Here is a 60,948-nt window from a genome sequence, read left to right as displayed (position 1 = left end):
AATCTAATGCATTTTTTAAATCTTAAGGTGGATAAAATAGGAAGGAAGGGGGGGGGTTAAAGTTTTTTTTGTAAAGCAACGAAGATAGAAAAGTACATGCTGTTATAATAAATTGCGGTGCTGAAAGGTACACCAATAGATACATTATAACTTGGATGTCGCGCCAGATTTTCATGTACTCTTATAAAGTGATGCTTGCAGCTGACTAAAATAACGATACCACCTCCATACACCATCTTTACCCCATTTCCCCCTTTCCCCTTATTGGATTAACGAACTGACGAATAAATGAGGTCCATAAAAGCAAGCTAAAGTGACCTAAAGCAATTTTTCCCTGACTATATCGTATTCTATATCCATTTAATATTCACCCTCTAAATCATTTTTGGATGGATGGGGGTTGTACTAGCCCACACACACAAAAAGAGGATTTTGTTGCTTTTCTTCAGAAAAAAATGAAACCCAAGCTGAAACTATTTTCTTTTGTTAAATTTCGACGAGTGGGAGCAAGATTTATGACAGGTGAGCTTTATGTGGAAACAAAGATGACATTATCCATATGTGAAACATATGGAAAATATATGGGATCTAAAGGGATAAGACAATGACCACTAAATTGATGTACATCCCCAATGTTGATACACGAAATTACCACTTCTAAAGATTAAAATTAGTGGTTTGGACACCCAACTTAATGACCAACCAATCAAAATTCAAGAAAAGTATCCAATGTTGTTGAGCCAACGAATAAGAAAACGCTATTGTAAAACTTTAGGGACCAGGGAAATAAACAATCAAATGTCCCCTCCCTCCCTAATCGACTCTTGTGACAAAATATCCACTACAGTGTATGGTAAAAAAGAGACTTACAGCATGCTTGCCTTCATACTAGAGATGTTGAAAATAATATCTTCTGCTGATATATCTAGCGCGTGACGTTAGAGTAGGGGGAAATGCATTTGCCTGTATACCAGGCGCAAGTCATTACCATGCATGCATACTCATAGTAATGGTGTGGTAACCGCCTCGGTTAAAGGGCCGTTATCCAAGTTCAAATGACTACGGCAGTGCGAACAGACGTGGACACGTATAATTATAGAGAAGCAGGGCTTCTCTAGCTATCACTAAATAACAAACAAAGTCTATTCAGATATTTCTTTATTCAGGGTCCAAAGGTTACTAACTTATAATACAACAAATAATAAATACACAGATTGGAATAAATAATACTAAAGCAAAATCAATATAACTACCCCTATCCCTGGAAAGGGTGGGGGAACCAAACAATGCATCTTAACCATAATACGGCTGTCAAAATCTATCATTAATTTTAAAGCATAGGGAGGGGTCAGGCTGACCCCTTCCCCGGTACTCGGGGGAGGGCCCTCGGCCCTTCTCCAAACCAAGGTCAGGGTTGCCACATAACATGGCTCAGGGTTGCCGAATACCACAATGGTACTGACTTCCAGACAAGGGTCATGCAACCAAAGGGTTGGGTAACTATTGATTTTCACATAACCTTGTAAGATGACTTTTAGCACATTATGAAAAGGCCATAACAATAACTGATAATAGAATATATTTGTCTAAATTAATAAAAAAAAATTCTGGTTTTATGACGTATGCACTATGCATGTACGTCAAAAAATTCCTTTTTTTTGTTTGTTTATTTTCTGTATAATTCATATATGCATGTTTGGATGATGTAAATACGTTTCACATATAAGGTCACAAAATACTCATGAAATAGTCTTCCTATAGATAGTACAAAGTAGTACGACGTATGTCTGTTTGAATCTTAAGATCAGATAGGGCTCTACAGCTAATGATTCTGCGTAATTATATAACAATGGGTACCGTCACTAATTTTAGTACAAAATCCTTCCCTCCGTAGCTGAATGAATAAAATACATTTTTATAAATTTTAGTAGAAGCTTTCTATAATATATTAATATTGGCGTCATACTGGCCTACCACAGGTAATTAAGATTGTGTATTGGTATATCATTGGTCATTTTTCTTGTATGACGTCATTTTTTTATAGGTACTATAAGCTGCTTTATTTTAGTATCATGTGGGAGAGGTCCTGACCAGATGCTTCCAGCAGAGGATTACAGATCCTGGCTGCCAGAACAGCCTGTTAAAATCAGAATTCCAGTAATCATAATTTTTTATAAAAAAAAACTTGTTCTTACGTCAGTTAGTAAATCCACACGCTTATTTATCAATTTATTAATTAATTGCGGCTAGGCCCATAGAGGCATCTAGGGGTACTTGAGATTTCTACTTGTTGTGGGGGGAATTTTTTAGAAGCGGCATTTTTCTTGGGAGTTTAGTGGTGATCTCCCCCACAGAAATTATAAATTTTCTCATGATCTGTAAGAAGCTACATTGCAAAGTAGAACCATATCGGTTTAGCCGTTAGCGAGATCCTTTGGAACATTCCGACAGAGAGACAGACACAGATCCTATTACTTTTATATAAGGAGCCAAAAAGCTTCTTTATTTATTGAAAACTGCAAATAAAAATTAATTTAATTGATATTCCATAATTCCTTTTCTTATTATTATTAATTGTTTGAATTACCAATAAATTACAGTAAATTTAACAGAAATATATTTAGCTATTTTTGTTGCTACGCTACTTATAAAAATTACACCCCTGTAGAAACTATAGAAACCATTAAAATTGTTAGTAAACAAATAAACTTAGCTATAAATGTTTTATATGTTTTATATTTTTTATATTAAACATTAGGGAGTTGAATCCATTTTTATAGAAGCAGAAATATAATCTATGATTATGGTTTGGACCCTCTAAAACTGTAATCTACCTTTCCACTTTCCCCTCTCTTGGTGAAGATATCTTCAACGCCGATACGATTTTTGAAATGTAAGATTCTACTTTCCCCTCTCTTGGTGAAGATATCTTCAACGCCGATACGATTTTTGAAATGTAAGATTCCACTTTCACCAAGAGAGGGGAAAGTGGAAGGGTAGATTACAGTTTTAGAGGGTCCAAACCATAATCATAGATTATATTTCTGCTTCTATAAAAATGGATTCAACTCCCTAACTGTTAAATGTTAAATATTTTAATAGTTATTTCTCGTATCGTATTATAAACGGCTTTCCGCGGATATAGAATGTACAATTATAAGATTAAAACTTATAAGGCACCGGCTAAAAAAACTAGTTTTAATCTTGTGATTGTACATTTCTATATTCGTAGAAAACTGGATATAATACGATGCTAGACATAGTTTTTTCGTATGAATAAGAACCGGTTCCTATCCACCGGATTCGAATGAATACGAGAAATATAATTAAATTTTTATTGAGATATGTAACACGAAGAAAAAATCAACAATAAACTTATTAATAAAAAACATTAGAAGTTTAGATTTTTATACTTTTAACTTTTAAATTTTAACGTTCTTGTTAGCAATCCAGCTTTTCTATAAGTAATTAAAAGTTATAAAACATGCTTACATTTGATACATTTAATCTTCATAAGAATTTATATATTTCTTCTGTGTCACTGTATAATGTTCTTTTCTCGTATTCATTCGAATCCGGTGGATAGGAACCGGTTCTTATCCATACGAAAAAACTATGTCTAGCATCATATTATATCCAGCTTTCTACGAATATAAAAATGTACAATCATAAGATTAAAACCAGTTTTTTTAGCCGGTGCCTTCGGCACCTCGGGGCTAAAAAAACTAGTTTTAATCTTATAATTGTACGTTCTATATCCGCAGAAAGCCGTTTATAATACGATTAAAAAAAAATTAATATTATAATCTAAAATATTATCAACTTATTGTTGCTGCACCGCTCGATATGGGTATTAGTATTCGAAACTGATTAATATTAGAATTAGAACCAGCCATACTGAAGAATCATGTAGAACAACGTATTTTAGATACCTTTCCACGAACATTAAAATAAAATTCAGATCATTAATACCAGTTTTGTTAGCCTAGGCCATCGGTCTAACAAAAATGACCTTATCTTACATTTTCTTTTTAATAGTCGCGGAAAGCTGTCTATAATACGATGCGACAAATGACTATTGTTATTATAGGAGAGTGGTTTAGCCAGTGGGACACCCATATCTATCCCCTCACAATTTAGACAAACAGTGGAACAAATTCCAAATAATCTTGCTTTGGGTAAATATAATTTTATAATTTTAATTATTTTATGCTCTAATTGATTTCAGCGAGGCCTCTTTACATTTAAGGTGCCACGTAACGCATTCTGTTAGGGTTATCCTATCTATTTTAAACCTTAAAATTCTTACAAGCGTCGCTTCTCTATAGTTATCACAAGTCCATTTCAAACAGGCTGGTTTTTTGTAGCATTGTCTTGTTGATATTAAATTTGGAAATATAAAAGGAATTCCTATGACCACAAGGCACAATGTCATAAGCGTAGCAAATATAACAATAACGACTTAAAAGTGTGTTAGTCCTTTTTAAAAGTCTGATATGTTAAGCATTATTACAGCAAACCAATAATCAGTTTTGATCAGCCTTTTAAAGCGTATTCTTTTCTTGACTTGCACCCAATTTTTTTTTAATAATTAAAATGTCTCTGATTGATAATAAAATTCCTTTCAAGTGACAATGCGTAAAAGAAGGTGTATTAACTTTTTTACTTTTTATTTAAGATAGCTAGCCGGTTCTTTTAGTAAGTAGTAGATGTAAAATTTTTCATAGAATTCAGATATGCAATCGGTTTTTTTTGTAGACCTCTTATTTTTTAAGTAATTTAAGTTTTAAAAAAAAAATTAAGTCGATTTTAAGGTACTAAAACGTAACAAAAAAAAAGAAAAAAAATGGCCATTATGAACAAAAATAGTAAGATCTTTAATTTGACACCTTACTTTTTGAATTTTGTCAGGTAATTATTGAAAAAATTGATTTTTTAAAACCCACGAGAATAAAAACTTAGAACTTAATTTTATCATTTCACAGGTAAAAAAAATATGGGTTCATATATACCTTTAGAATCAGAAAAATATTACGAATCCATTGTAAGCAAAATTGAAAAAAAGTATTAATTACAAAATGAAAAAATGGCCTATTGTATTTTGTTGTACAGGCAACACTTTCGTCATCCCCTAGTTACCCCCTCTTTACCCCCTTCCCATTTTTATTCTCAATTCAAAAAATAAGGTGGTTGCCTGTATAATATAATATAATATTTTCATATAATTCCTTTTATTGTAGTTTATAAACTATATTGTAAACTTTTTATTTCAATTTTGCTTAGAATGGATTTGTAATATTTTTCTCATTCTAACAGTATATATAACGCCTATTTCTTATGCCTTGGTAATGATAAAATTTAGTTCAAAGTTTTTATTCTCGTGGGTTTAAAAAAATCGTTTTTTTTTCAATAATTACTTGACAGAATTGAAAAAGTAAGGCGTCAAATTAAAGATCTTACTATTTTTGTTCATAATGGCCATTTTCTTTTTTCTTTTTTGTTGCAGTTTAGTACCTTAAAATCGACTTATTTTTTTTTTAAACTTAAATTACTTAAAAAATAAGAGGTCTACAAAAAAACGATTGCATATCTGAATTCTATGAAAAATTTTACATCTACTACTTTCTAAAAGAACCGGCTAGCTATCTTAAATAAAAAGTAAAAAAGTTAATACACCTTCTTTAAGATTCCTAATAAAAAATTTAAGAATATGTTTATATTTTCATAGATTTTATTAGATTTGATTTATTTGTTGTTGGCTAAAATTTTCTGTAAGAATGGCTATTTCCCCCATCAACCACCTTTACCCCATCCCCTTCCCTACTACTAAATAACGAACATACCAATAAATGCGATACATGTTAGCATTGACGACAATTTTTCTCCTTTCATAATATCAACGTACAATCTACTTCCATTTCTGTAAGTTGAAAAGTAGAAAAGCAACCCTTCATTTTGGTTATCTAAATTATAGGAACATGTGACAAAATTGGAGATGCTCTGACAACTTGGACCTATCAAAAATATTATGAGGTAATAGTTTTTTCTCGCATCGTATTATAAACAACTTTCCGTGAATATAGAATGTTCAATTATGAGATTAAAACTATTTTTTTAGCCCCGAGGTGACGAAGGCACCGGCTAAAAAAACTGGTTTTAATCCTATGATTGTACATTTTTATATTCGTAGAAAGCTGGATATAATACGATGCTAGACATAGTTTTTCGTATGGATGAGAACCGGTTCCTATCCACCGGATAGTTGCATGTGTGTTTTTGTTGTATAGTAAGATCTCTAGAAAGGTTGTTTAATTATAGATAAATATGAAGGTAGCTTTATTGCAGTATTAAATATGCTTTGGAAATTATTTCAGATGATCCATCTGATTTATTAGCATCCACTATAAATGTTTCTAAACATCTAATGCTTTTATACTTCGCTACTTATAGATATTGTCATCCTTGTTGGATAATGTAATACGTTTTATATTATATATGTATATTATAAAATATCGTCATAGAAATATTCATTGGAAATGGATTTAGACTCTAGTAATCCATGTAATAATCTTTATAAGTAATTCCTATTGTAAGTAGGAAATAATCATGCAAAATTCTTTTTTACTTACTAAAAGTAGAGTTATACTAGAGCTCATTTTTTGGGAATCGTGGCAACGCCCCTTAATAAGCGACTCGTCGTATTTTTAAAATGGCTTTTATAGGTTATTTTAGGTTAGGTTAGGTTATATTGGGTTAGGTAATTGCCCCCACAGGGTTAGGCAACAGACAACGCAGGGTTAGAGCCCCCCGCTGGGGCTAGAAATAAGAGAAAAATACGAAGAATCGCCCCTTAAGGTGCGTTGCCACGAAAGGGACTATATCCAAATTTTTCTGATTTTAATTTTGTAAATTACAATTAGGGGTTAAAGCGTTTGGACAATCAACTTAATAAACTAACCAATCAAAATTCATTGAAAGTTATTAATCCAACAAATAAAAAAACGTTATTGTAAAAAAATTGGGGACTAATGTAATTAACAGCCCAATGTCCCCTCACTTCTTGATTAGTATTGTATGTGGTACAATGTACTTAATTACAATTCTTGTATGAATGCTCATGCACTAATTATATAATAAATGAATGAATATATGAATGATAAATTTCTTGTTAAAAACCAAGCTTTTGATATAATTATCCTTATTATAATGTGGTTTTTGGAGACGAAGCCCAATCTGTCCTACTTTTGATTCCTGTGACGTCATAAAAATGAGGGAGATGAGAGGAGAAGTGGGAAAGAAAATCCCTAAAAAAAAAGATGGATAATCCCTCATTTTTATGACGTCACAGGAATCTAAAGTAAGACAGATTGGACTTCGTCGTTTTTGGAACAAGGACCTAGGAAAACGATTTAACCCATTCGTGACGAGCAAACAAAGTTCAGGATTTTTTTTGTCACCGGGCTTCAACAAAATAGATCTTTAAAATAATTACTCAACAAAATTCAAAAAGTAAGGTGTCAAATTAAAGATCCTAATATTTTTGTTCATAATGGTAATTTTCTTTTTTTTTTGCGTTCAAGCACCTTAATAACAAATTAAATAAAAAAAAACTTAAATTACTTCAAAATAAGAGGTCTGCAAAAAAAACGATTACGAATCTAAATTCTATGGATTAATTTACATCTACTTAAATCACAAAAGTTAGGACACGTTCTTTTCCTAGTAATAAGAGTTTTCTTAGCCTTTCTTAGATATATGAAGAAACTCTAGCCTAAGAAACTAAAATTATATTTGTTTAAGGATGTGTTATGTGTTAGCAGGGCATTTATTGCACTGGGTCTCGAACCTTATCATTCAGGTAATCATTATAAATTTATTGTTATTTTTTGGTTAAGTACATTTTTAAATTTTTAACACTAAGATTCAACAATAAAATTTGCCAAAAGTGTGCCAAATTAAAAATTAGGCATTGAGACAAACAAAACCAAATAAAGAGCAGGGCTCGGCAGCCTGGATGCTTTGATTTTTTTTAAAACATAGATAGTCATATTTGGATCAGGATTTTGACTTTTAGCTGATTTTTAAAATTGTAAAAGATTTATTTTCACGAAACTTTCAGGCGGCTGACGCGCGGCTGCCAAGCGTTGATAAAAAGGTTTAAACGTGAAGGAAGATCGGTGCGGTGGAAGGGATATTTAACTGCTGAATAATTTAGAATTATGATTTTAGTGTGTATTCTTGGGTACAACAGTCCTGAGTGGTCCATTTCCTCTCTTGCAGCGGTTCATTCTAGGCAAGTTAGAAACCTTTGAAGTAGGGTTGGGCCGGATATCCGGTCTGGCCGGTTATTCGGCCGGATATTCGGTCATTTTCAATATCCGGCCGGATACCGGATATTAAAACTATCCGGTTACATGATATCCGGCTGATTTTTGACGCCGGATATCCGATTATCCGGTAATTTCTCGGATATCGAACGTTGGCCAGATATCCGGCCGGAACCGGATATCCGGGTTTAGAAATCAGCCGGATATCCGGTATCCGGCCAAAAAAGTATCCGGCCCAACCCTACTTTGAAGCTTTTTATAGTGCCTATAAAAAAATGACGTCATACTTGCCTACCATAGGTCAATTAAAATGGATACTGGCCTGTCATTGGTAACTTAGTCTGTATTGGCGTCATTGGGTCGTTTGTATTGTATGACATCAATCTTTTAGAGGCACTATTAAAAGCTTCTAAACCTTAGCTAGATGATTGGGTTCGAGTCTCTACCTAAACTGCGGCATAATATAATAGTAGGTGCTTTAACCCAAGCCTATTTCTTTACCACCGATCCCCCCCTTCCATATTATTTCTAATTAGATAATAACTTATTTCTAGCCTCCTGCTTCTTACATTGCAGGGCACTATCCCTTTGATGTACAGTATATCACGCTCTTCTTCTAAATCTTACTGTTGATATGTTGTAAAAAGACTTTAAGACTTTTTTCATTAAAAAACCATTAAATTTGCTTGTGTTTAATGATAATTTTTTTAGTGCATTTGCTGCAGGAATATATCAGGTAAATATGTTAAATTTATTTATATTTGATAATATAAAAATCAATATTTCACATTAAAAACTTTTTTTATTAACATTCATAATTATTTTCTACATAGAGATAAATAATTTCTAAAAACTTTATTAGTTTTTATTTGTTAAATGAACAATGAATATATAACATAAGTAAAATTTTACTTTTCATGAAATAGTTCAGAGATTATGAATTTTATTATTATTATTTTTCTTTATTAGCTTAAGGAAAAAAACATGAATATATTAAGCAGAGATGAAATATTTCATGTCTTTAAATCCGATTAATATCCTCTGGATTAGAACCGATTATCAGCAATACTGAAAAATCATGTATAGCATCCAATTACAGACAATTTTTGACGAATGTTGAAGAAAAAATTCATAAAATTAATACCAGTTATCCTTAAACTGGTTTTAATCTTATGATAATTCAGTTTAATATCCACGGAAAGCTGTCTATAATAAGATGCGATAAATAACTATTAGGCTTACTAGACCCTTAATATTTCATTGTATCTAGACGAACACAGCAGAGGCCTGCAGGTATGTAGCCAAGCATGCCAGGGCTAACATCATTGTAGTTGATGATGACCAACAGCTGCAAAAGATTCTTTCCATCAAAAATGAGGAAAATAGAATAAATCTTAATCATAATAAGTTCTTAAGTAGCTCATACTCATTTAATAAAAAAAAACAAGGACAACAACATTCATAAGATGCAGATTCTTTGGCTTAAACCTGTTGGTTCTTATATCAAATCTTGATTGGTTGATTCAAACTTGTGGTATCTAAAATTTTCAACCAATAAATGTAATCTAAAGAAGGGGTAATATTAGTAATAATTATACATTATAGGATGTAAATCAATTTATTTTAATTGACCCCTGTAGAACAACACTGTTGTTGTAGAATAATAGCTCTACAAATAGATCAAGTACTTGTAAATGTGTGTATAAGAATTAGTTCTGTTTCTTGTATGCAGTTGCCTGACTTGAAAGCTATTGTACAATACAAACCAAACCAAGCTCCATCAGACCCTATGGTTATCACTTGGGATAAGATGCTTCAGTTAGGTAAAACTTTGATAAGTGTATTTGTCTTTAGCCTCAAGGGATGAGTATCTGAAGCAGCTTAATGGCCAAAGCATTCGCCCTCCTTAAATACGTTCATTTAAAGTTTTCATTAGTTAAAATAAATACAGTCTATTTCCATAACGAATTCAGGCAGAAGGACTGACAAACATACTTTAATCATACAATAGCTTCGCTACTTAATGTGTTTAAGGTTCAAGTGAAAGTTCAACAGAATCAGATAAAAGATTGGGGATGACTGGTGTAAATCAATGTGCTCTTTTATGCTATACATCTGGTACTACTGGCAACCCTAAAGGTAAAATAATTATTTTATGCTATACATCTGGTACTACTGACAACCTGAAAGGTAAAATAATGAATTTATGCTATACATCTTGTACTACTGGCAACCCTAAAGGTTAAATTTTTTTATGCTATACATCTGGTACTACTGACAACCTTAAAGGTAAAATAATGAATTTATGCTATACATCTTGTACTACTGGCAACCCTAAAGGTAAAATAATCATTTATGCTATATTATTATTGCAAACACTTTGTACCAGCATCAACAAAGTGCAAGCGCCCCTAACTTAGAATATTGTGATTAATAAGGCTAAGTTTATTATTAAAATTATTACCATTAAATATGTACACTATTTCTAATATAAGTAGGGCCATATTTTGTTAACGTGATGCTAATGGTCAATTAGGCCTGTAATGCGGCAGTGCAATAAAACAAGGCGAGCAGTTATTGCACAGGAAATAAATTACAATATACATCTGGTGCTATTGGCAACTCTAAAGGTATAATAATTATTTTATGTTATATAACTGGTAATACTGGCAACCCTAATTGTAAATAATTATTTTTTGCTATACTTCTGGTAATACTGGCAACCCTAATTGTAAATAATTATTTTTTGCTATACATCTGGTACTACTGGCAACCTTGAAGGTAGAATAATTGTTTTATGCTATACATTTGGTACTACTGGCAACCTTAAAGGCAAAAATAAATTATTTATGCCACACACCAAGAACTACTGGCAACCTTAAAGGTGAAATGATTACTTTATGCTATACATCTAGCACTACTGGCAACCCTACAGGTAAAATAATTATTTTATGCTATACATCTGGTACCACTGCAACCTTAAAGGTAAAAGTAAATTATTTATGCCACACATCAAGAACTACTGGCAACCTTAAAGGTGAAATAATTATTTTATGCTATACTTCTGGTAACACTGGCAACCCTAAAGGTAAAATAATTATTTTTTGCTATACATCTGGTACCACTGAGAACTTTAAAAGAGAAACAAATTTCTAATTAAATATATCTGGCAACCTTAAATTTTAGGTAGTACTATACATAAAAGGCTTTGTCTGAAGTTTTGATTCTACATAATTTTTATATGGGTTGCTTTTGAAAACATTGATATAATATAGAAAACATATTAGTGATATTAGTTCACTCTCAAAGGAATAAAAAACTTTTTTGAAAATTAAAATTGCATGCCATAACTCTAATTGTTTAGGTGCAATGATATACCACGATGCTAAAACTCTAATTGTTCAGGTGCAATGATATCCCACGATGATATAACTCTAATTGTTTAGGTGCAATGATATCCCACGATGCTATAACTCTAATTGTTTAGGTGCAATGATGTCCCACGATACTATAACTCTAATTGTTTAGGTGCAATGATATCCCACGATGCTATAACTCTAATTGTTTAGGTGCAATGATATCCTACAATGCTATAACTCTAATTGTTCAGGTGCAATGATATCCCACGATGATATAACTCTAATTGTTTAGGTGCAATGATATCCCACGATGCTATAACTCTAATTGTTTAGGTGCAATGATGTCCCACGATACTATAACTCTAATTGTTTAGGTGCAATGATATCCCACGATGCTATAACTCTAATTGTTTAGGTGCAATGATGTCCCACGATACTATAACTCTAATTGTTTAGGTGCAATGATATCTCACGATGCTATAACTCTAATTGTTTAGGTGCAATGATATCCTACAATGCTATAACTCTAATTGTTTAGATGAAATGATATCACACAATGCTATAACTGTAATTGTTTAGGTGCAATGATATCCTACGATGCTATAACTGTAATTGTTTAGGTGGAATAGTATCCTATGATGCAATAACTCTAATTGTTTAGGTGCAATGGTATCCCACGATACCATAACACTAATTGTTTAGGTGCAATGATATCCCACGATACTATAACACTAATTGTTTAGGTGCAATGGTATCCCACGATACTATAACACTAATTGTTTAGGTGCAATGGTATCCCACAATACTATAACACTAATTGTTTAGGTGCAATGATATCCCATAATGCTATAACTCTAATTGTTTAGCTGCAATGATATCCCACGATGCTATAACTCTAATTGTTAATGTTTGTGTGCAAGTGTATCCTACGATGCTATGACACTAATTGTTTAGGAGCAATGATATCCCATGATGCTATAACTGTTATTGTTTAGGTGCAATGATATCCCCCGATGCTATAACTCTAATTGTTTAGGTGCAATAATATCCCCCGATGCTACAACTCTAATTGTTTAGGTGCTATGATATTCTACAATGCTATAACTCTAATTGTTTAGGTGCAATGATATCCTACGATGCAATAACTCTAATTGTTTAGGTGCAATGATGTTCGATGATGCTATAACTCTAATTGTTTAGTTGCAATGATATCCCACGATACTATTGTTTAGAGATGCTATAACTCTAATTGTTTAGGTGCTATGATATTCTACAATGCTATAACTCTAATTGTTTAGGCACAATGATATCCCATGATGCTATAAGTCTAGTTGTTTAGGCGCAATGATGTTTGACGATGCTATGACTCTAATTGTTTAGATGCAATGATCTCCCCTGATGCTATAACTCTAATTGTTTAGGTGCTATGATATTCTACAATGCTATAACTCTAATTGTTTAGTTGCAATGATATCACACGATACCATAACTCTAATTGTTTAGGTGCAATGATATCCCACTATGCCATAACTCTAATTGTTTAGGTACAATTATATCCCACGGTGCCATAACTCTAATTGTTTAGAAGCAATTGTATCCCACGATGCTATGACTCTAATTGTTTAGGTGCAATGATATCCCACAAAGCTATAACTCTAATTGTTTAGTTGCAATGATATCCCGGATACCATAACTCTAATTGTTTAGGTGAAATGATATCCCACGATGCCATAACTCTAATTGTTTAGATGCAATTGTATCCAACGATGCTATGACTCTAATTGTTTAGGTGCAATGATATCTTACGATGCTATAACTTTAATTGTTTAGGTGCAATCATATCCTACGATGCTATAACTGTAATTGTTTAGGTGCAATGATATCCCACGATGCTATAACTCTAATTGTTTAGGTGCAATGATATCCCGCGATGCTATAGCTCTAATTGTTTAGGTGCAATGATATCCTACGATGCTATAACTCTAATTGTTTAGGTGCTATGATATTCTACAATGCTATAACTCTAATTGTTTAGGTGCAATGATATCCCCCGATGCTATAACTCTAATTGTTTAGGTGCAATGATATCCTACGATGCTATAACTCTAATTGTTTAATGTTTAGGTGCAATGACTCTAATTGTTTTAGAAGCAATGATATCCCACGATGCTATAACTCTAATTGTTTAGGTGCAATGATATCCTACGATGCTATAACTCTAATTGTATAGATGAAATGATATCCCACGATGCCATAACTCTAATTATTTAGGTGCAATGATATCCCACGATGCTATAACTCTAATAATTTAGGTGCAATGATATCCCACGATGCTATAACTCTAATTATTTAGGTGCAATGATATCCCACGATGCTATAACTCTAAATTCTCGAGCTTGCCCCTTACAGTTATACAACTGGAGGTACAGTTTTTTAAAGTAGAACACCAACCAGAAATCTTAAAGGATAAGACAATGGCGGATAAAATGATGTACATCCCCAATGATGACCCACAAAATTACCCTGTTTGAGATTGGTAGTATTGGTTGAAACGTTTGGGCACTCAACTTAATGAACCAACAAATCCAAAATACCCAAAGATGTTTACCCAACAAATAAGAAAAACTTTGGTGACTGGTGTAATAATTAGCCCAATGTCCCAGGGAGTAAGGGAGGGGACAATGGGCAATTAATTCAATATAAGAGTTATCAAAGAAAGGGCATGAAATCCAGTTTAATCCAATAAATTTGTAGGAAATTATAAAGGGATTGTTAATTGAATAATAGATTTCCATAACTTCATGTAAAGTGAAATCACAACTTGTTTTTGATGAAATATATTGAGGTTTTTTGGTGTGATTTTTATATTAAAAGATTATTGAACCCGGACAGCTGCTAGCAAGAATATGACTGCCCCTTTTTATTCTGTTTATTTCCCTTGCCCCTTGTATCACCTCCCTTCTCCCTTCTCCCCGTCTGCTACATTCCAAACTAACACAACGAGTGTTTATTTCCCTTCCCCCCACTTCCCTTTATCCCTTCTCCCCGTTTGCAATATTCAAAACATACATAACGAGTAGCGGCATTCTATGCGCAAGTCCCCAAACTCAGTCAGAAACTGCTAAATTCTTGCACATTCCCTTTAAGCCAGTCCCCAAAGTCTGAGACTCCTAAAAAATTGAATATTCGATCCATTGTCCCCTCCCTTACTCCCTGCCAATGTCCCCTAACCTCACTCCCTGTTACTGATCATAGCTGCCCATTAATCAAAATATATGATTAATATGAAGCTTTCTCATGGGCAGAAGCTTTTGATATAAAGATTGACATACTTGCCAGCATTATGGATAGATGAAAATACTTGTTTTTTCCCCTCAAAGTGACATGTTGAGCACAGAAACCCACTTTCCTTTATTCTTAAAAAAGATTGAAAATAAGGAGAGATGTAGTTTGTTGTTTGTTGATTACTTTAGGTCAGGTTTAGGTTAGGTTATATTGGGTATTGGGTAACCATGTAGGGTTACGGACACCCGCAGGAGTAAGGTATGGAAAAAATACTACTTCCCATATTTTCCAAATAACTTAGGGAGGATTTTAGTTATCTACAGGCACTTATAAGGAAAGCACCAAATACTTTTTTTATAAAGATTTATAAATTAATCTTACTTTTTTATAGATTTGGAAAGGAGAGATTGGTTTCATATCTACCCCTTAGTCATGTTGCAGGTATTCTAACAAAATAAATAGTCTTCCCCAATCATGTCATTATTAGAACATAGTTACAAGGTATCTTTAGTTTTCTATAAATCATTATTAAAAAAGGTAAGATGTGGTCTGTTTGTTTACAAAAAAAATTGTCTACTCATAAGTAAAGCAAAATATTTATCAAGACTTTTTCTTTAAAAAATTCAAATTTAAGGTCCCCTATGAGGCCTCTAGGCAGTAGTTGCTTTTAATTGATAATAAAAAGTTAATCATCATATAGATACAATGTGCTTATTTTTGACAAGAACATACAGTGAGCTAATTTTCAAGTTTACCATGAAAGCTCAGGGATCTAAAGGGATAAGACAATGGTTAATAATTCGATGTTCCTCCCTCATGATGATACACAAAATGTCCCTTTCTGTGGATTATTGGTTAAACGTTTGCACACTCAACTAAAACCAACCTATAAAATAATTAAAAGTCCCCAAAGTTGTTGAACCAACAAATAAGAAAACGTTATTATAAAACTTTGGGGACTAGTGTAATAAACAGTCCATTGTCTCCTCCCTTCCTCATGAAAGCTAATCTTGTTTTAAGGTAGTTTGATGGACATATACTGGTCGATTGCTTCCGGCTCAACCACATATTTTGCCGATGCTAATGCCCTCAAGGTATTGTCCAGGGCTCGGCAGCTGCGCGTCAGCCTCGTGTAAGCCTCAGTGAAATCGTCTTATTATAACTTTAAAATTCAGCTAGATGTCTAAACCTGTTTCTAAACAGACAATCTATCTTTTTGGGGTTTCTTTTATGTACACAAGCGGGTTTAAATTTGAGGCTCGTACGCGGCTGCCGAGCCTTGCTATTTTCATATTTTCCTTAATTCCTAGGTCATTTGAAGGATATATACTGGGCCATGACTACTGGGTCAACTACTTACTTTGCCGATGCAAACGCCCTTAAGGTATTGTCGTACCTTTTCTCTAGATTACATATAATTATACTAGGCGATACGCCTCTGAAGGCCTCTTTATGTTGGAGGGGGTGGGGAGGTGGATTCTACCCACTAATTTTTTATTTGAGTTTTACAGTATTTTTGTGGGGGGGGGGGTTCGATTATCTCTCATTTTGATTTTATGATTTTTTTCCCAGGGCGATTTTTCCAGGGAGGGTGGTGGAACCTTACCACAAAATAGTTTAAACCTTCCCAGGACATATGAGAATCTACATTGTAAATGAGAATCATATCGGTCCAGTGGTTATTGATATAACTAGGTACAGATAGACACACACACACACAGATAGATATCCTGTTACATTTATATAAGGATTAGAATTGGTTAATGCTTCTTGCATTGAGGGCTGAGATACATTTATATGAAGAAGAGGAGGATTTAAGCTTTTTTAATGGATTATTATTCACCAAATCAGCAGTCAATGATTTGCACTCAATATGTCAGGTGTCCTACTTTCAATGATATATTTAAAAACAAATGAAATGAGTATTCTTGTTTCTTACACACACATATAGATCGGTTTTTTTTATGGCAATCCTTTTTTATGAAAACACAATATCGATATATACATCTAAAAGAACGACTTATGTACACAATAGACTTGATTACTTCCAGGAATGTCTAGACTTTGTATTTTGAAGAGGGTGAAATGAGTGGTTTCAAGGTTTGAGGGGGGTAATCTAACATATATTTTTAAAAATTTGAGTGAGTTGAAATTAACATTCTTTACCCCTGTTCTTAGACGTCTGTGACTGCAACTCAAAACTTTCCTTCAAAATTTTAATCCTGCATAATGTTCATAATTAACTTCTAAAGAAAATAATTAGTAATGAAACATACTAATCCTACTAAAAATATTCCATCAAATTTTTTAATGGTAATTTGTAAATAAAGACTTTGCATTTTATATCTCTAGAAAAATCTTTAAAAAATAAAACAAGATGTTTCGAAAAAAAAAATTATTTGTAAAACAGATAAAAATGAATATACCTACTAAATATCCGAAACATGAAAAGTTTTCCACTAAGACAAATCAGAAATTAATAAAAACAAATTGTTATTAATGTAATTTATTATTTGAATTTATGCGTTATTACAAAATTTAAATAGGTCCTATTTTTTAAAAGCAGTATATAGAGAATGTAGAATTTACGTGGATCTATTGACAGTAGAATATTTGTCGTCAATTTAGGTTGTCATCGTTTATTGGTCAGTTCGTTCATCTGGTTGGAAGGGAGAGAATGGGTAAAGAGGATGGATGGAGGGGGGGGGGGCTTTATTTTAGCCCGCTTCTAGTATAACTTTATTAGAATACTTAAAAATCTGGTGCAAAATTCAATTATCAATAAATCAATTTTTCTGTAAATTAATTAATTAACTAAAATATAAATCCATCTTATACCTAATTTTTCTAGGGATCTTTGGTGGAGAATCTGAAAGTGTACAAGCCAACAAGATTTTTAGGTAATTTGAATTATGTAAATGAATGTTAAATATACATGAATTTTATGTCAGGGGAAAAGTGTCATCAATTTAGCTTGCTATTTCCCTCTCATATATTGGTCGGGCCGTTTATCCAGTAAGAGGGGAGGGATAGGAGTAAAGGGGGTCGGGGTTTATCGTTATTTTAGCCCGTTACAGAGTTCTCTTTATTAGAGAGCATGAAAATCTGGGAACACAGTAATAGTGTCTGACTGATTATGACGTAACAAAAAAAAATAGCCAATGAGAGGCCGTTATTGACCAATGGTAAAATTTATAGTGGCCTCTCATTGGCTATTTTTTTTTGTTACGTCATAATCAGTCAGACACTATTACTGTGTTCAAAATCTGGTGTAAGATCAAATAAATAATAAATCCATTATTATCAATTGCTAGTCTAAGGTCAAAGATACATTTATTACCTAATAATTTCACGTAAGCGAGGTACTGTATAATTGTATTTTCGTTTTTTATGTCCTTCTATTTTTGGAGAATCATATTTTTATTTAGATACTATTTAAAATAGATAGGAGATTTCTATGTAATATTCCCTGTGAGCAACCAAAATATAACAAGTCATAGGTCTTTCGATAATAACGTGAGAACCATATAACTTATTTTGCTTTTGTTTCTTCTAGGCTTATGGATTATGTTATTTATGTTTAAAATTCATTTATTGATGTTTTTTCATAAGTTTTAATTACAATTTCAACTTGAATGAAATAAAGATGTTTTTGACATAATGAAGGAAATATATGAAAAGAAATAAAAAAATAAACTGAAATGCTTTTAATTTTATTTCTATACTGCTGTCAAAATAAGAAGACGAAGAAAGTTCCTTAATGACGTCATAAAAATGGTGTTGCTACAAAAGACCAACTCTACAAAAGACCAACACCTACAAAAGACCAACTCTACAAAAGACCAACACTACAAAAGACCAACTCTACAAAAGACCAACACCTACAAAAGACCAACACCTACATAAGACCAACAACTACAAAAGGGTCGATTTTTTAAAAGCAAGGTTGTATCGGGTTCGAAACTATTCCGTTACGTAGCCAACACAGACCTTGGATAAACTGTTGGACGGAATTTTAAAAATAAGCCTGTGGACAAAGTTATTCAAGAAAGTAATTTCGGTTTTGAATTTTGTCCTTGTGTTTCTATCGCCATATTGGATACCATTAAAATTGGAAGATTTTTATACAACTATTTCATTACATTGATACAAAAAAATGATTTTCTGTTTATTCTCGTAATTGTGTCGTTTATAATCTATTTATAGCATTCATGTTATTAATTTGATCAATAAGATATCATTTACAGGGTGTATGTCAGACCAACCGCCAGGCATTGAACCACAGTTTCTTTGCAGGGCAAACTTTTTCTTAAAATTTTGTTTACTTTTCTTACCCCTAGTCCTTAATTTTGAATAGCAAATTTTCAATCTTCTATTCATCTTACTGTTTATCTTATTCTATAAAGTCTATAATACAAAGTAGAACGATGTCTGTCTGTTTTTTTTTTGTAGCGAAGGATCTCGCTAACCGCTGAACCGATCGGGTTCTCCTTTACAGGGTAGCTTCTCAAAGGTCCCGGAAAGTTTTATAACTATTTTCTTGGGGGGGGGGGGGGGACACCCCTAACTAACCCCCCCAAAAAATGAAAAATACCCCCACCCTCAAAAAAAAATTTTTTCCTTCAAATTTTTGTTTAAAAACTAAAACACGAAAAATTAAATTGATCAAAACTCTTTGGGAAAAAGCCCCTAGAGGCTAGGCGCGAAGCCACTAGTTTTCTTATATAATAATATTGATAGTTTGTCGGTGCTGCGCTACTAATGGTCATAGTGGCATATTTCCTTGTTAACGATGCCAATAAACTAGTCAGACAATTAACTTTTCGATTGTATGACCTTTATCTGGAAGTTATGGTAATGAGTTGCACCTGTTTTAAGCCACTGCATTCCTCCTAATTAAAAATTAATTTTGCTTACTTAACATAGCAGCATTGGTTACATTTCTAACGTCTTCATTTATGGCGTGGATTTTGGCTGAGACTTTAACCGATTACCTTCCTGAAGACGAAGGGATGCCTATAAGAAAACTAGTAGCTGCGTTCCTAGCATCTAGGAGCTGAAAATTTTAAGGTCAGAAAATCAGAAAAATGGCCTAAATCCATCTTAAGAAAAAATCTAAAAGCTTCCATAAAATGGTGAAATCAATCGGTTCAGTAGTTAATGAAATCTTAAGTTACAAACAATATATCCTTACTACTTTATAGAAAAGGATTTCGCGGATTAATTTCATTTTTTTCTTTCAGGGGTTCCTCGAGTTTGGGAAAAGATTGAAGAAAAGATAAAGCTGGCAGGACAAGAAAATAAAGGAGTTAAGAAGAAGATTGCAGACTGGGCCAAGGTCAGCTTTCCATTTTATGGCAGGAAGGAAGGTGCTGTTTATTGCACTAGTCCCCAAAGTTTTATAATAACTTTTTCTTATTCGTTGGATTGACAACTTTGGTGACTTTTATTGAATTTTGATTAGTTGGATCACTAAGTAGAGTGTCCAAACGTTTCAACCACAAATTGTAATCTAAAGTAGGGGTAATTTTGAGTATCATCTATTTATCGGTATATAACAATTTATAGGTTATGGTCCTTGCATTTATGGTCGATTTTGTTCTTGGTAAACTTTCAACTTACAAATTGAAATGAATGTTTGTTTCATTTGAAACCAAATAACAACTCTGATGTTAGATTTAGATTATATAAAACTAGCGGCTACGTCACTAGAGGCCTCTAGGGGCACTTGAGGAGGGAGCAGTTTTATCCAAAGCCCATTAAAAAAAATTTGGGTTAGGGGGAATTTTTTTCTAGGGGCGATTTCTCTTGGGAGGGCGGTGGTACCCTCCCCCAAAATAAACATTCCCAGGACCTATGAGAAGCTACCATATTAAGGAGAACCCGATTGGTTCAGTGGTTAGCGAGGTCCTTCGGTACAAACAGACACACAGACAAACAAACATACAAACAAACATACAAACATTCTTTTACTTCATTATATGGATAGATTAAGAATTAAAACATCCCAATCATATATGTTCATCCGTTTATTGTGATGAATCTGCTATCCGCTAAACCAGTCGGGTTCTGCTTTCAGGGTATATCCAATTTTGTCATATGCAAAATATTGATCATTTTCACTCTTGAAAACTTAACAACAACTTCATACCTCAATAAAAAATAATAACTCAATACTCGATAGGGTGTAAAATAATATTTTAAACAATACATAATTACCTCTTGTGGTGAATCTAACAGAAGCTAAAGAGAAGTAGTTAAAGAAAGAATAAATCGTTCAATTAGAACTCTCTTTGGTTTAAAATTGTAGAGTTTATATCTAATAACGAGAGTTGACGTATTTTAGTTTTAAACTCACTAATTGAAGAATAGCTTCGATATATGAAAGTTACATAGAAATTAAATCGCTTAGAAGATCCTTAAATAAACAAGATTGCAAACGGTCATAGCGTAGCTGTTTTATAATTGTAATTCATACAACAGATCTATAGTATAGATGTATATCCAGACAACTACCTCCAGGGGCGGCCAAGCTTTTTATTTTTTTTTGGGGGGGGGGGAGTTTAAAATACTCCTAAATACTTTTTTTGCCGTATACCAGATATCCGGTTAATTTCTAATACCGGATATCTGGTATCCGGCCGGATATATGCCCAACGCCGGATATCCGACAAATTACTCGATATCCAGCCAGATTACCTGATATCCGGCATTAGAAATAAGCCGGATGTCCGGCCAAACCATAATCAAAAGTACAAAATACTAAAGATATTTTGTTGTCTCTTATAGGCACTAATTGTAAGTTAAATAATAAAACATCGTATACTTATACACTAATAGCTTTGACTCTATGGACATTATAATAGAATTTATGATTTACTCTAATAGCATTACTTCATAACGTAGTCAGTAAGGGGAGCGGATACTTTTATAGATGCTGCGCATCTAAAAACTTTTGATTAAAGTTTCTATAAACAGAAAAACACAACACTTTAGTTTAATCTCAAGTTGAAACAAATTAAATCTACGGTTACTTTTATATACAGTGGTGATATTGTCTACACTTAGCACAAATGGCGGGACAAAGTTTTTTTTTAATCGATGCACATATTCCGTTTTTTTAACGATTACACTTTCAATAAACAAACTTGTTCAAACGGACTTTATTCTTATATGAAAGTAACAGGATGTGTGTCTGTCTCTACTATACCGAAGGATCTTGCTAACCGCTGAATCGATTTGGTTCTCCTTTACTTCTCATATGTTTTTGTTTTTGGGGGGGTTGGGGGTGTCCCATCCCCCAAGAAAATAGCTTAAAACCACCACAGGACCAATAGGTATATACCCTAAAGAGTATAATCTGATCAGTTCAGTGGTTACTGAGATCTTAAGGGACAGACGGAGATACATCATTCTACTTTGTATTATAGATATTTTAAAGCAAGGATACTCATTGTCCATCATGATTTTTTGTGCTTCGCTAATTATGAATTATTTTTTATCCTTGTTTTATTTCTTTCAAATATCTATATTAATTTGTAGGGTGAAGCCTTGAGTTATCACCTGGCCAAGAATTCTGGTGTTGACAACCCAACCTGGAGATACAAACTGGCTCAAAAATTGGTCCTGTCCAAAGTTCATCAAGCTTTGGGCTTTGGTAAGTATTATCCCAGTTTGGCTTCGAAACCGATTAAAATTATCTGGATTAGAACTAGGTCTTAGCCATACGAATAGCAAAATTAAAAATCATAATGTTGACACCAGTTTTGTTAGCCAGGGCATCCAGCAACCCAGGGCTAACAAAAACGGAATTAATCTTACGATTGATCGGTTTACTATCCGCGGATGGCTGTCTATAATACAATGCGATAATTAACTATTATACCTCTAGGGATGGTTGAAAACAAACCCGCGACATTGGCATCATACATAGCGCATCAGCTCATTGTCGAGTAGGAGATAGGTTCGAACGAATCTTAGCCCAACACTGTGTCATAACTAAAGACATTAAAAAGTTTCCTACTGCTGCTATGTGAGATGCACGACATAAATAGTTAGAGTAGAGGACATGATTGGCCCAAAACAGGCCTAAATCATTGCAATGCACAGTTAGGACTTCCAGACAATCAATCGTGCAATCAAAAGGTTGGTTGTCTAAAAGACTTTTAACCATATGATTGTGCGCATCATTAAGCAAGATTTGTTCTAAAGATGCAGCAAAAATAGGATCTTTTGGTGCATCCTGTCCTCTATATGATATCCGAGGCCGTAGTTGATGATAACGCAGAGCTTTAACATCCCGACTATTTGATTGTACTCAGGGATCTAAGGGATAAAAAAATGGTCAATAAATTTATTTACAATCAAAACCCACTTAAGTCCCCAAAGTTGTAAAACCAACGAATAAGAAAACCATATTATAAAACTTTTGGGACTAGTGTCATAAACAGCCCATTGTCTCCTCTCTCTCTGGATTGCACTACCGTTGTCTGGAAATTATAAGCTATTGTTAGCCAAGACATTATATCTACTGTAACTATACATGTCAACAATCTTATTTCCAATGCCTTTAGTTATTACTACAATAGAATCGAGATTCAAACCTAAATATAACCTCTCTGTGGTAGGGGACATTGGGCTATATATTACACTAGTCCCCAAAATTTTGTTATAACGTTTTCTTATTCGTTAGCTTAACAACTTTGAGGACTTTCATTAAGTTTTGATTGGTTGGTTTATTAAGTTGAGTGTCCAAGCGTTTTAATCACTAATTGTAATCTACATAAGGAGTAATTTTGTGTATCATCTTTAAAAGAATGTATTGTACATTAATTTATCGGTCATTATTTAATCCTTATATAGATCCCTAATGCACTTACTATGTTTTATTTGTTAGATGAAATAATCAAGACCGAGATGGCAACTGGGGCCGCAGTCACATCCGAAGGAACACACAAGTTCTTTCTTAGTCTGGATATCAGGTTTTAATTTAGTTTTCTGGCGTCTTCCCTTAAAGTGCCTTGTTGAGCAAAGAACCCCTTATGAGAGATGGGGTGGTTTTCCAATTGTTTGTTTTTTAGTTTAGGTCAGGTTAGGCTAGGTGATATTAGGTACAGGGTTCTCAGTAGGGTTAGGACAACGTAGGTAGTGACCCCATCGTGTAAGGCTTCTACTGCACGAGAAAGACATCCCAACCTTATATTTTTCTTCTAAAAAAAAAGAGTTGGTTTTTGCACTCGTCAGTCAATTTGTGGAAAATTGTATAGCTGGGCTGACTGAATGATGTCCAGGACGAAGGGAACATTGGACTGTAAATTAACTAGTACCAAAAGTTTTATAAACACGTATTATCATTGGCCTAAAAACTTTAAGTATCAAATCTTGATAAATTGGTTTAATGTAGACCTTAAAAAATATGATGTAAAAAATCTACTAAAACCACAAAAGCTATGCATTATGCTTATAGTATAATATTATTATTTAGCTTCTATTTTGCCAGCTTAATTTGTAAAGACTAATAAAACAAATGAATAAAATGTTTAGATTGTTTGATATTTATGGAAGTACAGAAAGTGCTGGAGCTCCACAGGTTAATATTTTTTATATATAAACTAAGTGCTCTTTATCAGTTCAGCAATTAGCAAGATCTTTTGCTACAGACAAAAAAAAACTTATTTTTTATATATTAGGATACATATAAGCAATTTTGGTATTAACTTATTTGTAATACATCTTTTAAGGTTACCAGTGGCTACACCCCTAGAAGCCTCTAGGGGAACTTAGGAGAGATGGTGCTGGGGAGGGGGGTGGTAGGGCAAAAAAAGTTTTTCTTCTTCTAATGTTGATTTTATTGGGAGGTTGCTGGTATGGTATCCTCCCCCTAAAAAGCTAAAAATCCTTTGAACAAAAAGAAGCTTCACTGTAAAGGAAAGCAGTGTTAGTACTGCACCTAATAAGATCCTTATCAACAGATATACAAACACTTAGGCATCCTGTTACTTTTATAAAAGGATGACAACATATTCAACCTATAATCTTTTATCTACTAATGTTTAACTACAAAAGAGAAGAATCTTAATTTGTGGAATATTTGATCTATTTTGCAGGCAACCTTTTTACCAGAAGCAGGCAGCTCCAGAATAGGAACTATTGGCCGCCAGCCTAGAGGTAGGGCTATGTACTTAGTTGAGTGTCTGTTTTTGTCTGAATTTTTGTATTGTAACTAGCGGCTGTGTCCAATGCCTTTAGAGGTCTGTAATCTAATTAAGATGCGGAGAAAAATAGTTTAAAACCTTTTCATGACTTAAATCTTAAATAGATGGGCCTAAAACGATCAGAAGAGCTATGTGAAGCTTGCCTAAAAAAAGCGAACATAATCGGTTTAGTAATTGTTGAGATCTTATTCTTCAGAAAAAAAACGTTAATACTTTATACAATCGGATTAGCGGTTGCGCCCATAGCATCTAAAAGATAAGTAGTCGAATAACAGAAAAAGCAAAAAATAGCCTAAAACCATCCAAATATTAAAGTCTAAAAATTATATAACTCAAACATTATTAACCCTTAACGGTCGGGGGGGGGGGGGCAAAAATATTTTTTTGACTAAAACAAAGCATTTTATCATACTAAAATATCCTCTAGTAGTACATCCTTATATGAAATACAGGTGTTCAAGTCACTTTCAGGTTCCATGTATGATCCTGCAGGTCCTGATCCTCCAGGTCTCCAGAAATCTTTAAAAGGCTCCTGTGGCCGCAATTTTTGACTTAGAGACTTCAAATTTTAAACTTAAACTTTTCTTACATGACTACATAACGTATTAAAATTTCATAAAGATCCGCTGCCGTTTTCCCGCCGACTGCCGACTGCGGCGGCTGGCAGCTTCCAAGTACAGCTGCGGCCGCTGAAATTTATATTTTGATATTTCTAATGTAAAATTTACATAAAGATAAACATTTTCTGGAAAGAAAAACTGTTCTTCTAGATTCAAAAATAAGAAAATTACAGCAGAAATTCATTATCAAACAGAGGACTTGCACAAAAAAATTAGCCCTCTAGCTCTAATAGGAACTGAGATAATAGGGGGGGGGGGCGTTAAACGCCCCCCCCCCCCGACTGATTAAGGTACGGCAAGGGGTTAATCTAGTTGAAGCTTCCTTCGATTGGTTTAGTAGCTATCAAAATCTTAAGCTACAGACCAAAAATCACTCTACTTTAAAACAAACTACAAGCACATGTGTATAATTGCAATGAAAGACATTGCTATTTTACTTAAATTGCTCAAATGGAAAAAAAACCCACAAAAGTTGAAGTCAAATGAAGAAGAAAAAATTTTCCCCAAACCATTTCGTGCAAAATGAAACCTTTTATTTTACGTCAGGTTGATTAATAAATTTACGAAGAAAAGAAACAATATTGACAGGGAATAGTCCCTTTCGTGGCAACGCCCCATAAGGGGCGATTCATCGTATTTTTCAAATAGCTTTTTATAGGTTATTTTAGGTTATGTTAGGATAAATTGGGTTAGCTGATTGCCCCACAGGGTTAGGCAATTGGCCCCGCAGGGTTAAAGCCCCATACAGGGGCTGGAAATAGGAGAAAAGCTACTGTTAAAAATACAAAATATCGCCCCTTAAGGTGCGTTGCCACGAAAGGGACTATACCCATTTTCTCTTCATTTGATTAGGATAGTACAAAAGTATTAATTTTATATAAAACCGGATTAATTTCTACCTAAGAAACTAAATATTTATTTTCCATAGATTTTCTTGAGAGCAAGCTTTTTGATGTAAATGAGGAAGGGATCGGTGAAATCTGTTCCAGGTAAGATATATCAGTGCTTTCCCTGAAAGTGCCTATCAAGCACTGAAATCCCTCTCCTTATTTTTGAATTAAATTGAAAATAAAATTGAGGGTTTTGGTAGTATTCGTAACATATTTGTGGGCCATAACCCTGCGAAGGCTTTATTCAGGTTATCCTAACCCTGCGGGGCGACTCAGTACCCAATAAAACTTAACCTAACCTTACCAAAAGAAATAATCAAACACATTAGAGAGGGTTCCAATGCTCGACTACGTGCTGTGATGGAAAATGACAAAAATGATCGAAAATGTCCAGTCTATAAAAGATATAAGATATGCATATTTGTTTGCAAATGATATAAGAAAATAAAAAATCACTCACATTTTTTCCAAGTATTGAATTCAGATCTTTTACCATTTACGAATAACAGAATATTAATGTATATTTTTAAAAGCGAAGTTCTCATATAGATATGGTCAGTCTGTCCGGAACTTTTAGCTCTTTTCTATCACGTAGTTTTAAAATTATCAAGCCTTGGAAATTAATTTCTTATAATATATGCAACTTGTATGGCTGTTTTATTTTCAAAAAAATAGCATGCCGGCTATTTTAGTGGTGCCTAATTGTTTAATATATTTATTATAATACAATTTAACAAGAATTTAGTTGAAAATCTAAATATAAAATACTTTTAGAGGCAGATCGCTTTTCATGGGTTATCTATATGATGAACAAAAAACAAAACAGGTGCATTTAATTTTTTTTTTAAATTAGGGGTTAGAACTTTTAGACCACATAAAATGTATTTTAATAAGATATTAATCCTATAATATATAGAAGAAAGGCTTTTTTTGTCTGTAGATGAAGATTTCGATTACTACTGTACCGACTAAGTTCTCTATTTTGGGCAAGCTGCATGTAGGTGCCGGGATGATTTTAGGATATTCTATTATGGGATTTAAGGTTTTACTTGTAGCACATATGTATCTACCTAACAAATTAGTGCAACTGTTGATTATTCCAGTATGTCTTCAAAACCGAATAATATCCGCAGTATTTAACAGAATCTCAGCCATACTAAAAAACCATGTATAGCATTATATTAGAGATAATTTTCAAGTAATATAAAAACAAAAATCATAAAATTGATACCTTAATTGTTTGCCTAGGTTACGGTCCCTAGGATCTAACAAAACTGGTTTTAAACATATGTTTTTTTTTATTTTAATATCCGCGGCAAGATGTCTGTAACACGATGCGATAAATAAATATTATCACTTAGACAATTGATGAAGATGGATGGGTGCATTCTGGAGACCTGTGTACCCAGGACAAGGATGGATTCTTTAAGATGGTTGGCAGGTCTAAGGAAATTCTAGTTACATCTGGTAAGTTTCTTTCTGGATTCTTTACCTGTGTACCCAGGACAAGGATGGATTCTTTAAGATGGTTGGCAGGTCTAAGGAAATTCTAGTTACATCTGGTAAGTTTCTCTATGGATTCTTTACCTGTGTACACAGGACAAGGATGGTTTATTTAGGATGGTTGGTAGGTCTAAGGAAATTCTAGTTACATCTGGTAAGTTTCTCTATGGATTCTTTACCTGTGTACACAGGACAAGGATGGTTTATTTAGGATGGTTGGTAGGTCTAAGGAAATTCTAGTTACATCTGGTAAGTTTCTCTATGGATTCTTTACCTGTGTACACAGGACAAGGATGGTTTATTTAGGATGGTTGGAAGGTCTAAGGAAATTCTAGTTACATCTGGTAAGTTTCTCTATGGATTCTTTACCTGTGTACACAGGACAAGGATGGTTTATTTAGGATGGTTGGAAGGTCTAAGGAAATTCTAATTACATCTGGTAAGTTTCTCTATGGATTCTTTACCTGTGTACACAGGACAAGGATGGTTTATTTAGGATGGTTGGTAGGTCTAAGGAAATTCTAGTTACATCTGGTAAGTTTCTCTATGGATTCTTTACCTGTGTACACAGGACAAGGATGGTTTATTTTGGATGGTTGGTAGGTCTAAGGAAATTCTAGTAACATCTGGTAAGTTTCTTTATGGATTCTTTACCAATGTACTCAGGACAAGGATGGATTCTTTAAGATGGTCAACAGGTCTAAGAAAATTCTAGTTACATCTGGTAAGTTTCTTTATGGATTCTTTACCTTTAAAATGGTTGGCAGGTCTCAGGAAATTATATTTACTTCTGGCAAGTTTCTTTACCTGTGTACCCAGGACAAGAATAGTTTTTTTTAAGATGGTTGGAAGGTCCAAGGAAATTCTAGTTACATCTGGTAAGTTTCTTTATGGATTCTTTACCTGTGTACCCAGGACAAGGATGGATTCTTTAAGATGGTTGGAAGGTCTAAGGAAATTCTAGTTACATCTAATAAGTTTCTTTATGGATTCTTTACCTGTGTACCCAGGACAAGGATGGGTTCTTTAAGATGGTTGGAAGGTCTAAGGAAATTCTAGTTACATCTGGTAAGTTTCTTTATGGATTCTTTACCTGTGTACCCAGGACATGGATGGATTCTTTAAGATGGTTGGAAGGTCTAAGGAAATTCTAGTTACATCTGGTTTGTTAATGGATATATTATTACTTGGATATTACACCAGATTTTCATTATCTCTTATAAATGAAACTCGCAAGGAGCTACAATAACGATACCTCCCACACCACCCCTTTACCCTATCCCCTCCTCTCCTACTATGTAGATGAAGGAACAAGAAATGAATTCCATGTTAGCGACAATTTTTCTCCTGTCATAATATCAACGTATATTATATATCCATATGTAAATTATTCAGTGGCTGTCTCTGTCTTTAAGCTGCTTGCCGCAGATTTTGACGACTGATTGGCGTGTAAAACAGACAGCTACAAACTACCATAATATTTTAATGGGGCCCAAGAGCACTTTTTCTTTTATTCAAGGAAAACATAAAAAATTACTATATTATATAAAATTACTAAATTTCTTTGAATTTTTATATGGATTCATATTTATTAGTATATCTTATAATTTTATGGTATACATTATAATTATCGGATACGCCCCTAGAGACCTATTGTGGCACTTGAGGATAGAGGAGGGGGCACTAAGCCCTCCACTTTCATCAATTTTAGTTTTAAAAGGAAAACTATATCGGTTGAGCGGTTATCAAGACCCTGCGCCGCACTGACATACACACAGACAGACTCACGGTCATCCTGTTACCATACTTTTTCCCTAGTGATTTTGCTGAAGACAGGCTCAAAAAATGAATGATATTTTTACTACTCTTTATATATGTTAAGGAGGTGAAAATATAGCACCAGTAAACATAGAAGATGAAATAAAGAGGAGCTTACCTTCCATTGTTAGGTATACGAACATTTTGTTTGGGGTTTAGTGCAGTTCACGGATCGATTAACTATAAAAAACGATGAACTTTGAAGGCTGCTAGGAGCCAAACAGCTGATATAATGTTAGTACAAAATTTAAACTAATATAAGTAGGCAGGCCTACAAATAATCGTAATAGCCATCATTCAATAATGCACAGAATAAGTTTAGCCGTTTAGCAGCAAGTAGCCTATAAAGTTAATAAATATTTGAAGATAATCGTTTTCAGGAACATTTTAACGTGAGCTGCCCTAGATCCTTTGTTTGTAAGAAGGACGATAATATTAAAATATGCCATTTATCAGAGATCTTAATGTATAAGACAATGAACGTAAAATTAATTAATACCTCCATTAAAATAAACAAAAGTTTGAACAATGCCAGTTTTTGTACCATCCAATCAAGATTTAGTTACGAATGAGAAAATTGGTTTATAAAACTTTGGGTACCAGTATGGTTTACAGTGCAATGTCTCCTCTCATCCTATCTAAAATACAAAGTAGCTTGATGTCCGTTCGTATTGTCTGTCCATCTGAAGTTAAAGATCTCGGTAATCCTTATACTAAAGTAACAGGATGTTTGTTTGTGTGTCTGTGTATATGTATGTCTGTACCGAAGGATCTCGCTAACCGCTAAACCGATCGGGTTCTCCTTAACAGGGTAGATTCTCATAGGTCCTGGGAAGGTTTAGAACTATTTTGGGGGAGGGTACCACCACCCTCTCAAGAGAAATCACAATAAAATCGATAAAAATTGAAATATTCCTGCCACATAGTGTCGCTATCGAATGAATGTCTCTACGTAGCGTGGTAGCGCTGCGTAGAGACATGAATTTAACAGCTGATTGACCATAGACAAATCATTTCTCAAATTAGATATCTAAAATAAAAAAAATATAAATTTAAATGCCACTAGAGGCCTCTAGGGGCGTAGCCGTTAGTTATTAATATAAAGCTGTGCTACTGAAAAGAAGGATATACATAAATGACATAATAAAGATTTCATAAACTAAAAAAACAGTGATTTTTATATTTTAATGATTCAGCATATACTTAAATTAATTACTATTCTTAATCTGACTTCAATATGTAATAGTTAATCCGCTGGAATATGAGCCATGCTAAAAAAATAATACCAGTTTTATTAGCCAGGGCCAACGGTCCTTCAGGGCTAAAAAGAATTGTTTTAATCTTAATTTTTCATTTTAATATCAGCGGAAAGCTGTCTATAAACGATGCGATAAATAACCATTATAACCATTATAACCATTTTTTAGCCCCGAGGTGCCGGAGGCACCGGCTAAAAACTGGTTTTAATCTTATATTTGTACATTTCTATATTCGTAGAAAGCTGGATATAATACGATGCTAGACATAGTTTTTTCGTATGGATGAGAACCGGTTCCTATCCACCGGATTCGAATGAATACGAGAAAACTTGTTTATTAATTCTTTTATTTTAAAATCTTTTTTAGTAATGTCATGGTGATTGGAGACAGTAAAAAGTTTCTTTCCTGTTTTATTACACTGAAGGTAATTATTTATTACGAAATTTGTAATGCATCTGAACACCATATGGTATTATTAAGTCATTTGTTTTATATTGCACATTTGATTCTAAGTGTCTCTATACTGAATAGAGGATGGAGTATATAAGGGTGGGGACAAACTCGTCCAATTGGGTGAAATTGGTGATTGAAATTGGCATTCTCCAGGGGCGGTTTATCTTGGGAGGTTGATGGTGCTCTTCCTCAAAAAGATACACTTTAAAGGAGAACCATATCGGTTTAGAGATTAGTAAGATCCTTCGGTACATACATAAAGACACAGATAGTGTAACTTTTAAATAAGGATTGTCAATGCCTACATTAAAAATATGAAACATGTTTGTTTGTAGGTAAAGCCTGATCCAGAAACCATGCAGCCCACACAGTAAGATTTTAATTACTACTAGATACAGAGATAGGACAATAATCGAAAAATTTATCTTTTAATCTTATGTTTGAAATTTTGTCTTTTTGAACTAATGCATATTGGGTAAGAAAAAATAATTTGATTATTGTCCTCCCCCCCCCCCCCAAAAAAAGTTCATATTTAATAATTTTTTTGAGAAATATTTAGATTTATTTTGTGTCTATATTAAGTTAGGTTAGGTACAGGTTAGTCCCGCAAGGAAAGGGCCCCGCTACCAACTTTGAGGGGAAAACGCTTTTTATTTTGCTTCAAATTGTTAGACAGACATTTGAAGGGAAAGCCCTAAATAGAGTTATTTTATTTGTAGAGAGTTAGATGACCAAGTGGTAAAAACTCTGGAAAAACTGTCTATTCCGCCAGTCAAAACAGTCAAGGAGCTTTTAAACAGGTAGATCAAACAGGGATCCAAAGGCCGATAAATTGTTGTACCTCCCCATTGTTGATACACAAAATTACCTCTTCTGTAGATTACAATTAGTTGTTGAAACGTTTGGACACCGAACTAAATGAACAATCAATCACAATTCAATAAAAAGTCCCCAAGGTTGTTAAGCCAACGAATAAGAATATGTTATTTTAAAGTTTGGGGACTAATTTAATAAATAGCCCAATGTCCCCTCCATTCCTGGAGAAAACTAGAAATGATTTTCAGTAAAGAGAAGAAATAAGAACTACATTTCTTTTGTATGGCTTTTGAATAGAAGAGATAAATAGCTTTTTTCCATCTTCTGTGTTAGGTAGCTATATTTTATACTTGGAAACTCATTGTGTAATAAAAAAAATATTGGTTCTCTAGGAAACCTAAGAAAGTATCTATAGAATAAATTTTTTTTCCAGTTTATAAAATCAAAGCCCTATTGATCTTTTTTATATGGATTTAAATTACGTTTTTTTTGTAATAATAATATAAACGTATATTTCTTTTCAAGATTTTTCAAATTTTAATTAATATTCTAGATATTGAATTTTATTTTATATGTAATTTTAAGATTTTAATCTTAATTATTTTTTTAATTACAAATATACAAAATTCTTTGTTAGTAGATCTGCAATTTTTGTGTTAATGTTATGTCAGCTTTGTTAAATGCTTTTTCTTCGATAATATCTATAATAAATACAAAATAGCTTGATGTCTGTCCGTCTGTCCGTCTGAAGCTTAAGATCTCAGTAACCACTGAACTGATCGGATTCTACTCTTTAGGGTTGAGACACCCCAAACCCCCCCTAAAAATGTAAATTCCCCGCCCACCCCCCCCCCAAAAAAAAAAAAATCTGGGGAAACTAATTCACATAAAATTAGCAGCACCAGTTATTTTTTAATTTTTTTTCTTTAATATTTTTAAAATTACCTCTATAACAGTAATTCCAGATATAAAAAAAAAATTTTGTCTGGCTGGAATGTAATATAATTATTTCTAAAGGTTTTCTGATATTTCTTATTTAATTTAGTGCAGAGTTTTGTAAGCTGGATAAATATATTGGGGAAGGAATAGATGAAGCTAACAGAAATGCTATCTCTAATGCAGCTAAGGTAATATCATTTTGATTTTTTATTTACTAAAACTAACAATTACTGAGCATATAATTAATGGAGTATGACAGGGGAAAAAATGTAGTCAATTTAGGTGTCTATTTTCTCTATCATTTATTTGTCAGTTTGTTCTACAGTAGGAGGGGAAGGGATGGGGTAATGGGAGGAGGGGGATGACGTTATTTTATCCCGCTACAAGTTTTACTTTATTAGAGTACATGATAATCTTGTGTAATTATAAATCCATTGAGAATAAACATTTTAAAACTTGAACGAACAACTTAAAGTACTTAATTGTCAGACCTTTGTTTAAAAGTTGTAAATGTGCATTGTAGTGAGTTTCTCCAAAGCATTCCTTCTATAACTATTACTTTCCCCCGGGGCTAAAAGCCTCTAGGAATAGATGTAAAATATACGTTGATATTATGACAGGGAAATAAAATCGTCATCAATTGAGGTTGCTAAGATGGAACTCGAAATTTGGTCAGTTCGGTCATCCAAAATGGGGAAGTGTATGATAAAGGGGGTGGATAGGGGCATCATTTGTCAGTTACGAGTTTCACTTTATTAAAATACATGAAAATCTGGCGTAAGATAATTAATTATAATAATTAATCCATTATATTTAGGTTCAAAAATGGAAGATTTTGGACGACGACTTTTCTGTTAGCTCTGGAGAATTTTCACCAAGTCTGAAATTAAAAAGATTCTTTGTTACAGACAAATATCAACATATTATAGATGAAATTTATTCTGCAAAATAATAGTTTTTATCGTATTTTAGACATATTTCCGCGGATATTAAAATTAAAAAGTATAAGATTTTAAACAATTTGTTAGATCCAAAGGGCCAAATGCCCAGGCTAACAAAACTGGTATGAATTTTATTATTTTTATTTTATTATTCCTGGAAATAGTCTATAATACAATGCTATACATGATTTTTCAATATGGCTGAGAATCTGTTTCGAAGCATAACTGGAAAAAAATATTAAGATGTTAATTTATACAATTTTATTAAAAAATATATTTTGCTATAGTTTTAGTCAATCATTGTACTTTATGACAAACTAGTGGCTTCGCCCCTAGCCTCTAGGGGCTTCGCCCCATGAGGTAATGGAAAGTCAACCCTCCAGAATAATTTTATAGTTATATTTTCAAAAAAATTATTCTTTGCCGAATTACTCTTTGGTAAAATTAAACCCAGGTTGTGCGCCGTATATCTCGTACGGGGTGAGCATAAGCGAGTGTATGCGGCGCAAGCTCCGATAGTCCCACTGATTGGACCACATATACACAAAAATTGAAAACTCTCCTCTGTAAATTATTTAATACTTATAATTGCAACAACTTTTTAAAGATGCCAATTTTTAAAAGTTACAAAAAGCCCAAATTTTTTTTTGGGTGAATTTTTTTTTTGGGGGGTGGGGGGGTTCATGGGGGCTTCGCCCCATTCTGCAGTGGGGTTCCCTCAACCCAATTACTGGTTTTTGTTTACAAAAATAAACAAAAATAAAAAAATTTGGAAATGGGGATTTTTTTATTTTTAGGGGGGTTGGTGTGTCCCACCCTCCTAGAAAATAGCCTAATACCACCAGAGGACCAGTAGGTATAATCCCTGAAGAGTAGAGCCCAATCGGTTCAGCGGTTACTGAGATCTTAAGCTTCAGAAGGACACACAGACGGACAGACATCAAGCTACTTTGTATTATAGATTAGAATAGTAAAGATCTTGTTACATTAAACATCTATAAGTGAAAAAGTAAAAGTAACTGGATGTCTATTTGTTAAATTTTACAGAGAAGCTTCGTATGGGTCCTTGGAAGGTTTACAACATTTGGAAAATGGTATTTACCCCGTGGGACCCTTTAACTCTTTAACTTAACCCAACCTAAAGCAAAGCATTAAATACAATAAAAAAAAGTTTTTTGTGTTATGAGAGAAACCTCCTATAATTTTTAATACATTAAAAATTGAAGTTTTTATGTACACTACATGCATTACATTAAGATAACTGTTGTATTGGTGTGTACTGTGTGTGTGTGTTTGTGTGTGTGTGTGTGTGTGTATGATAAATCATACAGTCACATCATTTATAACTCAAAGCTCCAACCAATATTTCACATAATCTGGTGCACAGACAAATATTCACTTTCAAACAATTACTAAGCTAAGGTAAGGTTAGGTTCTTGTGAGGGCAAGGATGTTTCCTGCAGGGATTGGAAGGAGGACAAGATCCCCACAGGTTTAGACATTGTGTAACTTGTAATATTATCAGAATGTTATCAGAACAGATGTAAAGTAGCTAAATCAGTTCCGGAAAATAGTTTGCACACCGTATCAATGAAAAATCTCACAGGTATGTTCTCCAGCAGCCCCGCCGTTACCTGTTCAAAAAATTTCAGTATACCTTTGATTAATATCCGCTGGATTAAAACTGGTTCTCAGCCATACAGAATGTGTAGCATCGAATTTTAGATAATTTTCCACGAATATTAAATTAAAAATAATGAAATTAATATATGAGAGTTTATCTCATAATTTTTAATTTTCATAACCACGGAAAGCTGTCTCTAATAGGATGTGATAGATAAATGTTATATCATCATGTAAAAATCTATATATCCAACTGCATTAAAATATAAATTTTTATCTTTGAATGCTTTTAAATTAACCATTTCTGTGTACCTGTACCAAAATATAGATTTTTCAATCATCATAAACCCATTTCTACATTATACAAAATCCATTAGCCTCAAGTGAAACATCCCTCCCCCACTTTTTTATTTAGATTTTTACACGGGTTGTATACGTTCTAGTTATTTTATCTTAATACTCTACAAGAAAACAATATGAGCTATAGATGCATTGCAAAAAAGGGCACGTTGGGATAGATATTTAAGTGTAAATTAGATAAAATAAATTCAAGTATTAAAATAATGCAATGTAGCAAAGTATAAAGAAAAATAAAATTTTTAACTTTGGATTTTATTTGTTATAATCATGTTTTGTTTAAATCGATATTTTTATTACTGGATGTTGCACCAGATTTTCATGTACTCTGATATAGTGATGGTCGTAGCTGGCTGAAATAAGGATATCCCCATCCACCCCATTTAGCCCATCACTACCCCTCTTCCAGAATGAATAACCTGACCAATGAATGAGGTTAAAAATAGGAAGCTAAATTTCTGACAAATTTTACTCTGTCAATCTATCCACGTTTACCCGTAATCTATTTTTGTTTATGTGAATATTTTTCAGGAATAAACAGGGTAGGGCGGGTAAATTATACTGGTACCCAAAGTTTTATGAATACCTTCTTTAATTCGATGATCTTAAAAACTATTGGCATTTTTATTTAATTTTATTACGAAAGGGGTAATTTCTATTATCGTAATTGGGAGTTTACATCAATTTTTTCGATTTCTTAAGATCCACAGATAGTGTGGGGGTGGGGGATAGAATGTTTAACTTGCCAAATATGAGAATGTATTCGCATTATACAGGAGAAAAAAATATATTTACCTTTCCCCAACTAAATATATTTGTGCAAAAAGATCTTAAATTTGCTAATGCAAATTTTTCTGGTGAAATTTGTTTTGGTTTAGACAATTAAGGTATGCAGGTCTGCAGGCTAGAAGTGTTAAATACATTTATTCTTCTTGTATAAATGATGTATAATAATTAAAGTTAAATAAGCCCCTTGTTCTAGTTTTTTTTGTCTTATAAGTATGCACTATAATTGCATTTATTCTTTTTGTTTGAATTATGTATAATGATTAATAATTAAAGTTAGTTAAGCCCCTTCTCCTAGGTTCTTTTGGTCTTATAAGTATACACTATAATAGCATTTTTTTGCTTTTTGACCTCTGAAAAGTCGTTGATATATTCGTTTTGGTCTTAAGTTTTTAAGGGCTATCAGTTTACAAAGGTTATGGGTGTGTGGAAATATTTGGTGCACTTATCATAAGGTTTCAAATAGAAAAGGTAAAAGAGTTTAGTTGAGCTTAATATTACTCCTCACTTAAACAGACAGATAAACAGTATAAACATCGATGGGTATTGAGTATTTTCGCTGGTAAAATAAGGATATACGTGGATATATTGACAAGAGAAAATTTGTCTTCAATTTAGCTAGCTAATATTGACTGCATTAATTTGTACACCAAGATAGATGTGAGGGGATGGGGTAAAGGGGGTGGATTGGGAATATCGTTTTTTAGTTAGCTCCAAGCATCACTTTATCAGAGTACATGAAAATTTGTTGCAACATCCAAGTAATAATAAATTGATTATGTTATGAGATACATTTCTAAAAAAAAATTGTCGCATCCAATATTAAGAAGATATACGAACAATATTGAGTTCTAGTAACTTTTTACAATTGTAAAGAAATTATATTGCCTATATATTTGAAATCAATTCACTTTCATTCTTTTTGATATTACTAGCGGCTACGCCCCTAGATGCCTCTAGGGGCACTTGAGGAGGGGATAGTCGAATTTGATAACCCAATTTCTTATTTTAGATTTTAAAAGAAAAGTAAAAAAAAAATTGTTTTGGGGTGGAAATTTTTTTTTTTCGTGGGGGATTTTCATTTTTTGGGGGGGTTGGGGGTGTTCCACCCCCCAAGAAAATAGTTATAAACCTTTCCGGGACCTATGAGAAGCTACCCTGTTAAGGAGAACCCGATCGGTTCTGCGGTTAGTGAGATCCTTTGTTACAAACAAACAGACACACAGACAAAGATCATTTTACTTTATTATAAGGATGGAAGAATGGATATAGAATACATATACGTGGATATTATGGAAAACAGTAAAAGTGTCTGACTATGACGTCGGAAAAAATTAACAATTAACCAATGAGAAGCCAGTATTCACAATGGTAAAATATATAGCGGCCTCTAATTGGTTAATTGTTAATTTTTTCTGACGTCAAAGTCAGACACTTTTACTGTTTTCATATTATGACATGGGGAAAATAGTTGTCAATTTAGGTTGCTTACATGGAATTCGTTTATTAGACAGTTTGGACATCCAGTAGGAAGGAAGGAGTAGTGGTATCTTTTTTAGCCTGCTGCAAGTTTCACTTAATTAGAGAATATGAAACTCTGGTGTAACATCCAAGTAATAATAAATCCATTTATGGAAGTAAAATATCCAATCTACTTAATAAAAAATGCGAAGAAATTCATATAAAAAGTTAGATCCAAAAGTTATTAGTTCAGTGTTTTTTAAACAGTGCCGTGCACAGAAATTCAACAGGGGGGTTGAAAAACGACAAATCTAAAATCTCGTCTTAAGACACCCCAATTTAGGAATATAAAGAAGCAAAATAACATATGTATGCGTCCCTAAAGCCTAGAAAATATTTTTTTTATGCAAAGCTTTTCTATAATTAGGGTCGGTCCGTCCGTACTTCCGTCCGTTCGAGACAGATAGCTTTTTTCGTTAATTTAGGCATGTTAGAATTGTCCTATCGATTTCAAAATTTTCATAGTGATTCCTGTAGTAGTTGGGTGCGGGTTAGAAAGCGTATCAACTCTATAATCATTACCAGAATGTCCGTACATCCATTTTGAACAGTTTGTTTTTTTACTTTTTTAAAAAACTAATTTTTATATAATCTTATTATCCGATTGATCTGATTTTTAGTAAATTGATTTCTTGGACAACAAAGTACAATACTCTTCGCTTTTATGGATGTTGTCATCCTTGTTTTGTATAATAGTAGGGCATATGTCTTTGGAGGTTGAACTTGCCCTGACTCTAAGCTTTAAGCTTCATTGAAAATTATTGGCAATAATACAGAAAGTTTTATATATATGTAGGAAGGGAGTGGACATTAAGTTGTTTATTATATTTGTCCCCAAAATTTAATAACAAAGTTTTCCTATTAGTAAGATTAACAATTTTTGTACTTTTATTGGGTATTGATTGGTTAGTCCATATTGTTTCGTGTCCACATGTTTCAACCACTATTTTTAATTTAAAGAAGGGGTAATTTTGTGTACAATCATTGGGGATGTACATTAAATCATAGGCCAATGTGTTATCCTTTTAGATCTCTGTATAGATGAGTAGATAATAACTTTTGATATATTTATTTTATTTTCTTAATAAGAAAAATGCAGAAAAGTTTATACTTTTTAGAGCAATATATTGCATTATATATCTTGTAAATTATTCTTGTCGTCTTACAAATTCAGTTGAACATGAAACCTTGATTAAACAATTTTAGCATATTATGCTTTAATAAGTCAACCTTTCTTTAAATAAATTAAGTGTCATATCTATACAAAATTGTTTTCGTGAAAAATCCACCAAAATCACAATAAAAATCTACAAAAATTAAACAAAATCATAGAAGGGTTATTAACATAAGATTTTATTTAATTTTTGTAGATTTTGTGTGAGATTTTGGAGGATTTTTCATGAAAACTATTTTGCCCCACTAAGCGATTAGTGGGGCAAATTTTTTTTTTAAGAATCCACCTCAGTTTTAAACTTCAACATTATTATATATTTTTTAAATCATAGTATCGGAGGGTTTAAGGCTATATTTATGTGCCATTTATAAATTGTACCATGGGTAAATACATTAGAATGTAAAAAAAAGGAAAAAAATAACGTGATCCTAATTCGAATAAATTTTTTTCCTCCGACACCCTTCATGATGCTCTCCCTTTAGAATTAATTTACACCTATAAGCTTACCAAAACAATAGATAAATTGTTTAATCTATTTAATCCTATTGACGTCACCTTAAACAATGAGGTGATTGAGATAATTAGTTAATTAGTGTCCAGGAAGCAAGAGTATATTTGTTATTTATCGCATCCTATTATAGACAGCTTTCCGCGGATGTTAAAATTTTAAGATTAATCCAAGTTTTGTTAGTCAGGTTGGGCCGAAGGACCGCGGTAACAAAACTGGTATTGATTTTATGATTTTTATTTCATTATCCATCATGTCTGTAATACAATGTTATACATGATTTATCAATATGGCTGGGGACCGGTTCTAATCAAGCGGATATCAATCGGTAGTGTTTCTGATTTGTAAAGTTTGCTTTCATGGATGTTGTCATTCTTGTTATTTCTAGATAAACTTTATGAACTTGTTAAAACTGATTACAGACTTATTATGAAGATATTAAATTTTCTGATCTTCTAAACACTTTGACTGAGATAAGCATAATAAGGATGAAAAATAAAAAAAAAACTCTAAAATCAGATGGTAGGACAAATGAATATTAACACTTGTAGATTTTGTCAGAACTCAACAGAAAATTAAATTGCAAATCTAAACTAAAATGTATGTAAATTTGCTGCAAATTGTTTTAATAAATGACACTGAGATTCTTAATAAGACATTCTGAATTTTTAAAAGCGTAGCTTTTCTATAATAAGGGTCGGTCCGTCCGTCCGTACGTAACAGATAGCTCTTTTCGTTAATTTAGGCATGTTAGAATTGTCCTATCGAATTCAAACTTTGCATGATGATTCCTATAACAGTTAGGTACCAGTTAGAAAGCAACTCTATAATCGTTACCAGAAAGTCCGTACGTCCATTTTAAACATGTTGCTTTTTAACTTTTTTAACATCAAATTTTTATGTGATGAAATTATTCGATTGGTCTGATTTTTGGAATACTGTTTCCTAGGACAACAAAGTACATTGTTATAAGCGAAGCATCTCTATAATCAAGTCCTAAAAATGTATGTATGTTCTTAAACAATATCCTGTATTTAAGCAGTTTTTTCAGCCGATTTACTTAAAATTTTGTTTCGTTCGACTTTTATACATTTATATTCTGATTATTCAGTTCTGAAACTATACAAGCGTTAATGTTAGTTTATCCGATCGTTTCAGAGATTTGCTTTTGTGGATGTTGTCATCCTTGTTAGATCTTGATTACATCTCTAATAATATTGTTCCTAGAAATCATTGTTCCAAAATTAGATAAGTAGAAAAATTATATCATTCAAGAAAGTTAAAATCAGCATTTTTAATGAACGTACAGGCTTCTTCGTCACCATAATTGAGTCGCTCTACTTTCTAAAACGTACCTTTTTGTTACAGGAATTATACAATAAGACCTATACGGTCTGTATGGACAGACTGACGTACAGATCTTAATTATATAAAAGCTTTGCAATAAAAAAGTAAAACTGTAGTCTGTACTGAAGGAAACAAAATAGTTTAATTTATGTTGATGAGAATAGCCTCAGAAAATAGTGTAAATATAAACACTACATTTATCTTAACAAGGATAACTACATTCATAAAAGCAAAGCTCTAAAATTAACAAAACTAATTTATAAATATTCACGTTCAAACACGCTGTCCCTAAAACTACGGCATTTTCAGGAACATTTAAAAAACAAGGTTGTACTGATAGGTACACATAGGAGAAAATGACTGATGTAAAATCTGTAATGATTCCAATATGAAATATCTGTTTAAAGGACGTGTCCTAACTTTTGTGATTTTTTGTTAACACATACTTGACGAGCTCACAAAGTTCAAAGTTTTGATTCAACAGGGTTCAACAAAATAGATCTTTTCAATAATTACTCAACATAATTAAATAAGTAAGGTGACACATTAAAGATCTTACTGTTTTTGTTCATAATGGCAATTTTCTTCTTTTTTGTTGCGTTTTAGTACCTTAAAACCAACTTGTTTTTTTTAAAACTTAAATTACTTCAAAAAAAAGAGGTCTACAGGGCGTTTAAAAAAAACTGCGTTTTCCAAATTTGGGAAACAACCATTAGGAGTACAAAAAAAAATAATTATATGTCAATATTCTCTATAAAAATATTCATCGAAATTGTTACAGGTGTTTTTTAATATCTCTGAAAATAACGGCGCATTTTAAAGCATAAATATTTCAAACGATGCGTATATTGCTTTTTTCTGGTAGAATTTTGTGCCTTGAGGTTGGTTTTCAAAAATTTATTCACTTGAAAACAACATCTTAATATGGCCAATACAATTTTCTACCAATTACACTAAAAATTTCATTTAAAATTCCCTCACTGAAAACAAATATTCAGTTTTTCTTTTTGTATACTTAAGAAACATGACCTTAAAAATTGCTCATGTTCTTAAATCCCCACCCATTTATTCCTATAATCCTTTAATTTGATTGACAGGTTAAGATATAAACTCATAATTTATCCATAATTTGTAATTAAATGCTTTGATAAAAACAATTCAAACTTTAATAACTTTATTGTCTTTTTCTTTTTACTATAACCTACGTTATTAAAGAAGATTCTTTTACTGCAAATGCATCACAATCAAGAAAAGTGAAAAAATGCAATTGCAGTTTCTTAAAAATGCTTTTGTGAGGAGCTAAAAAGCATTTCACCTTTAAAACTCATTAAGGTACTTTTCTTATACCTTTTTCTAAATTAATATTGAAATTCTACGATTTTTTTATACATAATAGAAGAGTTATTTTAATTTTTCTTGCACAACATTTTTCACATAAAGCATTTTTGGAAACTATGTACCTATCATAGAGGCCGTATTTTTAGAGATAATGAAAAACACCTCTTTTAAATTTGATGTACTTTTTTACAGAGAATAAGGACATATAATCGTTTTTTCTGTATTCCTTCTGGTTGTGTCAGAAAAACGGAAAACGCAGTTTTTTCTAAAACACCGAGTACAAAAAAAAGATTGCATATCTAAATTATATGGATCATTTTACATCTACTACCAACTAAAAATACACCGACTAGCTGGTTTTTTTTTTAAGTCACAAAAAGTTAGGACATGTTCTTTGTAACAAATCTAGAAAACGCATTTTTTTAAAAGTGACACCATGAAAATCTTACTAACCTATAAATAAGCTTCTTAATCATCATAATCTTAATTCATATAGTTACAATTGAATAAAAGTTTTGTGATGGAATTGCAATGCAATACAATCAATGCACTTATGCCGAGTTTTATGACCAGAAGACAATTCTTTCATATTGAAAAGAGAATATATCTTACAAGAGGCATGCGGAAGGGGGTTGACATACTCCCCCCCCCCACTCCAAAAACACCGCTTGTTCACCCCCTCAAGGTTTCACATCCTAATGATATTGGCTAAGCACTGAACTTCCCTGAAATACTGACGGACGGAATTTAATTATAGAGAATCTTCGCTTTTAAATTAGTTTAGTTCTTATAACAATGGTAAAAAGAATATAATAAATGTTCCGCATTTAACACTCATGGCCAGGTAAATAGATATAACATCGTCAATTTAGGTTGCTTACATGGGTATTATTTATTGGTCAGTTGGTTCATCTGGTAAGAGAAAAGAGGAGGGGAATGGGGGGATAATTATTTAACCCAGCTACAAGTTTCACTTTATTGGAGTACATAATTATCTGGTGTAATTTCCAAGTGATAATAAATCCAGTGTCAGGTAAATTTTTTAACGCGGCTTTTCAGAAGCTAAAGCCTTAGCCACACTAATCCATGCAGCCAAGACAAAGCTGCAGTCGCAACATACCAAGTGGATTCAAAAAGTTGTGTGGCTTGCAGGAAGAATCAGCCTTCTAGGCCAAATGACCCTCAACTGCAGAAACTTTCAGCCTTAGCCACTCATGATCTTAGACATAAAATTGTTTATTCATCCACCATCAGTACCCACTAAATTTGTATTAAGCCAAATCCAGAGTAATAAAATAACAAATACATCCACCCAAAAAATCATTTCATTTTTTTCCGAAGAATACTTATTTCTGTTCATTTAAAAATTTTCCATGAGAATCTTGTTATGAAAATTTCACCTGAATTATATTTCTTCAAAATTTGCTTCTCTAAACAAGGCCAAAGAAATTAGTAAATAGTGTTATTTGTTTAGGTCTTTGTACATTTTTCGTTAATGTTTATATTGATAAAGCTCATAAACATGGTTTCAAAGTTATATGAATTCCAGACAAGGGACGTGCAATAAGAGGGTTGATTGTCTGTAATAGCCTAGTAAAAATTCGTATCTGAGTATCTGTAGTTATAGTTCTAACACTGCTTTGAAGTTATGACAACATCCATAAAAGCGAAACTTAACAAATGATTAGGACAAACTAACAGGGTCAAATATAGATTGACTACGATAACATAAAAAACAACCATGATATCCTAAAATCTAATAAATTCGTCATTAAAAAAATTATTACAATATAATTTACTAGCGGCTACGCCCCTAGAGGCCTCTAGTGGCCTTTAAATGTTATTATTTTATTTTAAATATCTAATTTGAGAAATAACTTGTCTATGTTATCAATTGTTAAATTCAAGCGTCTACGCAGCGCGACTACGTAGCGCGACTATGCTAGCAACACTATGCGGCGGAAATATTTAATATTTTTGATTTTATTGTGATTTCTCTTGGGAGGGTGGTGGTACCCTCCCCCAAAATAGTTATAAACCTTCCCGGGACATATAAAAAATCTACCCTGTTAAGGAGAACCCGATCGGTTCAGCGGTTAGCGAGATCCTTTGGTACAAACAATCACACAAACACACAGACACACAAATATCCTGTTACTTTAGTATAAGGATATTAACGACTAATTTAGTCTTTATATAAATGCACTGCTATTACGTGAAGTCTAATCAATCTAAGAATTAACATTTCAAACTCTTGGTAATAGGAAAACTATACTTATCATGTAAAAATTTATGTAAGATGACAACATCCATAAACGCTTTGAAACGTTAGAACTAATAAACATTAACACATGTAGAGTGTCAGAACTGAAAAGCAGAATAAAATAAAGCAGTGTAAAGATAATTATAAGTAAATTTGTTGAAAAACTGCTAAGTACAGGATACTATTTATGGACATACTTAATTTTAAGGACTTTAGTATGGAGATGCTTCGCTTAAAACATTGCACCTTGTTGTAATTGGGAATTAGTATTCCAAAATCAGGATAAATGTATCACATAAAAATTGTCTTTTAAAAGGTTAAAAAGCAAGATGCTTTTAATGGACGTACGGACATTCTGGTAACGATTATAGATTTGCCACGCTTCCTAAATCGTACCTAATGGTTATAACAATCATCATGCAAAGTTTGAAATCGATAGGACAATTATAACATGTCTAAACTAAAGAATAGAGCTATCCGTTAAGGACGGACGTACCGACCCTAATTATAGAAAAGCTTCGCTTTTATACATTTTCACCTTACCCCCTACCTGTTACGTTTAGAACATAATACTCTGAAACCAATCTCCGTGGTTTTATCTTTCTCTCGGAGCCGAGTTCGGAGAATAATCTACCGCATTTTTTCTCCGTTTCCATATTAACACACACACACACACACACACACACACACACACACACACACACACACATGTGTTAAAAGCACAGCATTACTCTCATTTCTCTACCATTTTTACCATGTTTTCTTCAGTAAGGGTTTGAATCCCATCAAAACGGTTTGGGTCAAAAGCCTTTTAAATTTTTGAAAGTGAAGCAAAGCATTTTGGTATTCAAAGAATTAAATCAATCATTTTATTACTAACATTTTAATAAAAGCATAAGTTAAAAAAAAAAACGTTTTAAAGAATATTCGTCTGTATGTTATTTGTTTAAATCAATTGGTAAATTGATACATATTCTAATACAAAAAAGTATGTTCATGTCATTGTCACTCTTTTCCTATATAAACATTAGATCAAACAAACGGCAGAACCAAAGCTGTGGTGGGCTTAATTTTTTTCTTTTTTTTTACAAAAACGTAAGGGAGGCAGAGCAGTCTATTACACTTCTCCCCAAAGTCTTATGATAACGTTTCCTTATTCGTTGGCTTAACAATCTTGATTGGTTGGTCCATTTAGTTGAGTGACCAATAATTTCAACCACTAATTGTAATCTACAGAAGGGGTTATTTTGTGTATCGTCATTGGGGATGTTCATCACTTTATCGATCATTGTCTTTTTACTTTAAATCCCTGTCTTGATGTCTTCATGTACCGAATTTCCGACAGGTTGAAGGCGCTGTCACTTGTAAAACATAATACAATATAATTAAGATTTTATTGAAAGAGATAAATTTATTTAATTTTTTGTTGTAAAATCTAATTTCTAAATTAAAAATCATGAAACTCTTTTGTGAAGGTTGAAAATAATTTATCAAAATTTAAATATGAAAGACAAGAATATATTCTTTTTCTTGTATTCATTCGAAACCGATTAATATCCGGTGGATTAAAACACGAAAAAACTATGTCAAGCTCGTATTATATCCAGTTTTCTACGAATAAAAATGTACAATCATATTCATAAGATTAAAACCAGTTTTTCTTAGCCAGTGCCTTCAATATCTGGTTTTAATCTTACAATTGTACATTTTATATCAGCGGAAAGCTGTTTATAATACGATGCTAGAATAACTATTATATCTACCAATTTATCCTAACAAAGGCTAAATTTCTTACAATAGAACAATATTTCCAGTATGGCTTCGAAACCGATTAATGTCCGCTGGATAAGAACCGGTTCTTAGCCATGATGAAAAAAAATGATTAGAATTACAGACAATTTTCCACGAGTACTAAAAAATCATCAAATTAATACCAGTATTGTTAGCTCGGGCTTTCGGCTCCTTGGGGCCAACATATCTTTAATTATTTTTCATTTTAATATCTGCGGGAAGCTGTCTATAATACGATGCGATAAATAATATACACTGTTTTCAAAATGAAAAAGCTTTCATTAAAATTTCAAAACATTCTAGCTTTTTAAACTGAAGGTTGTTCTAAAAATATTCGATTGTCTGAATGTTTTTTTTTAACAAAGCAGTTAATTCCTGGGAGGGAGTGGACATTTGGCTGTAAATAATACTGGCTCAAAAAAGATTTATGTACCTGCTCATTCATATGTTGGCTTAAAAACTTTGGGTACTTTTTATCTATTTTAACTATTAATAAATTGCTTCAAAATAACATCAAACCATCAAAATTTTATTCTCTTAGCTTTACTTACTTCTTAATAAATTCACCCAATTTTTACTTTTTCAGTTTTCAATAACTTTTCAAATTTGAAACTTTATCTTTATTTTGAACTAAAGATGGATAAGTTTTGGTTTTTTGCACTGCCATATATCAGGGATCTACAGGGATAAGACATGGCCGATAAAATGATGATACACAAAATTACCCTTCTGTAGATTACAATAAGTGGTTAAAACATTTGGACTCTGAACTTAATTAACCAAACAATCAAAATTCAATATTAGTCCTCAAAGAATAATGCATATATATCCTTACTTAATAAAAAATGAACATTTGCATAAACTATGGCACCAGAAATCTAAAGGGATAAAACAATGGCCGATTAATTGATACACATCCTAATAATGGTACACAAAATCACCACTTCTGTAGTGGTGAAACGTTTGGACAGTCAAACTATCCACTCAAAATTAAATATTAGTCCCAAAAGTTGTTGAGCCAACGAATAAGAATACGATATCATAAAACTTTGGGACTAGTGTAACAAACAGCCCAATGACCTCTCACTCTCTGTATATATATACTAGATACTTTATCATTTATATAGTTCATATTTTTACCGCTAGAATTCGCAGTATTAAATTTAAAACATAAAATATCTTCTTATGTTACGGTTTATTAGATTATTCTTTCTTGTCACTATGCTATAAAAATTTATACAATTCAGAATTTTATTATTTGAAAACAATAATTTACTTAAATTATGCAAGTAGTCTGTATTTTTGACTTTTTTCTAAATGGTTAAAATTATGCCCCAATTATATTAGGTAAGCATTTTGCTGCACATCCTGTGCCATTATTTGTAGAGCGAAAGCTCACTTGGAATTGTAATTAAATCAAGATAATCCCTCATAATGTAGTAGTATACGCAAAAATTAATCATTATAAATCGGAAAGTTATCACTCCCGAGACCCAAATAAGCTAGGACCTATAAAATGCTTCCTTTATATGGACAACTTAATCAGAGCAGTAATTTTTGAAAGGGATAGTTCTACGAAGTGTATTTAAAGAGTTAAGGTACTTAAAGTAGTGAACTTATATATGTCTTAGTAGAATATATTAGGCATTGGATAGATATGATTATATTTTAAAGAATTTTTAACATTGACCAGACCAAACTTTTTTTATTTGACAATATCTAAAAAAGTTAAAGTGATTTGCCACATAAATTACATGAGAATGGTCTATTTTTTTCCAAATATGTATAGCCAAAACACCAATATCAGAGAATCTTTTTTCACATATTTCACAAGAGTTATACAAAAATTGAACAGGGGTTCCCCTTGGGACAAGTTACTTAAAAAACATAAATTAAAGAATGTGGCACCATATTTTCATATCCTTATACTAAAGTAACAGGATGTCTGTTTGTGTGTCTGTGTGTTGGTACCGAAGGATCTCGCTAACCGCTCAACCGATCGGGTTCTCCTTAACAGGGTAGCTTCTCATAGGTCCCGGGAAGGTCTATAACTATAACTCCCAAGAGAAATCGCCTCTAGAAAAAAATCCCCCCCCCAAAAAAAATTTAAAAAAATATTATTTTTGCTTTTTGTTTTAAAATCTAAAATAATAAATTGGGTTATAAAATTCGACTCTCCTCTCCTCAAGTGCACCTAGAGGCCTAACCTAGGGGCGTAACCGCTGGTGCACTAATTAAGTAATACTTGCATCTGGCTAAAACAAGGATTGTAGCTTACCCACCTACCGGATGAACGAACTGACCAATAAGTGAGGTCAATATTAGCAAGCACATCATACGACGAATAAAACTTAAACTTTGGGTACCAGCTTAATTAAAAATCCAAAAGCGACTATAAACATTATTTTAATTTTAGCTATTAATTTTACCGCTAGAGTTCGCATTGTAATTTATAAGTTTAGTATTTTAAGTTCAAAAATAATTTGTTTTAATAAGCATACATTTTTTTAGAATTATGTTATTATTTAAAAAAATTTTATACTCAAGTGAAAGTTTAAACTGTTGCCTTAAACCATGTGGTTTAAATATTGAAGAGCAATCGCTCAGTTCATTGAAGAATTATTTTCATCTGTAATTGATAAGTAGATTATGGGTTACATAAGTGGACATTTTATAGTCTAAAAGGCAACATGAATTCTCTCTGTTGTCTGTGAGTGTGTACAGAAGGATCTCACTAACCACTGAACCGATATTGTTATCCTTTACAGTTTAGCTTCGCATAGGTCCGTGGAAGGTATATATTGTTTTAGGGGAAGGGTACCACCACACTTCCAAGACAAATCGCCTATAGAAAAATTGCCTCCCCCCCCCCCCCCATAAATTTATTTTTCTCAAAAATGGGAACACAGTGAAAGTGTCTGACTGATTATGACGTAACAAAAATAATCAGCCAATGAGAGGCCATTATTGACCAATGGTAAAATTTATAGTGGCCTCTCATTGGCTATTTTTTTTTGATACGTCATAATCAGTCAGACACTTTTACTGTGTTCAAAAATGGGAGGATTGTCGACCCAAACATTCCCTAAAAATCTTTTTTTTTACTTTAAAAAAACTAAATTTAGAAATGGGAGGGGGGTCAAGTCGACCTCATCCCATTCTAAATTTGAGTTAAAATTATTTTTTTTTGGGGGGGGGGGGGGAGTGAAACCATCTTCAAAAATAGTTTAAAACCTTCCCAGGACCTATAAGAAGCTTCACTGTAAAGGAGAACAATTTCAGTTCAGCAGTTAGCGAGATCCTTCGGGATAGACAAAAAACCCTTACTACTTTATATAATAGGATATACATTTTGCTGTCATTCAATATTATTGCTCTTTATATGCATCCATATAATGGCTCTCATATAATATGACTAGAGTTGGCTCGATATAATTATCTCCCTATTGGCTAGTTTTCTATATGCATATCTATTTCTCAATAAATCTATTTTCCTCACCCGGCATTACTATCTAAAAGAAAGTAAATATTTAATAATTTAAATGATTTTTAAAAGATTTTTTTAAATTATATTTTTTTCTTTACATTACCATCACCAAAGGGTTAATGATGATGATTACAATTTTAGTTTAATATTTGAACACACAAAATGTCGTCACAATCGAATTCTTTTAAAACATAGTTTTCTTAAATTTATCATATTATAAATTTAAATTTTCTTTTTTATGATTAGAAATTAAATACATCAATATAAGGTAAATAGCAACATGAAATGAAAAAAATGAATTTATTTTTAATAAAGTAAAATAATGGGTCTTATCGTTCTGGGCAATGAGAGTTTATTATGGATTATTGGAGCACTATGAGTTTTAATCATATATTCCTTGGAAAACTTGAGCTCGTTTATAGACATTTATTTCCTATATAGATCTGACATGGATCTTGAAGCAATTAAGCAGGCCGTTTTGTACATGTTAAGAATTGGAAGATTTCATTAAATAAAAGTAATCGCAAATATACTTAGTAAATATGTGTTTGCAAGTTCTCTATTTGTTTATGTAAATATATTTTGTTGTGAAAATGACAATCATGATAGATGTCTAATTTACATGAGCAAATAACTTAATGCTTTTTTTCATGTGTATTGTGTAACATGGAGGTTAGGGTATGGAGGTATGGTTATTTTAGTTAGCTGCAAGCATCACTTTATAAGAGTAAATATAGATCTGGTTCAACATCCAATTAATAATATATATTAATTTTCTATAACGAGAGTCAGTCCGTCCGTCCGGAACGAATATCTTTTTTCGTTAATTTAGGCATGTTAGAATTCGTCCTATCGATTTCAAACTTTGTATGGTGATTCCTGTAGTAATTGGGTACGATTTAGAAAGCGTAGGAACTCTATAATTGGTGCCGGAATATCTGTATGTCCATTTTAAACATGTTGATTTTTAACTTTTTTAGCTACAGATATTTATGTGAAATAATTATCCGAGTTATCTGATTTTTGTACTTCGGATTCTTAGGACAAAAAAGTAAAATGTTACAAGCGAAGCATCTTTATAATCAAGTCCTAAAAAAATATGTGTCCTCTAGTAATTCTTGATGGGGCGGGGGGGGGGGGGGTCAGTTAACCCTAACTTAGATATTCATTCAGATTAGAATAAAAAAAAGAAAGGTTTGTTAATAGCTATATCTAGGAGGGTGACTTCAATTCCTACCCAACCTTCTTACCCCCATCCCCCCAAAAAATAGAAGCCTAAAAACTGCTAAAAAAATGTTTTAGACAATATTATTTTCATTTTTTACTAATATTTCTTGGTATAATTATAACAACTTGTGTATATATTTTTTCTCCATTATAAACATCATTAGAATAGTTATTTACCGCACCGTATTATAGACAGCTTTCCGCGGATAGTAAAATGAAGAAATATTAGATTAGTTCCAGTTTTGTTGGAGCCGAGTGGCCAAAGGCCTGAGCTAAAAAACTTGAATTATTATTATGATTTTTATTTTATTATTTGTAGAAAATTGTCTATAATACGATATGATACATGATTTTTTAGTATGGCTCAGCACCAGTTCTAATCCAGCGGATAGTAATCGGTTTCAAAGCCATACTGGAAAATATATTACATTTTTTCCCAAGAGATATTATGTACTAGAAAAATGGTAGCTATAGTGTTTTTAATTGGAATTCCCCCAATGCCCAAATACAAACAAAATCCATTAGTTGTAATCACATTCAATTTTCGTCTCGGGTGACCTACAAAAAGAAAATATGGATCTAGTGCAGTTCCCGGTAAAATTTTAGTATTATAAGTTATATTTTCTAGAAAAGAAAAAATATCATTAAAAGTTTTAGGTATAGTACCTTTCGTGACAACGCCTCTTAAAGGGCGTTTCGTCATATTTTCACAGTAGCTTTTCATAGGTTATTTTAGATTGTCCCGCAGGTTGAGGTAATTGGCGCCGCAGGGTTGGAGACCCCAGCAGGGGCTGGATATAGGAGAAAATCTACCATTTAAATCCGACAAAATTCCCCTTAAGAGCCGTTGTCACGAAAGGGACTATACCCAAATTTTTTACTAAATGTAATTAGTAAACTTTAAAGTGTTGTCAATAGCTAATAATTTATGCGAATTTCAAAATTATTAGCTTTGTGTCAATATGCCAAACTTTAATTATTAGAACTTTTCAACAAATCATATTCAACTCATTAACCTGTAATTAAAAAGTTTAGATAAATTCAAAAGCAGTTATTACACAGGGTTTCTAAAAGCTTGTTTTTTAATGCTGATTGATAACGTTCATTATTTTGAGACTCAAACATATTTCTTAACCTTAACTTCATCCCCTTTTATACAATTTTTTTGGGAAAAAAAGATTTCTAGCTTCTGTTGGAGGCTCTAACCATGCGGGACTCTATATCTATGGTATCCTTTCCCTGCGAATCATCTTTTCAACAAAGTAAATAAAGTAAATACTTTAAAGAAAGGATTAAAAGTTTAGAATATATACATAGTCTGAATATTATAAAACATAAGTTGCATAAAACTATCTATTTTCTCACTATTGAAAAATTCATATAACTTATATCGAAAATGCTGTCAGATTTATATTGTTATTCTTGCTATGAATACATTCATTCTTGTTTTTAATTAAACTTAGAGAGTTTTGCATTTATAAACTAAACAATTTAATTGTTTTAAGTTAGAAATTAAATATTAGGATTTAGTGCAGTTCACGGTTAAATGTTCTTGGTATCGAGTATCTCCAAAAATATATGATTCGTAATGGCTGTAGCAATTACTCAATAATGCACAGTTATCAGCGCACATAAATGCACGAAAATACTTATTTTATGCGTGTTTTTATCAGTCAAGCTTTCAACGTGCATAATTGGATCTTGGCTATTATAGGGCTTCTCGTGCTGCATAATGCGATGACCCATGTATATCATGTACGTTCAGCCGTGTGACAGCTATCTTAGATTTTTCGAGATAATTGATCCCAGGAAAAATTTACTGTGAACTGCACTAGATCCAAATATTAAGATTATATTTTGTCCGCCCAGTAGATAATTAAAGTTTAGTGCTACTGTACAAACACTTAGGCGTACATATGATAAAGTTTGATGGCGTGTCAAAATCTTGACAACAGTCAAAACTTTGCCCGGAATATCTTCAATTCTTGAATCCCATCACAAAGTAGTTTGAAAGTTCTACACGTCATTTCAAAAAAGATAAGTTCTCGGTGCGCGGGATGTAATTATATAGTAGATGTATAAAATATAGATAAAAAATATTTGTAATCTGAAAAATTTTTTTAAGTTAAAGTATACAACTTTAAATATGTTTTACAATGTATCTTAATCATTAAAAATTTTAAAAAATAAATCTACCCTCTTGTTTTACTTCTATATTGGTAGCTACAAATTTTCTTAGTTTGTTTCTTGAATAATGAATAGCTAATGCTATCTCAGAGCTTAAAATCGGATTTGATACAGGAATAAAGTATAACCAACAAGCGAAATTAATCTAAAATAATATTAGAGCTCGTCAATTCTACAATGTGTTGCCCCCCAACGACAGCTGAAATTAAGCATAGGGTTCGTGATTTCGAATTAATTTCGTTGTTGGTATAAGACGGATGTAAAACTTTTATTTTAGTGATTTAAAACATAATTTTTGTTGTCAAAAGTTAATTTCTTTCGTAATTGTTTCAATCTTATCTTAGATTTTTTAACTTGTTAAACATTTTTAGCTGTGTAATCAATTCCTATCAAATATTTTCCTATGTACCTTTTTGAGGCCAAAACGCAATGGCATTAGAAATATTAAAATAAACATTATCTGATGTTTTCATTAGAAGATTTTTTCTCAATGATTTTTTACCTTAGTACTGTAATAGTTATTTATTCGATTGTATTATTGACACCTTTCAGTAGATTATAAAATAAAAATATAAGATTATAACCAATCTATTAGCCCCGAGGGGCCAAAGGCTTGTGCGAACAATTAAATTATTTTCTAAAAATATATTTTATAATACTAAATAATTATATATAAATATAAACGTTAGAAAAATACTACAAACAAAGAATGCTATCAAATGCTTTACTTTAGTCAAGCTGTATAAAATTACCATTTTGTAATAGGGAAATACATGGGGATTGGATTTATCATTACTACTTGGATCTTACACCAGAATATCATGTACTCTAATAAATTGAGCTAGCAGCTGGCTAAAAAATTTCACATGCCATAATATCCACTTAAATTCAATATTTATACATTGCAGGTGAGGAAAGGAAGGGGTATATGACCTCTTTGACTATTCGCATGGCTGTTATACCCTTTCTCTCAAATAAATAAGAAAATTCCCTGGATGTAAGGGGGATGGCATCTACATAACATCAAAAAATCTGAACACACCTTATACTCTCAATAAGAAAATTAAGATTGTTTCTACTTTTAAATGTGAATGTGTGAGTCTTAAAATTATTCAATTTATTTTGTACAAACTTTTTCTATTTTATCCTATTGCCATCGGGGCACTCATTAACCCCCCCCCCCCCCCCCCCCACCACCCTTCTTTTTCTATGGAAACGAATTTGTATTCAGATTAGTTTATGCAACGCAAGAATTTAAAGAAGAATATGGGGTTAGGGCCAATCAAATATTTGAGCTAACAAATTGGAGCAAAAAAAATAAGGTATTGTAAAACAAAAAAGTAAAAAGTTTGGGTTGAGGGGGACTTTTTATAGTCCACTGTGAATTAGAGGGATAAAAATGTTTTTTTTTTCTATGTATTTTAAACAAATTGTCTATTGTACACAATTACGTATACTTTTTTGTTCACTGTACATCTTACAAGAGTAGTCCAATCCGTCAGTGTATAGTCTGTCATTCAATTTGTGTAGAGTCGCTTCTGAAGATTTGTTTAATTCATCAGATCGGACTAGAGAGCCTTTTACAAGTTGAAGGTCATAGTCATACATTACAGTTTAGATTAGCTTTTTTTGAAACCGAAACTATTCTGTATTTCTGTTGATCCGTTCGTACGTCCGTTGATTTAGGCATGTAAGAATCTTCTTATCATTTTCAAACTGTCGATTCCTGTAAAATAAGGCAGAATTTGAATGCATAGCAATTTTATAAATATTACCAGAAGTTCCGCAGTTAAAGGTCCCGCAGGGTTTAGGTATATTTAAAAATCTGCCACCCTGAATTTCTATTATTTTTTTTTTAAAGATAAAGGATGGTTTAATGCACGGCAGTCACAAAAAGGGAAAGCATCCAAAAATTCTAAAATTACAGCACTAAAACTCTGGCTAATTATAGAATCTTAAATGATTAATTTAATTATACATCCAAACTGTACAGATCACTTCAATTACAGTACACAACTATAGCAAGAATTCATTTTCTCGTATTCATTCGAATCCGGTGGATAGGAACCGGTTCTCATCCATACGAAAAAAACTATGTCTAGCATCGTATTATATCCAGCTTTCTACGAATAAAGAAATGTACAATCATAAGATTAAAACTAGTTTTTTTAGCCGATGACTTCGTCACCTCGGGGCTAAAAAAACTAGTTTTAATCTCATAATTGTACATTCTATATCCGCGGAAAGCCGTTTATAATACGATGCGAGAAATAACTATTTTCGTATTCATTCGAAACCGATTAATATTCAGTGGATTAGAACCAGTTGTCGTTCATACGAAAAAACTATGCCTAGCATCGTATTATATCAATGTATATCGTATATAAAAATGTACAATCAAAGGATTAAAACCATTTTTTAGCCAGTGCCTTCGGCATCTATGGACTAAAAAAACTGGTTTTACTCTTATAATTGTATATTTTATATCCACGGAAAGCTAATACGATGAGAGAAATAACTATTCCAGTATGGCTTCGAACCCGTTTAATATCCCCAAGATAAGAACCGGTTCTCATCCATACTGAAAAATCATTCATATGAGAGTACTATGAACAGCTGTCCAAAATATTAAATAAAAAATCACCAGTTTTTTTAGCCCGATTCTTCAGCCCCTTAGGGCTATCCTGTTTTTAATCTTATATCTTAATATTAATATCCGCGGAAAGCTGTCTATAATACTATGCGATAAATAACTATCATATAGGCCAACTAATTAAATAAACATGTTCAAGGTACATAGCACAATTAACAAGACTTCCATTAATATTTTATGAATTGTAAAAAAAATATTTAGAAACAAGAGCAGTTTGGCTACTTCTCTAGTATCTAGGGGCAGGTAAGTTAGAACTTTAGTAACCCATCCATACGAAATTTTAGTGTAAAAGGAGAAAGATAAATCAAATTTTAACGTTGTTGTATATTTTGAAAGATTTTCTCTTAAAAATCAGAATATATCTATAATACAAAGTAAAACGATGTCTGTCTGTCCGTCTGAAGCTTAAGATCTCAGTAACCGCTGAACCGATTGGGTTCTACTTTTCAGGGATTATACCTACTGGTCCTGTGATGGTTTTAAGCTATTTTCTTGGGGGTTGGGACACCCCCAACCCCCCCAAAAACAATAAAATCCCCCCCCCCATTTTTTGCAGGAGATTTCCTTGGTCCTTTTACGAATTTCACCTTAATTTTTTTGATCACCTCTTATTTTATACAGTAGTAAGTTTTTCTGTCTGTAGCTAAAGAATTTATTAAACATAGAGCTGATTGATTTCTCCATTTTAATGAAGCTTCACATAGGTCCCAGATTTGTGTTTAGGTTATTTTTCTGCTTTTCTAACCCTTCGAATATAAAGGTCCTAGATGCTAGGGAAGCAGAAACTAGTAATCTATATAATGTATTATCTTTAATGAAAAATGCAAGATCCAAATGTTTAGGAGATCTTAAGTGACAAATAGATACTCCCATAGTTGCCTCTAGATACAATTTAGTTGTTGGTAGGGGAAACGTCGACCCTCCTCCCACATTCTAAATTTTAAAAGTTTTGGGGGTCCTGTTTCTTTAGGGGCGATTTCACTTGGGAGGGTAGTGGTACTATCACCTAAAATAGTTATGAACCTTCCCAGGCCCTATGAGAAGTTACATTGTAAAGGAGAACCATATCGGCCCAGCGGTTAGCAAGATCCTTCATTACAATCATACACACAAACTTAAAGATACATGTTACTTTTTTGTAAGGATTGTATTTATGTCTTTATTGTAAAATGTAAATAAGAAAATATCCTAATAATATTATGTATGATAATATCAAATATATACAATGGCAAACATTTATGCAACACAACAAGAACGAAACTATTGTTTGTAACAAAACGCAGTGTTTTTAGAATTATATGAATAAGCAAGAAAAAAAACTTTATTTAAAAAATTGCAGTATTCTAGTGGTCTATTATTAAAAAAAAAAAAATTGGTGACCATTGTGGTATAAGCCTCAATTTTGAAACCCCTTCAGCTTGTACAGGATTGTACATTGAGCTGAATTTTAAAGTTTTAATTTCACTAATGCTTACAAGCGGGTGCTGAGCCCTGGTAATTATTGAGCACAGAATTAAAAGTCAATTTTATGATAAACAAATATTTAAATCTTCAAAGCCTAAAAAATTTAACGAAGGATATCACTTCTTGTGTTGCTAGCTTGTGTATTTTTAAAATCCAAAAATCAATTTTGATTAGATTGATTCACTTGTGATAGCCTCTCCCGCCCCCCTTAATCATAAAATTAAACACATCAAAAGGTTTTATTATAGGATACAGGATATAATAGATCTTAGAGCAGCTTATCTAAAACTAAATAATAGGATAGCTGATTATTATTCATATATAGTACATAAAGTGATATTTTTGTGTCTATATTGTCTTATTTATACAACAATTATTATCAGGGATCTTAGGGGATAAGACATAGGACGATAAATTGATTATGTAGTGATCATTAAAATTATTGGTTGAAAAGGTTGAATTCAATTATCATCTAACAAACCAATCAAAATGAAAGTAACCAAAGTTTTGGGTCAACATATAAGATAATGTGGTTACAAAACTTTGGGTACCAGGATAATTTACAGTCCAATGTCCCCTCCCTCCCTAAATCTTATACACAGTCATACATAATTTATTTAGGTATCTGGATATTAAGTTTTTTTTTTACAAGTACACGTATAAAAAATAATATTTTTTTCAAAGCAAAGCTTTTGAAAAAAAAAGAAGATATTGAGTTTCATCCTGACAGGTGGAATGACTGAAGGACAGACAGAATGACGGATGATAGAACAGACGGACGGACAGACAGACAGACTGACAGACGAATAGACAGGTGGATAGACAGATGGATAGACAGGTGGATAGACAGGTGGATAGACAGGTGGATAGACAGGTGGATAGACAGGTGGATAGACAGATAGACAGACGAACAGACAGAATAATAGACGGATGGCAGATATGTTGACGGACAGACAGACTAAGCTTCTAGGAAAGCATATAATCTTAATTATAATTAAAAGTTCCATTATTTTTAACACAAAAAAACCTAAATCCACAAAGTTTGGCCCAAACTAATAAGAAAAGTATTTAGACAGATTATTAGCCCAAGAAAAAGGATATTATTCTTAATAACTTAAGTTCTTCTAAGAAAGTATAGGGCTTTGACAACATAAAATAATAGTTTTAGTAGGTATTATCAATAAATCAATAAAAAGAACATTTTAAAAGGATGAGTTAATTATTTTTTGGATGATTTTTAGGTCCTAGGACAAACGCAGGAGTTCCAAACGTCGGAGTGGACACTTAACCTAACCTGACCTATTTTAGAACATTTTACAGGTTTTTTTTAAATGCCTAACCCCTGCGGGGGGCTTATTTGTATATATATATTAACCTATCCTAATATGTATAGAAATACTTAATTAAATTAATATTCTAACACTCCTGCGTTTGTCCACTCCGACGTTTGGAACTCCTGCGTTTGTCCTGGAACCATTTTTAGGATCTAAAATAAACATAGAATAACAATAAAAAAAAATCTATTGATGCATTTTTTTCAACGTTAGAAAAATCTTCAAAAAAGATAATTTGTGAGGAAAAGAGAAAAAAAACTACTTATTCTATTTACTTTAGTTCTAATATAGGTTTATACCCGTAAGATATTTTTTTCTATAACTTCCCACAAACAGCAAACAACCCCTAATTATATCCCTACATTTGAGATATAATCTAATAAAAAGGTCCTGATAAGCAGGTTTCTAAAGGGCTAAGACTATGGCCAATACATTGATGTACATCACTAATGAAGATAAACAAAACTACCATTTATGTAGATTACAATTAGTGATTAAAACACTCAACTTAATGGACCAACGAATCAAAATTCAATTAAAATCCCCAAAGCTGTTAAGAAGATACAAAAAGTTTCCTTTCCCACTTCTCTTATCATCCAGCTAGAAATAAATCACATAGCTTCTAATGAAAACCTATGTATATAATCCTAAAGCAGTTATTTTGAATTGGGAATGGATTGGATGGTGGGGATGGTCCAATTGCTGAAAATGTGAAAATGCCTCTTTTTTTCTGTGAGAATAATCCCCAATGATTCATCTAAAACCAATTATCCCTTCACCTTACCTGTCCAGCAACAATGGATATAATATATACGAGGATAAATTGACAGAGGAAAATTCGTTGTCAATTAGCTTACTAATATGGACATTATTTATTGGTCAGTTCGTTCATCCAGTAGGAGAGTCGATGGGGTAAAGTGGGTGGATGGTTGGTATAGTTATTTTAGCCAGCTACAAGAATTACTTTATCAGAGTACATAAAAATCTGGTGCAACATCCAAGTAATAATATATCCATACCAGCAACAGCGGTGTCACTTCACGTCCGCAAAGTTCAATATTTCAAACGCGAAGCTTTCAATAATTAGGCACATTCATCCATACGTAACGGATAGCTCTTATTGGTAATTTATAAAGTTTAAAATTGTCCTATCAATTTCAAACTGGCATGATGATTGCTGAAACAGTCAAATACAATTATGAAAGAGTAGTAAACCGTAGATTACACTTTATTAACTTTTTTAAACTTTTTTATATGATTTTGATTTTTGTATTACTGATATCTAAACCGATTAGGCACTTAGTTATGGAAAAGATTCTCTTCAATCAATTCTGAAAATGTAAGTATGTCCGTAATAAGCGTATTGTGAAATATTTACATTAAATTTAGACTTTTAGATTTTTTTGAATATTGAATGTATTGTCATTAAATCCGAAGCTAGTAAAAGTGGCTGACTCAGATTAT

At 32.5% G+C, this 60,948-nt stretch overlaps 1 protein-coding gene across 2 annotated transcripts; it reads left to right on the top strand.

The window, feature by feature from the left end:
* The first annotated feature begins 444 nt into the window (after positions 1-444).
* LOC145327123 (long-chain-fatty-acid--CoA ligase ACSBG2-like) lies at positions 445-34,669 on the top strand. Of its 2 annotated transcripts, none has more exons than XM_080170659.1 (28): positions 445-522; positions 2,069-2,157; positions 4,091-4,178; positions 5,975-6,033; positions 7,801-7,858; positions 8,230-8,293; positions 9,039-9,063; positions 9,598-9,705; positions 10,060-10,150; positions 10,362-10,466; positions 14,040-14,109; positions 15,363-15,412; positions 16,282-16,355; positions 17,823-17,871; positions 20,215-20,309; positions 22,514-22,628; positions 23,868-23,952; positions 24,515-24,560; positions 25,078-25,138; positions 26,734-26,794; positions 27,470-27,521; positions 28,057-28,162; positions 30,081-30,147; positions 31,642-31,699; positions 32,064-32,098; positions 32,448-32,528; positions 33,590-33,671; positions 34,301-34,669. In XM_080170659.1, exons 1-28 carry the CDS (start codon positions 456-458, stop codon positions 34,433-34,435), a joined length of 2,076 nt encoding a protein of 691 aa, XP_080026785.1. In that variant the 5' UTR covers positions 445-455; the 3' UTR covers positions 34,436-34,669. The 2 variants fall into 2 exon arrangements, with proteins under 2 accessions (XP_080026785.1, XP_080026784.1); XM_080170658.1 differs by lacking the exon at positions 16,282-16,355 and adding an exon at positions 15,992-16,065 and having other exon boundaries at positions 34,301-34,667.
* Positions 34,670-60,948: the final 26,279 nt, after the last annotated feature.

This window comes from Acartia tonsa, chromosome 8 (genome assembly GCF_053477335.1).
Source record: "Acartia tonsa isolate MP-2025a chromosome 8, ASM5347733v1, whole genome shotgun sequence".
NCBI lineage: Eukaryota > Metazoa > Arthropoda > Copepoda > Calanoida > Acartiidae > Acartia > Acartia tonsa.
Note: the sequence above shows the minus strand (reverse complement) of the source record. Positions and strands in the feature narration are given on the sequence as shown.

Excerpts from the sequence above, each read along its gene's own strand:
- LOC145327123 (XM_080170659.1), top strand. The coding sequence starts at position 456 with ATGAAACCCAAGCTGAAACTATTTTCTTTTGTTAAATTTCGACGAGTG. Across the intron at positions 4,179-5,974 it reads TCCAAATAATCTTGCTTTGG|GAACATGTGACAAAATTGGA; the intron begins GTAAATATAATT and ends TCTAAATTATAG. Across the intron at positions 23,953-24,514 it reads TTTCTTAGTCTGGATATCAG|ATTGTTTGATATTTATGGAA; the intron begins GTTTTAATTTAG and ends TAAAATGTTTAG.